This window comes from Protomyctophum parallelum (assembly GCF_964188405.1).
Source record: "Protomyctophum parallelum genome assembly, chromosome: 18".
In the NCBI taxonomy this organism is placed as follows: Eukaryota; Metazoa; Chordata; class Actinopteri; order Myctophiformes; family Myctophidae; genus Protomyctophum; species Protomyctophum parallelum.
This window is the reverse complement of record NC_139716.1, coordinates 18829774-18894958: the sequence shown is the minus strand read 5'-3', so window position 1 is coordinate 18894958 and position 65185 is coordinate 18829774. Positions and strand designations below refer to the sequence as shown.

Here is a 65185-nt window from a genome sequence, read left to right as displayed (position 1 = left end):
TCACCGGGGCCCGCCAACCCAAGCTTGGCTTGGCTTCACACAGGGTGCAGGCCAGGAGGAGGAGCCTGCAGATACAGCCAGCCCTGAACCCTTAGCTGAGGTCGAGAAGGCGGTAAAGGCTGCAGTCATGCAGCTGAAAGCAAACCCCACGCCTGTCATCACCACCACTTCTGATTTCTACAAACCAATACCATGTTCAAAATTAGTGTTCAAATCGGCAATGGCCGCTAGCCCAGAACCCTCGGTGGAGGCCAAGGAATGGAAGGAGCCTGCTGTTGTGAAGACAAAATTACCATCAGTCTTTAAGCTCAAGAAGATCTTTGAACAGGAGATCCAGAAACCTAACTTTGGCTCTGGACAGGGTGTAGGCCAGGAGAAGTCTGCAGCGACTGCCACAAAGCCTGCAGCTGTGCAGCTAAAATCTGACCTCATTAATGTTGCAGTTCCCACAGATGCTGCTGTCTACGGACCACCATCCTATTCAGAGCCAGAAGAACTAGCGGCTGAGGAAGAGTCTTCAGTGGCTGCCTGTCCTGAACCCTTGGTGAATTCAGAGAAGCCTGCAGCAAAGCCTGCAGCTGTAGAGCTGAAAGCAGACCCCACCCCTGTAATCACCCCCACTGCTGCTGCCTTCAACGAAGAAACAGTACCCTGTTCAGAGCCAGGGGACCCAGTGGAATCTGCAGCCGTGCAACTTAAAGTAGATCCCATCACTGTCACCACCCCCACCACTGTAGTCATATACAAAGAGACACCCTGTGCAGAGCCAGTGGACAAGGACGAGTGTGCATTGGCTGCAACTCCTGAACCGTTGGTGGAGTCCAAGAAAGCAGTAAAGGTTGAAACTGTGCAGCTGAAGGCAGACTCCCCCCCTGTAATCACCCCAATTGCTGCTACCTTCTACGAAAAGATGATACCCTGTTCAGAGCCAGTGGTTGAGGATGATTTCATGGCAGCTGCCAGTCCTGAACCCTCAGCAGTGGGCGAAGAAGATGCAAAGCTTGCAGCCGTGCAGCTGAAAGAAGACCTCACCCCTGTTATCACCCCCACTGCTGCTGCCTTCTATGAAGAAATCACGGAGAAGTCTGCCAGTCCCGAACCCTCAGCAGATACAGAGGAAGAGTCGAAAGCTGTAACTGCGCTGCTGAAAGCAGACGCCACCCCTGTCACCAACCCCATTGCTGCTGTCTTTTACAAAGAGATGACACCCTGTTCAGAGCCAGGGGTCTCAGCGGACGAAGACGAGTGTGCAGTGGCTGCCACTCCTGAACCCTTGGTGGAGTCCAAGAAAGCAGCAAAGATTGAAGCCGTGCAGCTGAAAGCAGACCCCACTCCTATCACCACCCCCATTGCTGCTGCCTTCTGCAAAGAGACACCCTGTTCAGAGCCAGGGTTTGAGGACGATTGTGGGGCAGCTACCATTCCCGAACACTCAGCAGTGGCTGAAGAAGATGCAAAGCCGACAGCCGTGCAGCTGAAAACAGACCTCACCCCTGTTATCACCCCCACTTCTACTGGCTTCTATGAAGCAATCAAGGACAAGTCGGCAGCTGCCAGTCCTGAGCCCTCAGCAGATACAGAGGCAGAGGAAAAGGCTGCAACCACTGTCACCACCCTCACTACTGCTGCCTTTTACGATCTGACACTTTGTTCAGAGCCACGGGTCCCAGTGGTTGAGGAAGAGTCTTCCCTGGCTGCCAGTCCTGAACCCTCAGCAGAGTCCGAGAAGGATACAAAGCCTGCCGCCATGCAGCTGAAACCTGACATAATCAATGTCACCGCCTCCACAGCTGCTGCAGTCTACAGAACAACACCTTATTCAGAGCCAGGAGTCCCTGCGGTTGAGTATGAGTCTCCAGCAGCTACCAGTCCTGAACCCTCCACAGAGTCTGTGAAGCCTGCAGCTATGCAGATTAAAGCAGACCCCATCACTGTCACTGCAGCCATCTATGAGGAGACACCCTGTTCAGACCCAGTAATCCCAGTGAACGAGGAGTGTGCAGTGGCTGCCACTCCTGAACCCTTGGTGGAGTCCAAGAAAGCAGCAAAGCTTGTACCCGTGCAGCTGAAAGCAGACCCCACTCCTGTCACCACCCCCATCACTGTTGCATTCTGCAAGGAGACACCTTGTTCAGAGCCAGGGGTTGAGGACAAGTGTGTGGCAGCTGCCAGTCCTCCTGAACACTCAGCAGCCGAAGAACATGCAAAGCATGCAGTTGTGCAGCTGATTGCAGACCCCTCCCGCGTTATCACCCCCACCTCTGCTGCCTTCTACGAAGCAATCAAGGACAAGTTTACAGCCACTGCCAGTCCTGAACCCTCAGCAGATACAGAGGAAGAGGAAAAGGCTGCAATTGTGTTGCTGAAAGCAGACACAACCACTGTCACCACCCTCACTACAGCTGCCTTTTACGATCTGACACTTTGTTCAGAGCCACGGGTCCCAGTGGTCGAGGAAGAGTCTTCCCTGGATGCCAGTCCTGAACCATCAGCAGAGTCAGAGAAGGACACAAAGCCTGCAGCCATGCAGCTGAAACCTGACATAATCAATGTCACCGCCTCCACAGCTGCTGCAGTATACAGAACAACACCTTATTCAGAGTCAGGTGACCGAGCAGTTGAAGAGTCTGCTTCCTGTCCTGAACCTTTGGTGGAGTTAGAGAAGCCACCGAAGCCTGCAGCTGTGGAGCTGAAAGCAGACTCCATCCCTGTCACCATGCCCATTGCTATTGCCTTCTATGAAGAGATGTCAGGAGTCCCAGTGGTTGAGTACAAGTCTGCAGCAGCTACCAGTCCTGAACCCTCCACAGAGTCTGAGAATGCTGTTAATCCAGCAGACCCCATCACTGTCACTGCCCCTACCACTGCAGCCATCTATGAAGAGACACCCTGTTCAGAGCCAGTGGTCCCAGTGAACGAGGAGTGTGCAGTGGCTGCCAATCCTGAACCCTTGGTGGAGTCCAAGAAAGAAGAAAAGCTTGAAGCCGTGCAGCTGAAAGCAGACCCCACTCCTATCTCCACCTCCATTGCTGCTGCCTTCTCCAAAGAGAAACCCTGTTCAGAGCCAGGGGTTGAGGACGAGTGTGGGGCAGCTACCAGTCCTGAACACTCAGCAGTGGCTGAAGAAGATGCAAAGCCTACAGCCGTGCAGCTGAAAACGGACCTCACCCCTGTTATCGCCCCCACTGCTACTGGCTGCTATGAAGCAATCAAGGACAAGTCTGCAGCAGCTACCAGTTCTGAACCTTCTGCAGATACAGAGGAAGATGCAAGGGCTGCAATTGTGCTTCTGAAAGCAGACCCGACCACTGTCCCCACCCCCACTGCAGCTGCCTATTACGATCTGACACCTTGTTCAGAGCCACGCGTCCCAGTGAACGAGGAGTGTGCAGTGGGTGCCACTCCTGAACCCTTGGTGGAGTCCAAGAAAGCAGCAAAGCTTGAAGCCGTGCAGCTGAAAGCAGACCCCACTCCTGTCACCATTCCCATAACTGTTGCATTCTGCAAAGAGACACCTTGTTCAGAGCCAGGGGTTGAGGACAAGCGTGTGGCAGCTGCCAGTCCTGAACACTCAGCAGTGGCCGAAGAACATGCAAAGCATGCAGCTGTGCAGTTGAAGGCAGACCCCTCCCCGGTTATCACCCCCAACTCTGCTGCCTTCTATGAAGCAATCAAGGACAAGTCTGCCAGTCCTGAACCCTCAGCAGATATAGAGAAAGAGGCAAAGGCTGCAATTGTGTTGCTGAAAGCAGACCCAACCACTATCACCATCCCCACTGCAGCTGCCTTTTACGAACTGACACATTGTTCAGAGCCACAGGTTTCCGTGACCAAGGAAGAGGTTGTCAGTCCTCAACAGTCAGCGGAGTCTGAGAAGGCCACAAAGCATGCAGCCGTGCAGCTGAAATCTGACTTCATAAATGTCACCGCACCCACAGCTGTGGCCGTCTATGGAATGATAGCTTATTCAGAGCCAGGAGACCCAGCAGCTGAGGAAGAGTCTGCTTTCTGTCCGGAACCTTTGGTGGAGTCAGAAAAGTCACCGAAGCCTGCAGCCGTGGCGCTGAAAGCAGACACCATGCCCATTGCTGCTGCCTTCTATGAAGAGATGCCAGGAGTCCCAGTGGTTGAACCCTCCACAGAGTCTGAGAAGGCTGTGAATCCTGCAGCCATGCAGCTTAAAGCAGAGACACCCTGTTCAGAGCCAGTGGTCCCAGTGAATGAGGAGTGTGCAGTGGCTGCCACTGCTGAATCGTTAGTGGAGTCCAAGAAGGCAGAAATGCTTGAAGCCGTGCAGCTGAAAGCAGACCCTACTCCTGTCACCATCTCCATCACTGAGCCAGGGTTCGAGGATGAGTGTGTGTCAGCTGCTAGTCCTGAACCCTTGGCACTGGCCGAAGAAGATGCAAAACATGTGCAACTAAAAGCTGACCCCACCCCTGTTATCATTCCCACTGTTGATGCCGGCTATGATGCAAACAAGGACCAGTCTGCAACAACGGCTGGTCCTGAACCCTCAGAGGAAGAGGCAAAGGCTCCACCTGCGCTGCTGAAAGCAGACCCCACCACCGCAGTCACGGCAACTGCCTTTTACCATCTGACACCTTGTGCAGAGACACGGGTCCCAGTGGTTGAGGGGGATTTGGTGGCTGCCAGTCCTGAACCCTCAGCAGAGCCCAAGAAGGCCACAAAGCCTGCAGCCATGCAGTTGAAATACGACCTCATTAACATCACCCCCACAGCTGCTGGACCGACCCTCTATTCAGAGCCAGGAGACCCTGCAGCTGGTGAAGAGTTTGCAGTGGCTGCCTATCCAGAACCGTTGGTGGATTCAGCAAAGCCTGCAGACGTGGAGCTGAAAGCAGACCCCACCTCTGTAATCACCACCATTGCTGCAACCATCTACAAAGAGACACCCTGTTCAGAGCCAGTGGTCCAAGTGGACAAGGATGAGTGTGCAGTGGCTGCCACTCCTGAACCCTTGGTGGAGTTCAAGAAAGCAGTGAAGCTCGACGCTGTGCAGCGGAAAGAAGACCCCGTCCCTGTCACCATCCCTATTGCTGCTGCCTTGTGCAAAGAGACACCCTCTTCAGAGTCAGAGGTCCCAGCAACTGAGGACGAGTGTGTGACAGCTGCCAGTCCTGAATCCTCAGCAATGGCCAAAGAAGATGAAAAGCCTGCAGGCGTGCAGCTGAAAGCATACCTCACTCCTGTTATGACCCCATCAGCAGCTGCCAGTCCTGAATCCTTGGTGGATTCAGAGACAACAGAGAAGCCTGCAGCAGTGGAGCTGAAAGCTGACACTCCTATCACCACCCCCATTGCTGCTACCTTCTGCCAAGAGGCACCATGTTCAGAGCCAGGGGTCCAAGCAGTTGAGGACGAGTGTGCGGCAGCTGCCAGTTCTGAACCCTCTGCAGAGGCAGAAGAAGATGCGATGCCTGCAGTTGTGCAGTTGAAAGCAGACCCTACCCCTGCTTCCTTCTACGATGCAATTGAGGACAGGTGTGCAATGGCTGCCAGTCCTGAACCCTTGGCAGATAACGACGAGGCGAAGCCAGCAACTCTGCTGAAAGCAGACTCCACCACTGTCACTGCCACCTTCAATGAAGAGACACACTGTTCAGAGCCGGGTATTCCACCAGTTGAAGAAGAGTCTACAGGAGCTGTAAGTCCTGGACCCTCACTTAAATACGTGGCGAAGCCAGAGGCCATGCAGCTGAATTCAGACCCCATGAATGTCACCACCCCCACCACTGCTGTATATGAACCGGCATCCTGTTCGGAGCCAGCAGTCGAGGAAGAGTCTGCAGCGCCTGCCGGTCCGGAACCTTTGGTGGATTCAGCAATAGCACTGACCCCTGTCACTACTGGCATCTACGAAGAGACAGGGCCCCCAACGATTGGCGATGAGTTTCCATCGGCCACCAGTCCAGTGGCGAGCCCTGCAGTCATGCAGCCGAAAGCAGACCCCACCACCTCCACCGTTGCTGCCTTCTACAAGATATCTGCGGTGAATGCCAGTCCTGGACCCTGGGTGGAGTTCGAGAAAGCAGCAAAGCCTGCAGCCATGCTGCTAAAAGCTGTCTTCTATGATGATGCACCCTGTTCAAAGCCAGTGATCGAGGTGGTTGAGGACAGGTATGCTGCAGCTGCCAGTCCTGAATCCTCAGCAATGTTTGAGAAGGCTGTGATAACTGCAGCTGTGCAGCTGCAAGCAGACCCCATCACTGTCATCATCCCCATCACTCTCATCATCCCCACCACTACTGTCGTCTCCAAAATGACACTCTGTTCAGAACCAAGAGTCCCAGTTATCAAGGAAGAGTCTGCAGCAGCTGCCAGTCCTGTCACCTCCCCATTCACTGCTACGTTCTATGAACCAACACCCTGTTCAGAGCCAGGGGACCTAAAGGACGAGTCTGCAGTGGCAGCCAGTGATAAACCCTTGACTGAGGAAGAGCCGGCGCCGGCGCCGGCTATCGTCGAGCCAGAAGTTCAGTCAGTCCTCAAACTCAAGAAGTTCTTTGAACATTTTGGCCAGGACAATTCCATAGAGAGGAAAGGGAAATGTTCCCCCATCCCACTCTGGTGATGGAGGATATACAGTACATGGCGGCTATACAAAGGTGCTGTCTATAACCAATAGTAATATTGTTTTTAAAGGCGAGGCTCTGCAGGAGGCTACCCATCTAAGAGGGTTTGTCTTTCCAACACAAACCGCTCGATGGATCAGCACCTTATGTCTTGTGAACAGTTCCAATAATTACAGTTAAAATGCAGATTTGAATAAGTCATAGAAACGTCATAAATGATGACTGTCACAGGCTCGCCACATGAACCCTGAGGTCCACATTGTGGATCTTGGAATCTTGGATTTTTTTTTCCTGAGTAGTGCCTATAGATGAATCCACGGAGCCGTGCCCTGTAGGCCAGCTGTATGCAATAAATGCTGCGGCTTTGACACCGTGATGGTGAGCGCTGCCTTTCATCATACATCACATTCCGTGATATACAGTCAGACTCCATTGGCATGTATGGAAATGCAAAAAACACTTTTTTCATCTAGAGATCTAAAGGTCAGAAGTCTTTCGATGAATGAGTGTGAGCTTCAGTTCCCAAGGTATAGCTTAAAACTGCTAAAATGGGCTTGACCCCTAACTAGAAAATACTGTTCCCGAAGAGACAGTGTGGGCTCGAGTAGATCCTTACTCAATGATGTATTGACCCACATGACGTCACAGCCTAGCAGGAAAACAGGGAATAAAGATATACGATAACTACTACTACTGCTACTCGAGCCCACAATAAAAAGTAATAAATGGAAAAAATAAAAAAAGGAAATAAGAAATACAGTTCAGTAAAATTAAAAAGATTTCTATATAATACAATAAGTAAAATATATGTGCAGTGCCTTGCAAACATACTGAAACTGAAAGGCTATAATAAAAATAATTAAAAAAAAATGCAATCGTTTTGCAAGGCACTGTACATGCCTCTCGAAGTCCAACCCTACGTCCTCGTCGTGAGAGGTGGAAACAGGTCATGCTGACTAACAGGGCTCTGGTAAAAGTGCATAATTCACCTACGCAGTGAGCGGACATAGACATTGATAAATTGCAATGCCATTGTGGCCCTGGGAACAGAAGACTGTGAGTGTGTGGTGCTGTGCTGTGTCACTTGCATGTCCAAGAACAGGATGGTACCACTGGCCAGCTTAACCTCTCCAGACTTACTTTTTTTTTTTTCATTGTTTTATTGTTATACATTTTTATGAATTAATTTGTGTACATGTAACACATTTCATATACAGCTTTTCTATAACAGTACAATTAATTTGGTGGTCCTTGACATTATATTTGGCTGCAGACGATCAAGATGTTTTGAAAATAGCCAAACTATACAATTCATACGCAGAAAACAATTTACCGGTAGGTAGGAAATGCGACATTTGTATAGACTATTTTCTAAATATTCTAATATTCTAATTCTAATATTCTTATAGATATAAATTATAGATTTAGATTTTATATTAACACATTTGCTGGGGACCCCCTGGAACCCCATTATAGGGACCCATGCAGGTCCCCGGACCTTTGAGAACCACTGAAATAAACAATAAAACCAGAATTTAATAATTCACGGTTAGTCCACAAAGCAGAACGGTCCACCTTTTGACACTGTGTTTTGTCTCCAGGTTGGTGTTTTGTCGTATGACATGCGCATGTACACCTTGTGTGTCTCTGTGTGTGTGTGCGTGCGTGCGCATACACCCATCCCGCTGCCTTGAATCTTATCTGAAGTTCAGATTCCTTCATTCCATTTATGAGTGTCAGCTTACAGTGTGGGAAGTTATTTCTTAACTGATAGTCCTGGAGTTAACAAGATCAGCGGAGTTACAATATAAAGTGCATTTACTCAAGTACTGTATGTACTTAAGTACAAACTTGAGGTACTTTTACTTTACTGGAGTATTTCCAATTTTCATTACTTTTACTTCTACTACAATTATTATTATTTTTAGTCACTAGTTACTATTTAGTCTAGTAGCCAGCATGTGAACCCGGACATTTCTAACTTTTATGTTAGAAATGTTTAGTATGGGTCCCCAGCATGTAGAAACTGCCGGATGCTAACTTGCATATGTTGAGCAATTTTCATAATTGGCATATATATGTGACCATACCATTAACAACATATAGAAGGCAAAATATTCAAAATGTCATCATGCTTTATCTAGCATGTGATGTGTCAAACTAGGGGGGTTTCATGATGCTGAATCCATTCCAAGCATTGGTTTTGCAGAAAAACACTCATCGGGCTTAAAACAGTTGTTAATGGTATGGTCACATATTATGCCAATTATGAAAATTGCTCAACATAATGCAAGTTAGCATCCGGCAGTTTCTACATGCTGGGGACCCATACTCAACATAAAACCTGCAATGTACGTGATTTAATAATAATAAAAATGCCTTTGGCCTTTTGAATTTGCTTGATGTCAAGCAGCATATATAGTCAGTAGTCACAATCATCATATTACCTTTTATTAGATTTTATTTTTAGAAGAAATGTGTGAATACCAGCCTATACCAGACTAACAGTCCGGGTACCTGGACCACTAACCATGGGCGGAGCTTGGGGGGGTGCAGGGGGGGCACTGCACCCCCTGGCAAAAAAAGAAAAAGAAAGAAAACCCCCCCCTTTTTTTTCTTCTTTTTTCTAAACTTAACTTCTGGCTTCTGACTGTAGTTTGTAATCATCTCTCTTATCATGATATGATGACTCGCTGTATGGCTGTAGTGCATGTGTGTATGTGTGTGAGCTGCTGTACTACCTAAATAACTCATTTTTAGGGGTTAGGGCATTGTAAAAACGCAAAAATAATAAAATAAAGGTAAAATATCTTGGGCGTTTAGATCAGTGGTTTTCAACCAGTAGTCCGGAGAGGAGACCACCAGTGGGCCTTGCGGGGGTTCCATGTGGTGACTTGTGGTCCCAGCTAAATGATGGAGATCGAGTTGTTAACCAATGAATCTGTATGAGCAAAAAAATTAAACCAACATGGACCCGTACCATGCCGTACGGTACGGGTCCATTTGGTTTCACTCTCAAGAGTTAAATTATTGTTAAACATCAACATCACTTAATTTACAAGAAGTCTACACAATTAGAGAATGTATAAACTAATCGTTATTTTTTATCAACAGCTTGTTCTCTCTCCTATCTGGTAGGAGTCAGGATGGTGGTCCCTGGGTCAAAATCAGCCAGGATGGTGGTCCCTGGTGGGTCAACATCAGTTGAAAAACACTGGTTAGAGTTAAAGGCCTCCTCCTGAACCTATTCTTTATAGTTTTAAAGACTAAAGTTATTTGGTACTTTTTATCAACTTTTACTATTACGTTTTTGTCTCAATCTACAGAGCTTTGTTGTCAACTAAAAAAAGGCCTGGGAGGAGGAAAGGAAGATGGTATTCAAGCCAAGGATGCCACTGAAATATTCGGATCTTTCATTTGATACAATTCTGTATAAATATCTTGCATTGCACTCATTAGTCCTGTACAGTCCCGTGATTAAGAACAATAGCACACTCTACTGTTTGCTCTTGGTGTTGCACTAAGGTGTTGCATACTTTCTTTTTCTGCTGTAAACGTCATCACCAAGCGACATTGGCTTGTTCTGGCTAGTGGCTAGTGGGCTACTTACTATCATCCAAAAACTTTAAGCAAAAGGATTATTTCTACTGGGATAATATCTACTGGAATAATCTTATTACCTATGGACTTTATCTATACTCTTAACACCATTTACTTTATTATTACCCAAGTTAATTATCTAGAGTAGACACACATCAGTGTGTGATATGATATCATACAATTATGCCCAAACTCTTTGATATACAATTATTTCCCGGAGAATGCAACAAGGGTCTACCCGACGGATTTTGGTCAGCCGTCGACGTGTGGATAAACAAACCTCATGTTGTGAACAAACGCCTTTGTGGAGCCAAAGTGACCGAGGTTAAGGATGTGGACACTGAAGCAGTGGGATGTCTGCTAGTGGACTGGACCTCACACAGAGATGAGCTTCTGTCCTTCTTGACAGGTGGACCTTCTTCATCTGCAAAGGAGGAAAGCGTCTGGTCCTCTAGTGAAAGAACATTCATTCCTAAAGTGAACTGCTATGGTTCAAATCTGCACAAAGAAATTATACTCAAAGGTAGGTATCTTTTCTTTTCTTTTTTTACATTTATTTTATATGTATTTATTTATCACAATGGATGTAAGATACAGTAACTTTTTTCTCTACAATGAGGGCCAGGCCATTCATTGACAAATATTGATGCTGGAGAAATAAGTCAATGTTTGTAACAGTGAATCTCAGTATTGCTGCCTTTATTCAGCATTTTTAAAGATGGAGTACCATGATTTTTTTCCCACCCTAAAACATGATCATCAGGTATTATTATAATATAAGGAGGAATAACCTTTTCCAAAAAGTGTACTGTATTTGTTAAAATCCTTTTTTTTATGTGGACTCTCCCACCAGTTCATTATGTATGCCTGGTAGGTGGTGATCCACCTGAACTTAAGCCGCACCCACAGCTGTAGTTGTATGATAAAGGGGGAGGGGTTTAGGGGAGAGGCTAATAATGTGATGTCACTATATTACTGTTTTTTTCATTTGCCCGTTTGACTGTCAAGGGTTCAGCCTCCAGGAAGAAACCCTAAATACAAAGTTAATACACCATTGCACATAAAAACGACTCCAGGGTGTCTAATGAAGTACTGTCACCTCATATCATAGACACATGAAAAACACAAAAATTGTGGCACTCCATCTTTAAATGTTGTGTGAGGAATGGATGACTAAAGCATTGTCCCCATCTCCCTTTCTAGACTTTGACAGACAACGGGTGACATTTGTTCCCTTTGAAGAGGATTCAGAAGGGCACGTGTCTCAAAAAACCGACAACATTTATCAGATCCGCCTCTTCCACCAGGCCTGTCAGGAATGGTAACTGAAAAGTACTATCGTATCAGTAGTTGTTCTTGGGGTTTGGGGCAAGTACATTTGCACATAGATGATGGCATTTCTCTTCTGAATCTAGTCATTCAAATTTCTATCTATTAGGAGCAGATACTCACCACTGCTCCTAATAGATAGAAATTAGAATAGATTCTATTGAACAGTGCCCGGGGTCGGGCAGTCTCAGTCTCTTCAGTCTCAGTCTTCAGTCTCTTCAACACAAAGTACAAAGTACAAATTGGCATGGGAAAGGTGCAGATCATAGCCTGCCACTGCCAGTGAGTGTGACTGCATAATTGATGGTTCACTTTAATTTAATTTAATTATTTCACATTAACACAGTGGTTCCCCAACGTTTTCATGTCAATGCCGGTATCAAAATGAAACAAACAATATATGATCATTATCATATGATCAATCATCAGACACACTTCCACACATATTAAAACCGTTTAAATGTGTTCATATTTAGATTTAGATTAGATTTCTGACTGAAGAGAAAAATCACACTTTGCACCATACGCAAATGCATATTGACTATTTCTCCTTTGCAGACTTTCTGTACTGGTTTCAGGCATGCTTTCTGTTTAACCACTTGAACGCTAGCATGTACATTATTATTATTCTTATTTTAAAATGTTTGAGATTTGGTTTAGAAGTAGAAAAGAGTGGACCAATCAAGTACAGACTAAAGAGCCATCTCATGTCAAATTGACTAAGTACATATGGGGGTGTTGTGTGGTTAAAATGTCAAACTGTAGAGCATAAAAAGTTAAACGTATATACCTTCGCCCTCTGACCTGAAGGTTCTTGGAGCTTCACGTCTTCAGGCCGAACGAGTGGTTTTCTGATGGAGTGGCTTACCCCAAGCTGCCCTGGCTGTCCAGAGACCTCCTACCTAAACTGGGGCGTTGGGCAACTGAAAGTAGAGCCAGTGAGTTCAAGAGCACGCTTTCTCTCCTGCCTGTGGAGAAGTACAGTGTTGTATACCAGCAGCTTAAAGACCAGTACAGGAACATGGTGAAGGTACTCAACGTTTGTGCAAAAGCTCTGTCGCTATTGTTTTTTTGTTTTTGTTTTTTTAATCAAAATCTCTTTTGTCATCATATTCTTTTACTGAATGCTTCTATTTTTATGTCCTAGGTTTGGCCTGAAGTGACTGATCCGGAGAAGTTTGTCTATGAAGACGTTGCTATTGCTACATATCTCTTGGTGGGTTTTAGGCCACAGTGTACAACTTACAAGTCCCAAACAATATAGTTTCATACAAATATTTTAGGCATGTTTGCAAAGATTATTGCATTGGTTTATATACATAACATTACATAAATGTCACCTTAAAGTCTGATTGCCAGCTCTTTCCTGGAGAGTGCCACTAGCAAGTTGGAACTAATTTGGAGGCTGACCTGTGGCAGAACAACTCCAGCTTTTGTTTTGTCACTCAGCTGAAGAGTAGCCTGAAAACATGAGCATGTCCAACAGTCATCAACATATTCCATCTAGCTACTACTAATTAAGCAGCCAAACAAAAACCTTCAACCACAGCTAAAACTAGAAATGCACTCTGACGAGCTGCCAACTTGCGCTTCGCACACAAGTTGGCCATGAATGGCCTTTGTGCGCGAGCAGAAACTTACCTCAACCAAGTTATTGAAACGTCTGAGTTATATGACTATACAAATCCGGTTCCAGATATCCACTACAACAGGTTCTAAATGTTTTAAGTGTCCTATAGTTTGAAACTCAAATTGTTTGTCATCCACATAATGTATACATATTGTGTATTTTTGGTGGCCCCCTCGGCCAATTAGGGATTGCCTAATATGTATGTTTATACGTAACTACGTATGTTTATGTAAAAACGGTGGTTCCTGATTGGCCGAGGGTGTCACCAAAAATTCACAATCCCTGATTGGCCGAGGGTGTCACCAAAAAGTCACAATCCCTGATTGGCCAAGGGGTGTCACAGACATACGCAGCCGAAAATAGTACTTGCGGTGCTCTGCTCGTGCAAGTAATAAGCAATTGTGTATTTGACTATTTAGCTTATTGCAAAATATCATTCTATTTGTTGATCTGACCTCATCAAACCTTGTACACTCAAGACAGGCTCCATATGGCCAGACCTCATCAAACCCTGTACACTCAAGACACGCTCAAGAGAAATAGAGAAATATTTAGTTATTCACCTAGAAAAGTAGTATTATATTACTTGCACTCACGCTGTGACCAAAGACCATTTTTAACAGCAGCTACTGTATGCTTTTGGGATATGAATTAGCTTTAGAAAAAAGGCTTACCAGTAAGCTGTTATAACTCGAACATGTGTATGCTTTACATCAATTTCTATAAAAACAAAAGAACAAACGACAAACAAAAACCTTACTAATGGGGTAAAGGTCCACAGTGCATACTGGTGGAAAGACGTTCTGCAAAACAGGTAAATAACTTACCGGTAACCACTATACTTGGTTGACTGGAGTCCACACTACATATAGTCATATACACTACATATCTTAGCTTGAGAATAGCCAATCTATAAGCTGAAGCTCACAGAAAATGTAATCGTGTCACAATGTAATGCAATTATCTGGTTCTGTCTTTCTAGGTCTTGTGGGCAGAGGAGCGAGCAGAGAAGAACTTGACTGACAAGCAGTCATTCGTGGACCTGGGCTGTGGAAACGGCCTCCTGGTTCACATACTGTGTAATGAAGGGGTATGTTGAACTCTGGTGTCACTATTCTGGGAATGTCTTAATGGGTGACAATGCTGTGAAAACGACATATCTACAAGCTCACAATGCGTTGTGTTGTTGTGAGCTTGCAGATTGTCTATTGTGGGAAAGAGATTTTGTCAAGGAAGTGTGTATATAGGGTTTAAATTGTTTACATTTTAATTGTGTGGTTGCACATCCTAGGAATTTGTCTCGGTGAAGTTGGTGCATTACAATTAATGAATGAACAACATGAAAAACTAGTTGCACAATAAGTCCTCAATAATGAATGGAAAACTGTACAATATATAGGACACTGGAAAATAAATGCATATAAATGATTGCATCCTTTATGTATTTGTCTGTATATCATGTCAAAACAGGTGTTTATGGTAGCAGTTGAATGATTGCTGAATGAGTTTATTGTTTTTGTTGTGTTATGAAATGTAATATAATTTGAGCATTCAATGTATGGAAAGTGCTGTGAAAATAATTGTAATATACTGTATATTATATACTATTTATATACCGGTATTCACATTATTTAGTTACTGCAATTTGAATTTCTTTGGGTAGATTTGCTCTGTTAAACAGGCCATCTTTATAACAAAGCAGGCCTAGGCCATGTAGGAAAACCGATTTTTCAAGCAGAGGTTATTTAAGTAGCCCGATAGTAACTGGTGGATTTGGCTGATGACATGGGAATGTCACGGCCCAGGTGAGGGGATTCATATTTCATATACATCTAAACAATATTTAATCGGCAGCATTATATGCCTAATCAGAAACTGTGGCAGTGATCATTGAAATTACACAGAGCGGCAGAGTGTGGATGAGGCTAGCCTTGAACCGGTTGAATGAGGCAATTAATTTAGTGCTGATCGTCATGGCATCTTGTGTTGCAGCACCCTGGAAAGGGCATCGACGTACGCAAGAGGAAGATCTGGGACATGTATGGCCCTCAAACCCTCCTGGAGGTGAGAGAAGTTCAGTAGGACAGGAGGTGGGAGATGACGGCTTAATGGGTGACTAATTCAGGCATTTAATGAGCGAGTCATTATCATTATATTAAACTGCGAACATGAGTCATATGGCAAGTGTAATGGCTCCTTTAAATCTCCTGTCTCAACCCATTAAGTTAAGACCTGAGGCCAATTCTACAAAGGTCTTCTAAATCAGTAGTTTTCAGAAATTCAAAATTATTCAATTATTGATTTTCCTAAACGATTTAATTTTTTTTCAAAAATATCTATTTTTGAATAGCCAGCTCTAGAATCTAAAAATGACACTGATGCTTTTGTATTTTTTGAGTGGTGCAAACCACTCCTACAACCAGCTTGCAATGTCCTTGTACTTGTTTGTGTGTCTGTGTGTCTGTGTGTGTGAGCATGAGTATGTGACTTAATAATAGCAGTAGGGGGCGCCAGAAACAGTGAGAGGGGTAGTGACTCTAATGAGAGAGAGTGAGAGAGAGAGAGAGAGAGAGAGAGAGGGGGGGGGGGGGGGGAAATTGCACCACTCAGTTCACACGTGTGTGATTTTTTTATTTAGTCCAGATTTTCAACTTGAATACACTGACTGAGCTACTGTTACTTACTTATACTAGGATTGACAGTATGTGACAACAGCTACATGTGCCGGCCCGGTACCGTAAAATTTTAGAACTGTTAAACTGCTTTTGACCTCTTTCTTTATATGTGACGAGCAACATGGATGTGCACTTTGATTTACAGTCAGAACGGAAGGTTTCATTATTATTGATCACGTTTAGCTCTCAGAGTTAAATGAACAGACTGTGTGCATAGGGACATGCTGTACTTTTCCCCTTTGCCTTCCGACTTCAATCTTTCATTTGACAACAAGCTGCTGACTGCTACTGTACCCACTCCCAGTCATCCATTATTGACTGTGTTCTAGTCTGGGCAGAAGGCTACTTACTTACTTTACTTACTTTCTTACAGGGACTCACTGTCCTTAAACTTCATTCTTGTCTAGTTTTGTTTCATTTGTTGTCTTAATTGTTTGTATTGATTATTTTATGTACATTCTCAGTTATTCCCTTGTGACTAAACTGAAAAAGCAATACAAATTTGAATCATTAAAAAAAACTTCATTTGGACCTTTTAACCTCTATTCTTTGTAAGGCTGACGTTTGGTCTAGCGATGGAGTGAATTCCCAAGACATTGTTTTATATCTATTTATTCATGCTACATTTCAGATATGCATGCTTTTTATTATGCCTGGGCAACATATTAAATCGACATGATATGAGACTAGATATCGTCTTAGATTTTGGACATCGTAATATCTTAATATGGCCTTCCCTAAGTGTTGTCTTTTCCTGGTTTGAATCAATTAAGCATTCATTTATGCATTCAGAAATTGTCAAAGATAGCCTTTCTATGAGCTCATAACACAGCTTGTAGATCTGATAGTTTAGCTGTTTTTTATGTTTATTGAAAGAGTTGACTTTATCGTCACAATGTCGATATTAAGGAAAGAAATTGGTATTTTTCGCCCAGCCCTTCTTCATGTCATTAAAGGTTTGATGGAGATTGCAGAGCATGATTCCATACTGCCGTAGCGCCAGCAGGTCACAATCAGTTTCTGACCAAGTGATTCATTGTCAAATTGTGTGTTTCTCCTTGATCTAAAGGAGCTCTTGTGTTTTGGGGGTCTTTGCTATTTCAGGAAAAGGCAATCACTCCTGGCGACGGGTTCCTATTCCCCGCTGCAGACTGGCTGATTGGGAACCACTCTGATGAGCTCACGCCGTGGATCCCTATCATAGCGGCCAGGCAAGTCATCAGGCAGACACAATCTCACTCAGCCTCTCAAGCACTAGCTGATCTACTGTATCCAATTTGGACTAATATTGCTGTTCGGGTTGAGGAGGGTGAAACGTGCGTGCGTGCGTGCGTGCATGCATGCGTGTGTGTGTGTGTGTGTGTGTGTGTGCTACAAATGCCCTCCACCTGGTGGGGATGTTAAGCCTTAGTTTGGAGATTGTTTCGTCTTAATAGAGAGAAGAAGTGGTGGATTCTCCCAACGAAATGGTCTTCATTTGTTGAAGCTTATACAGTTCTGAGACTTAACAAGCTGACTAACTGATGACAGATTTGGAAACACAACAACAATTGTTTATTCTCAGAGAGTGCCTTGCATGCCAAAGATTGTTTTGTCTTCATACTTTGATTGAATTTGGCAGGTCATCTTACACTTGCCGATACTTTGTCCTGCCCTGCTGCTTTTTTGACTTCTATGGGAAGTACCAGAGACGTCAGTGTAAGAAGTCCCAGTATAAAGAGTACATAGACTTCATCACCGAGGTTAGCCAAGCTAGTGGCTTCAACACTGACGAAGACTGCCTCAGAATTCCATCTACTAAACGGGTAAGAAGAATTGATTAAATCAATTAATTACCAGCTGCATTATTGATTGCGCAAGCAGAGCGCGCTCGTACTGTGGTCGGCTGGACCGAAAGTGGTATAGTATGAATGGTTATAATTGGCAATTGATGGTGACGTATTTAATATATGTTTGAATGTTGATTGGGTAAAAGGTAACTTATGTATGTATACATTTTTTAGTCAGCCTGTATAAAGGGAGGTGACCGGCAACGCGTTTGCGCAATCCGGTCTAGGATCGCTAAAGAAAAAAAGATGGTTTGATCAATAATAAAGCTTATCAGACGGAACGTTATGCCAGAAGCAGTTGCCGGTTGGATTCCAACTGGCGGAACGTTCTGTCAGAAGCAGTACATTTGTTAATTGAATGCCCGAGACCCGTGGTGGGAGTTCTGCTCTGGTTTTGGTGGATATTAAGTAGTTCCGGTCATTTTGTGGGGGGCACTGGGGCAAGCATTAAAAGTAAATTAATTCACAAAACTGGCGTCATTTGTATCGTTTACCTATTTCCAAAATATTCGTGCAACTTTGACCCCTCTATCACATGGAACAATGTTTTGGCCGTAGTGATATGGACACAAAAAACATAGTTCCGTGTGATATAGGGGTAAAAAATTAACGAAAGTAGGCCCAGGCTGTAGCGTAACAGTCTGGGCACCAGACTGGTGATCCAGTCGCGGTGTGCCGCGGGTTCGACTCCCGGACCCGACACGGCCTTTACCGCATGTCATCCCCCCATCTCTCTCCCGTTTCCTGTCAGCCTACTTTCTATCCCTTAAAAAAATCAATAAAGGCGTAAGCCGCAAAAAAATATATTAAAAAATAAAAAAAATAAAAACGAAAGTTGCACTATATGGTAGAAATAGCTCAACGAGACAAATTATGCTAGTTTTGTGAATTAATTTACTTTTAATGCGTGACCCCTGTGCCCCCCACAAAATGACCGGAACTACTCGCCAAAACCAGAGCAGAACTCCCACCACGGGCAATCAATTAATACAGTTGCAACCACTATATTAATGTATTTCATACAACCTAAAATTCTGAACTATCCCTTTAAATGTAAAATGTTTCATGCCATTTTATATATTGGGGCTCCAGGCTAACCTTTTAGTTGATTGCACTGGTGCGTTGAACTTTTTCGTATGTGCGGCAGCATCACATAGACAGACCTGCTAAATGTAAGGTGCACTGATGCGACTAAGGGACATTGTTACTTGCACTGGGCATGTGTGCCCAAAATGGGGGCACTCTGGAACATGAACGTCGCGCCTGTCACAGACATGCGCAGAGCAAGTTCAATCCGGAAACTCAGTGCAGTTGCCGGCGGCCGTTCATTGGGCCGCCTCAGCATCACATTCTCACTCACATGATTCACTTCATCCAATCACACACTCATGCCATCTTCATACCGGCTCGGGAACCCCTTTTGTTGTTTTATATAAGCATTATGTTATACTTTTTAGCTATTGAAAAATAGCAGATCTACAAGCTCGTAGTGTGCCACTCGGTGGCGTGCTATGAGCTTGTAGGTCTGCTACCGTCAGGCCTAAATGGGTTAAACTGGAAGTTTGCACTGCTCATCCCTGCTTGCTTGCTGTTGCATACTGAATAACTGATACTGCTGCACTGCTGTCTGCCTAAACGTTTGCTCACCCTCCTCCACCCCAGCTACCACCTGTCGTTGTGGATCTGCTGTTTAGGTACGGGGGATTCTGAGTCCCTATGGTTGGGACTGATGCGCTTGATCAGAGTACCTAAAAAGCAGATCCAGATCCAATCCTGTTTTAAATCAAGGGTGTTGCAACCTTGTTGACAAATGATCCACAAAATCATAATACCAATTAATTACGTCTAGCTACTGGCCACTGGTCTAAACAAATTCCTCCTTCAGGGGTCACATCAATTAATCAATATCTTTTTCACATTTTCATGCAAGCAAGTTCAGAAGGTTCACTAGGCAGGCAGGTGTATTGGAAAAAATCACACCTGTGTGAACCGAGTGTTGCAATTCCCCTCTCTCTCTCTCTCTCTCTCTCTCTCTCAGCACTACCCCTCTCTCTGTTTCTGGCACCCCCTACTGGTATTAATAAATGCACGCACGCAGCATTACCCCACACGGACATTGCTGGCCATTGCTGGTTTCACGCATGCGCACACCACTTGTGCTCATGACGGATACATGATACACACACCCGGACATTCCTGGTTGTAGGAGTGGTTGCACCACTCAAAAAAACAGTTGAATGAGCTGATATAATACATCACCTAATATATTGAAATGTAATTCATAGTACTAAAATTTAGTTTTGGGTAAGTGTCTACTTGAAATAAAGCACAGTTTATCCCTGCCTCACTTCCCATCTGTCTGCCTGTACCTCGTTTAGTTTAGGATTGTGACTGGATATAAGGACTACGGCACATTTTTATTGTTCCAGAAGGGCTGCTTTATGGCTTGTGGTCATTAACTGGTACAAGTTAAACACTAGCGTTGCGTAGCCATACTAATATCACTGCGTGGATATTAGTATGGTTCCCCTCAGTAGATTTTTTGGTTACAAAAAGATCTCAATTGGTTAGACCTACAATCAATCAGAGCAGCGCAGCCCGCTATGTCACACACATACTGGGCCCTGGTTGGTTATAGCCTGGTAAGCCCGCCCTAACATTTGCATACTGGGCCCTGGTTGGTCCTCCACTACTGCTGTTCTGCCGAAGTACCCACTACCCACACAATTGAGCGACACCAGACTCAATCTTCCTGGGGCAATATGTATTGCAAAGTCAGATTGAAGGCTGTCTACACAAGGCTACATAAACACATTTCCCAGAATATATTGTTAATTGTCTTAATATATGCTATATATATGATAATATATTTCACTTTAAATGTGTTTTTCATAAAAGTATAAACCGTTGGAATGAAGGATTTCAAATCTGTGACTTATATATATATATACCGGTAGTTGGAAAAACATTTGATACTACTGTGATATATTGATTGAAACTATAGTACTATGTACACCCAGACATGGAAGGTAATTAGATGGTTGCTTTGCTATTGTTATTGTTAGATTATCAAAATGTACTATTTATTTATATTTATTTTTTGCCCTTGCAGGAAGACATTTATCTTCCTTTTTTCTTCCATCACACATCACTGTGTTTTTGTGACTTTTGGTAGGTGTGCCTGGTGGGGAAGTCAAGGAACTATGAGCTACCCAAAGAAGCAAAGGCAGAGGACCGGAGAGCTCGTTACATACAGAGCCGCCAAACCTTCTCTGGGACCACGCAGGGTCAAGGGTCAAATGTTGAGGGCGATGTTGGAGGCAGTCGCCATGACGACGCCGTCACCGACGGGACTTCTGCGAACATCTGGGGAGTCGGCTTCCAGCCCAGAGACAGAGTGGAGATTGTCAGGAACTGTGCGTCCCTCCCCCGGGATTTCATAGACGCTGTGGTCCTCCAGGTCGCCAACGCCTTACTGGGACTGACCAGGGATGATGGAGAGGGGGACTCTCTGAACTCGTGGAACCAAGGAGGTAGGAAGAACTCCCAGTTAATTGGTCTCGATTTCTTGTGCGTAACACAGTAACGTTTGGCCCTCACTTCCTCTCAACGCCAGCTGTCACTGAAAAGATTATGACGTTTTGCTTGACAATATTAATTCTTTCTGTGCTGCTGGTAGCATAAATGTAGTTAGCCTGTGCCAGTGCCTGCGTTCACTTTAAAATAATCAGTTTCCTCCCCGCTGTAGCCCCATGCACACACTCACTGTAACAATTGGCTATCATTAGCATTAGCGCACACTGTTTACCTTTCGCCAGAAATGTTTACATGTTGGGAGCGATGCGAGACAATGTCACAAATTACATCCAAACTTTGGATGGATGACGATCACCAAGGACAGCGCTCGTAGATTCCAAGTTATGGACCTTTGAAAATCCTGCTTGTAACCAAGGTAAATGGAGAGCAGTTCCCATAAGATCCCATAGTGTGAGGTGACGGAGGCGTTGCATAGCAACTGGACCAATGTCAAAAGCTGCTCTTATATATGGAGTATACTGCGGAGTACGAACATATTCGTACTTCTCAAAACAATAGTTAATTGTTGGCCTCCCTAGTGTAGCGGTTAGAGCATACATGGGATCTTTCCCTGCCTCCATCTCTTTCCCTGTCTCCATCTCTTTCCCTGTCTCCATCTCTTTCCCTGCCTCCATCTCTTTCCCTGTCTCCATCTCTTTCCCTGTCTCCATCTCTTTCCCTGTCTCCATCTCTTTCCCTGTCTCCATCTCTTTCCCTGCCTCCATCTCTTAATCTCGTAGCGACAGGGTGACCCCCCCTTGAACCCTGTCAGTAATGCACGCTGTGGAAGTCACCTCCTGCTCTGCTTGCTCCAAAATAATATACACACACACACACACACACACACACACACACACACACACACACACACACACACACACACACACACACACACACACACACACACACACACAAACACAAACACACTACACACCCTAATGATGGTCCACCCACACTTTTTTCAGCGCCTATGTGGCACTCTGACACACACACACACACACACACACACACACACACACACACACACACACACACACACACACACACACACACCCTAATGACTAATGATGGTGGATGAGATAAGGAGATGGGATCTACTGTGATTAAAACAGAAAATTCTCTGTCAGGTTGTCACAAGGCTGAAATTAGAGACGGGGAAAATATGAAGGGAGGGAGGGCAAAGGAATCAAGGGAGACGAGGTGCTGTAATCTAGGATAGAGATGAATAATGCACATCGTCCATGGTTTATGCATGACTATGCATTTGTATGGAGGTATTCCAGCCATTTACACTATGTGTCGCTGTATTAGCGACAAAGGGCAGATTCAGGACAAACTGGACTGTACCGCAAGCTAGAGTTATTCTTGTTGCCCATCGTGTCGCTCACAGGAAACGGAAAACAGAAAATAATTAGTGCGTGGTGTGCCCCTGGGCCATCTTGGCTTTGGTATTCATGGGGACTTTAATCACAGTCACTTTACTGTATAATCTTTGCCTAGGACTAATGACTGTTGTAGCAGTTTTGTCAATACGTCATAGCTATTCACTTACAGTAGCTTTAGTATAGTTAAGAGCATGGCCCGTGCTCTGTGATCTAACTTTAGTTAAAGGACAACTTTAGTTTTTTTCAACCAAGGTTCATGTTTTAGGTTGTTATTAGAGAAAGTAAAAGATGAGTGTTATTATCTTTTCATTTGCTGCTTTCTTTCGTTTTAGGGATTTTAGCTGTTTTTGACAGGGGGGCGGGGGCATTCGAGCATGGGGCAAAATGTGAACTTTTTGACAAAATGTTATAGCGATTAATTTTTTTATTCTTTACTATAGTCCTACTAGACCCCAAGAAATTACATCTGGCCACAAAAGATCACGAGATCCTCTGAATGTGTCAAACTGACATATTGAGCCTACGACACACAGTGAGGCTTCCCCGCAGTAGGCCTCCTTCACATTCAGTAGATCCTGCGATCTTCTGTGGCCAGATGTAATTTCCTGGGGTCTATTAGGACTATAATAAATAAAATAAAAAATAATTGCCATAATATTTGGTAAATAAATACATATTTAGCCCCATGCTCGAATGCCCCCGCCCCCCTGTCAAAAACAGCTAAAATCCGTAAAACGAAACAAAGCAGCAAAAAGTTTAACACTCATCTTTTACTTTCTCTAATAACAACCTAAAACATGAACCTTGGTTGAAAAAAACTAAAGTTGTCCTTTAACCCTTTGACCTGAGATCAGATTAAAAAAATGTCTTCTACATCCTGACAGTTTTCTTCGATTCTTCAAAAATAGCAGACCTACAAGCTCGTGGTGGCTCGGTGGCACGCTATGAGCTTGTAGATCTGCTATTTTTCAATATCTAAAGCATAACATGATGCTTACACCAAAAGGGGTTCCCGCCCAAAATGGGTTAAGAGCATGGCCGGTGCTGTGTGATTTGTTAGGTGGAATTTGGTGTGATCTCTGCATTTTTAGAGCTACTTAGTCATCTCCACTTTGCATGAATTTGAATAGGCGTGAGCAGGAAACTCGAGGCTTTTCCAACAGGCAATCAATCTCTGGCTGTGTTCAACGTTGTGCAGAGAGGCAACACCGCTCAGCACCTTGACTGTATACAAAGCCAAGCCATTAATAATGGTCCGTCCGTGCCTGGTCTTAGTTCAAGGCAGAGCCTACATTGTCAATACTGCCCTTCTGCCATTAATCCCCATTAACATTGCAGCCAGTAAAGGGCATCTCTAAACGATGTATTGATATTATATTAAATCCCTGAGTTCCCTTGCGTCTGGGCTGTACGTCTGCCCCGTCTGCCCTGATTCACACTATAGAGCTGCGCTATACCTGCCATGACACAGGAATGGAAGTTTTATTCTCCAGAGGTTTTTCTCACAGTAGAGTATGCACAAGAATGCATCGCGTGTTTCAAAGGCACAATTAAAAATGTGTTTAGCAACCCAAAGTTTGGGCACATTCACATCAAACATTTGCATGTTTGGAATTGTAACAGCTGAAATCAATAATATCAGTATTCTGATATTAACCTTGGGACCGCATTAAGTGAAGGTGGGGGCCGCATGTGGCCCCCGGGCCGCCAGTTAGCCCATGTATGGTCTATGCATACATGCATGTTATGCATGTATGAAAGTTATGAAACTGAACATGTAGAAGCATTAGAAATCATGTTTAGGCGGCAATTACCTTCTGAGATAATCACGCATATTTTTGAATACTTTTAAAGTTTTCATAGTTGTCACATCAATTTCCATGTTGAAAAAGGTTCATACATTTTTAAAAGATATAGGAAATAGGTGAGCTTGTAGATCGGCTATTTCTATGATTTATTTTAGTATATATAATATATATATATATATATATATATATATATATATATATATTCGTATATCATATCATACTATAATGATACTATCATCATACTATAATTCTAACAATGTCTGTCTGTCTGTCTGTCTGTGTGTCAGAGCCGTAGTGTCAGATCCGTAGCTCCTCATTGCCTGCACCAATCGCTCCCACTTTTCACACAGGCATTGACCATATGAATATGGAGGGCGTAACGAAGCCCTTTTTTTGATTTGACACATTAATGATTATTAATGAATTTATTAGTGAATTAAAAACGCACCGGGCGCAGTACCCCCCAAGGCCACAAGGGGGGGGGGGGCAAATATCTCACAACGGGTAAGGGCTAGTAAGTATAAATGATTGAATATGTCAGCCATTTTTTTGTATTATTTAAGTTATTTGCCGCCCTGTGAAATCCTTGTTTATGACACTTAAAAAGCCAAACGGAAATGCACTTTTAAAATGTATGTTCCCAGTGTCCAAATGCCAAAGACACAAATCGTTAATCGCAAATATTTCCTTGACAAATACTGGGCCAGTAAACTTTCATGATCATGAGTCTTCATGACAGCCCTAAGAAGCATTACAAACTACATGGTGAGAGTCTGAGAGATGCTCTACTCTCTCAATATGTCAGAGAAGGAAGAGGAGTTTGTCATTTGTACAAACCAAAGGTCAATACAGATCGAATTTCCTTCTGGGAGGCATACCAGAAATACAAAACCCCACCTGAAGCAGACGGGGGATGGAAAGTCTTGCTGCTACTGTACGTATTAAACTGTACCATATTCCTCTGCTTAAAACAGTGGTTTTCAACCTTTTTCATGCCAAGGTCCATTATTTATTCAGCATTTGAGCCACAGACCACCATTTGATGACATTTAGCCTCTCGGAAACAAAACTATGGAATATTTTGTTGTCAATTCCATGCTGTATTGATGTTGGTATCATTAGGAGAGATAACAGGCAAACTTTGATCAAAATAACAATTCTTCTACATTCTCTAATTGTGTAGACTTCTTGTAAATTAAGTAATGCAGATGTTTAACAATAATGTAACTCTTGAGAGCGTAAAATAAAACCAAATGGACCCAGTGAGAAACACGCAGTGGTTCCCGAACCCTTTCACTTGAGACCCAAAAGAGAAATTAGTTTTTCCCCCAGCCGGGACCCAAACTGACTGACTGACCAAACTGAAAATATAATTAATACCACTTAAGTCCTACTGTGTTAAAATAGAAGAGCTTATAGAGCTACTATTTTCACTTAGTTTAGGTAATACTGTATTGGATTATTCAGATTTTTTTGAGGGGCGCTAGCCCCTCCTATGCACAGCTTGGTGTGTGTAGGCCTAGGTGTGTTTGAGCACGTGTTTGTATAGCACGGAATGTGTGAGATTGGCTGATGTATAGTGCTGCACATTTCTTGCTCAAATGTGAATCTCGAGTTTCCTCCACAAGAATGATTGAGATCACGGTTCTCACACGATTCTCATTTTCTTCCTGAAAATATTTATATTAAAAAAAAAAAAAAAAACAACAACATATGATTAACTTCAATGAATTGGACACAGCCAACTAGTGCTGCACGGTTCTTCACAAAATGTGATTGCATAGGTGTCATCTCGATCTTATGTATGATGATGTATAATAAGAGTGCCACTCACGTCACACAAGTGTGAGTAGTTTTTGCAGTAGTTTTTATTCCTGTAATTCCTGTAATTTTTTTTAATCCATGATCCATGGATCCGGTCACAATCCACAATCCACTGTTTGTGACACTGTGTGTGTGTGTGTGTGTGTGTGTGTGTGTGCGTGCCGTGGGAGGCAAACACTTACAGTAGTGACAACAATGAGTCATAGCGCTTAAATGGCCGATGGGAGCGCGAGGGGTGCAATGCTCCTGCTGTTATGACAGCGAGTCTAATGGAGCACACACCGACTGGCATTGAACTGACCCGTGCTGTGCAGCTGGTCGTACTGTAAGACTCCTAGGGTATAGCAGTGTCATCCTGGAGCCATGCCAGCCACCCAGGCTCCTGGCACTTCATGACCATTAAACAGTGGTTTTCAACCTTTTTCTACATCAAGGCAAGGGCCATTATTTATTTGGCCTTTGAGCCACGGGCACGGACCACCATTTGATGACATTTCAGCCTGATCAGACCCAAGACTAAAGAATATTTTGTCCACAATTCCATGCTGTATTGATGTGGTACTAGTGCTGCACGATTCTTGCTCAAATGATGTTCCTCCGACAAAAATAAGATCACGATTCTCACACGATTCTCATTTGTTTCCCTGAAAATATTTATTGTCTTTCTTTAGTCTGTGGTTGCTGAACATTACTACATTAAATATGTGGCACCTGTGGGGTGCGCGCTGGCCAAATGGTCCAGGCGCATGCCACATACAGTATATAGGCTCTGGCCTGACAGCCTGTCGCGTGTTCGAGTCCTGTTCATGACGACCTTTGCTGCATGTCTCCCCCTGTCTCTCTTTCCTGTAAATCTTCACTTTCAAGTTTCTATCAATAAAGGCAGAAAAGCCAAAAAACAAATTTGGCTTTAAACAGACAACTTCAAAGTGCTCGACTTAAAGTATCTCTCTTGTAGCAATTAGCAAAATTATAAGAGTAACTAAAAGGAATTGGACAGCCAACTAGAGCTGCACGATTCTCGCTCAAATGTAGAAATGAGATCACATACTGTAGGTGTCTGAATCTAGATCTTCGATTTATTGTGCAGCACTATGTGGTACCATTAGGAGATGACCGGCAAACATTGATCAAACTAACAATTCTTCTACATTCTCTAATTGTGTAATTAAGTAATGCAGATGCTTAACAATAATTTAACTCTTGAGAGCGTAAAATTAAACCATTTGGTTTCATTTTACACACTCATTTCACACACACAGTTACCAACTTTCCATCATTTTGCTGCGTACCACCTGGATTCCCTTCAATCCAGTGAAGGTTCATGTTATCGGTTAACAGACCACTGTCTAATCAAAGGCTCGGAGCACCTGGCTGCACAGCTTGCATTTGATGCTGTACCCAAAATGACAGCCATGTAAACAAACACCCAATGTCATTTAACTAAATGTTGCTTTCGAGAATGTTTTTGAAAAACATTTGAAGGGAGAAATAGACGATGCAGTACCCGGAAATGTATTCCATTTGATCAACACTCACTTCCTTGTTTCGGAGGCGACTCTGCAGGGCCAACATAGAATACTTTCATTAACGTAAGGAAATACTATTTTAATGTATGTATTAAGTAGCCGTGTAATAAGCAGGATAATGTATGGCTGGTGGTCATTGTTTATAGATAAATCACCCTGTCGGTGATTTATATATCAACTAGAAAAAGTGCCCTTCTGGGCACAGGTCTCCACCAGGATGAGCAGATGTGAAGAATTCCAGGCAAAGGTTTTTCCTTGGCCTCTAGGGAGTTGGCATACAAAGTTATCCACAGATCCGTGCAGTTAGAGGTGAAAACACTTTTCGGCCAGTTATAGTGCCACCTTGAGGCTGAGTTGAAATTGTTCATGTGGCATTTCGTCCTCGGCCTAGTGGGAATGTGGGTGCACAATTTCACAGAAATCACGCGATGTGTTCATGATTTGCAGCATTTTGTTTGAAACTGAGCACTCCTGTGAACTTTGGAAGCCAATCTTAACCAATCAGGATGGAGTCTGAGTAATCTGAAAGACTGGTTTCGTTGAATGGCTCTAGAGAGACTGTGTACCAATTTGCGTGATGTTTGGACAAAATCTGTAAGTGTACTGTGCAAAAACTTGTTTTGCACAAAGCGGCCTCCTGGTGGCGCTATAACAGGCCGTTCTGGAAAGTTTGGGGCAGAGGTTCATCGTTGGCATCCAGGGAGTGTGTGTGCAAAATTTGGCATTGACCGGGTTAACGGTGGCCGAGATTAGCTGCGCACGGACACACGGACGGACACACACACACACACACGGACGGACACACACGGACGGACGGACGGACGGACGGAGTGCAAAACATACTCTCCCCCCATGCCTTCGGCCTGGTGGAGACAACAATGACCACCTTATAATTATACTAATTATCTCAGCTCCCGCCTCCCTCCATCCATAGGCTACTTCCCACTGATAGAAGAAAATGCCAGCACTCATATGTCCTTTTCACATGATATTTACCTCTGATGAGCAGACAACGTCCGCGTTTCGGCCTAGTGGGCCTTCCTCAACGTTGTCTACTTTCCACTGAACATCTCATCTCTCTGTCAGGCAGTCTCTCTGTGAGAGAGGTGGCCGAGCTGCTCCAGCAGGACACCCTGCAGGTGTTGAAGAAGGAATGTGGAGGTCTCCAGACCCTCCTGAAGAACAACCATCAGGTCTTTAGAGGTAGGTGCAAGTCCGTTTAAAACCACTTAAAAACTATTTTGAGATTGTTGCTTGCCATCTCTAATGTAGTGTAATGTAATTCACTTGTATGGCATGTCCAATGTCAGCTTGATGGCTTTGATTTTAATAGATTTGTTCTGTCCCTTTGCCAGGGGAAAATTAATGTTACATTAAGTTCTATTTTATTCATGTTTATCCTGAGTTGTTCTTGTAACATCAATTATCGTGTTGTCCTTCTTGCAGTGGAAGGAGGGACGGTCTATATACGAGACTGGAGGTCGCCATTAAAGAAGAAAAGCAACGCCAGGCCAAATACCAAGCGGAAGACCTCTGGCTGCCCCGGTGCTCTGAAAACTCGATGCTGCTGGTTCCACAGCCACCACCCTCAGGGATGCCCCCTACAGGCTCAAGAGTGTGCCTTCGCCCATGGAGCAGATGACCTGCAACCCTCCACCAAACCACTGAAAAAGATGAAAAACTCAGTCCTTTGATTTATTCATTCATGCGTTTCTTTGGACTTTAGAGCAGTGGTTTTCAACCAGTGGTCCTTGAGTGTGTTCCAGGTGGTCCACAGCTAAATGATGGAGAGTTGGTAACCACATGGACCCTTAGATCTTTAACTCTTGAGAGTGTAAATTGAAACCAAATGGACCCGTATGGGTCCATTTGGCTTCATTTTACACTCAAGAGTTACATTATTGTTAAACACAGTCGACAAAATCTTATGCAACGACAACAAAATATTCAAAGTCTTGGGTCTGAGAGGCTAAATCTGGTCCGTGGCTCATGCAGAATAAATAATGGTCTTGATATGAAAAAGGTTGAAAACCACTGCTTTAGAGTATTTGACTTGTTATTGAAAGCCAATGGAAATGTGTACAGTACCGCTCTGAGAGCTAATGTCTCATGGTTAAATAATGCTGCATACTGTGGACTATGTTTTTCAGTCTGCAGCAATGCTATGACATTTTGACCTGTAAGATAAATTAAATTAACTGCTGGAAGTTAATGTGAATTATTCGAGTAAGCAAAATAAGTTAATTTGTAGGCCTATTTCTTAAACAATGGCAAGTTCAATGTGCTTTTCAGGAGGCATAAAAAGGATAATAAAGTGCAATTGTGTTTTGACTTCTCACACTGAGCAATAACCTTGTTGTATCATCAGTCTTGTAGTGTATAGACGCATTTGTCCTTCTGTTGAACCTTTGTCCAGGTTCGCCAGGCACAAACCTTTGTCATTCACTATAGAGCGTCGCAGACAGTCCCGCCCCCTACCAGGGCCCAGGAAATGATTCTCCGTTCATTTTCCTCATAGACATTTCAGAAAGTATTTATTTAAAGACGTTTACGCCGCGGCCAACTTGTCGTGATGAATCATGACAACAAACACAATTTTTTCGGCCGAACAAATAATTAGAAAGAAGAAAAAAACTTAAGTCAGTGGTTTTCACCCAGTGGGCTGAAGACCACCTGTGGTCCCCAGCTAAATGATTGAGAGTTGGTAACCAAATTAACCCTTCTTTTTTTTTACTCTTGACCCATACAGGTCCATTTGGTTTCATTTTACACTCAAGTTATGTAGTTATGTAGACGAGCAAATCTGGCTAACCAATCACATAAATTCAGTTGTTCATGAGATTATGTATAATGATAAGAGCGCTCCTCACTTCACACAGGTGCAATTTCTATTTACATTATAAGTTGTGTAATATGAAATGTGAAACTGTCCAAATATTTAACTTTAAGAGTTACTTATGCAAGGGAAGAGTTTCACTTCACATGTCCTCTGTGTCAGTGCTACCCTTACAGTACAGACTGTCACTCGGGTGCCGTGTGTAGCCTGCTGAGTCCAATGGAGCAAAAGGTCAAAATGTCTGTGTAATGCACTTCACACATACATGATTTAGTTGTACAGTACCGGTAATTCCCCACAGCCGAGTGCTTTGAGGTTCATAGATGGAGCAGGAAGGAAGCAGTATGGTAGGGTATGGAGGAGAGAATGAAATAGAGTAGGCTAAATGTTAGTGCCATAAATTTTTATTATGGGTGGAGGTGGTACAAAGTGCACCGTTTTCCTCTTCTGCTGTGTTTATCTCCCATGCAGGAGTAGCTGTGAGTAACCCTGTGGCTCAAATGTCAGTCACACAGGCACCACTCAAGGCTCACAGTGGACTGATGAGAGGTGGCATCTCTAGAGGGCGGGGGGGGACAATCACTGCCTTCTGTCTGTCTAGGTATCTGTCAGTTACGTCACAGAACTGTGGCCAAGGTTGCAACATTGTTGCTACTATAGCTGATTGCTCTATATCAGTGGTTTTCAAACCTTTTCATTCCCAAACCGAAAATGTAGTTGTCATTGGATAAGATTTTGTCCACAATTCCATGCTGTTGGCAAACAATCAAAATAACAATCCGTCTACATTATCTAATTGTGTGGACTTCTTGTAAATGAAGTAATGCAGATGTTTAACAATAAATTAACTCTTGAGAGTGTAAAATTAAACACTCCTTTAGGGCAAGGTCGCTTCTCGCCCTCAGGCGTCTTACTGGTATTTTATTAGACATAAATGTATAAACGGCAACAGAGTACAGTCAAACACTCAGGAATAGCACAAAAGAAAGTTATTGCGGTCTTGTTTCCATTTAGGCTATGCAATCAATTCATAGACATGACATGTATGTATGTATGTGTATATATATATATATATATATATATATATATATATATATATATATATATATATATCTCACAGGTAAAACAAACGACAAAAAATCTATATCACAGGAAAGGGGGAAAAAGGAAGGGAAGTGATCATTTCCTCTCCCTTGGGCCTGCTGAAAGGTGGATTTTCAGGCCTGTTTTAAAAGATCTGCATTTTTTGAGGGAGGGGTTCAGGTCATTCCACTCTTAGGTGGCGGTGCTGTAGAAGGAGCATTTACCCATATTTGTTTTGAAAGTGGGTGATTGAGGTAGTTAGTCAGGTATGCTGGCATTGAGGGCATGGTTGCATTTACAATTTTGAATATCAATCCCATTTACAATTGCTTAACTCTGCAGCCAGTTTAGACCAGTTTAGACTAGCAAAATGGGTTGGAAAGAGGTGGGTCATGTTTTACATACCGTTAAGTAAGACATTATGGGCTTCAGAGAAAGTCTTGCCTAATTCAATTTCACCAGTGAGGTTTATAGATGGGGCAGCGAGTAAAACAGTATGGAGAGAGTGAATAAATAAAATTAATATTAGTGCCATTAATTATTTGTTGGACTGGACTGAAGGGAGGGATGGGTGTGGTACACACACAGTGCACTGTTGCCCTTTGCTGTGTTTATCTACCAACAGTAGTATAGTGACCCATGTGGCTCAAATGTCAGTCACAGACAGCAGGGCCCACCCAATGACGAGAGGCAGCTTCTCCTGGTAGGACAATCAGAGCCATCTGATTCCACTTATCTGTCCGTAATGTCACAGATGCAATGCACCGAATGCTTGGTTGAACCCAACTGTGGCCAAGGTTGTGACATTAGCAACTAGAACAGTGCTCGTTGGGGGGTGATCAATTGGCTAATAGAGGGAGAGGTCGCGCATCATTCTGGTGGTGTGGAATGTGTGTGTCCCAGAATGTTCCCCAGTGAGGGGTGGGAGAGGCTGGACAGCAGACGGCTGGATTTTGAATTTCTCTAACTATAAACTTTCATGACAGCAGACAGCCTAAGTACAAATATAATGTATGAAAAGCTACTACAGTGAAGTCTGTTCACAGATGTTGTTGTAGGATATGTGGGGATTATCTGACGAGGTACCATTTGAGGGGGCAAAAACTTATATACTAAATAATACTAAATTGTTTATAGGGTCAATATAAGTAATATAATATAGCCTTTCCACAGGAGTATCTTTTTATATTTTTCCAAAAAGAATACAAACAGCCAATAGCATATTACAAAGTTATCCCCCTCACTGGGGAAAATTCCGGGAGGAAAAACAGGCATGTACCGGGGTGAGTCTTCTTGTTACCCTGTCCAGAGCCTGGGCAGAGGCCTTTTGTGGCGGTTCTGGACAACCGTGGGTCCGACCGACTCAAGAATTTGAAGTCGGTGGGGCGAACGGTTCTCGAGTTACGTGGATTACAGACGTACACACAAAGTCTTGGTGCTTTCATAGATGGATAGATAACTGTTTTCTTTACATACCGGTAATCCGAATGTATTGTCTTCCTCATGGTGGGGTGATCGGGTGGTGCTGTGGTAAAGTACCTGACCACTGCCGTTAACGCTTGGGATTCTAATCATGGCTACATCTGGTGGTGCATCAGACTTTGTCGAGTGGCAATACGAACTCAATTGGCCCGTGCTTGTGGGAGGGAAGCTGGACGGCCAGTGTGATATTTGTCACTGCAAGTCCTCCTACGGGCTGGGAGAGTGTTGGGCCGCAGCAGGAGGAGTAGTGGGGGATCCCCACTGGCAGATGAGTCAGTAGGAACACACAAAATGTGTGTGGGGAGGAATTAATTGGTATAATAATGACTCGGTTCAGCTTTAGCCCATTTAGGAATGAGACCAGATGCTACAAAATGTCTTCTAAATCATGACAGTTTTCTGAAAAACCTGTTTCTATGACAGTGGTGCTCAAACTATTTCATGTCAAGGACCCCAGAAATGATATGTATTTGGCCGCTGGACCCCCAACTGAAAATATGTTGTTCCAGGGACCCCCAGAATCAAAGATATGATACACCTCAGTGTATATGAAATTAAAAATGCATTGCACTGCTGTGTTAATAATGTATACTCTGCCATGGGGGTGTCATCAGTGCATGTTCGCATTCAATCTGGTGATGGTGATGGCTCTTACAATGGTTATAGTGCTTTATATCAAACAAGCCGTGTTGATTTAGCTATAAGCTATTTTCGCTTAATAAAAAGTAACTTAGCTACACTAACAGCTCTCTTTCATAACTAAGTAGCTACACTTAGCTACACTACTTAACTACTTAGTGAAAGTAATAGTAGTCCTATCACTGCTACGCCGATGACACACAACTGTTCCTATCCTTCCCCCCCTCTGCCACTCAGGTGGAAGAGCGCATCACTGCATGCCTGGCTGACATATCACAGTGGATGTCCTCCAACCACCTCAAGCTGAACCCAGACAAGACTGAGCTTCTCTTCTTCCCAGCTAAGTCCTGCCCTATGCAGGAGCTAACTATTTCCGTAGACAACGCCCTGGTAACGTCTGTCCCAACAGCCAGGAATCTTGGTGTTGTCCTGGACAGTCAGCTCTCGTTCAAAGCTCACATCACAGCTGTCACTCGATCATGTAGGTTCACACTCTATAACATACGACGAATTAGACCGTTCCTCACCCAGGAATCAGCCCAGCTCCTAATCCAGACAACAGTCTTGTCAAAACTCGACTATTGTAACTCCCTCCTTACTGGCCTACCAGCATGTGCACTTAAGCCTCTCCAGCTGATCCAAAATGCAGCAGCTCGCTTGGTCTTCAACCAGCCAAAATTCTCACATGTCTCCCCCCTGCTCCGCTCCCTCCACTGGCTCCCGGTCGCTGCCCGCACAGAATACAAAACTCTGATGCTGGCATTCAAAGCAACCAAAGGTATGGCTCCCCCATATCTTACAAGTATGATTGAACCCTACAAACCCTCCCGCGCACTCAGATCAGCCAACGCAGGGAAACTGGAAGTACCCTCACTAAAAACGCCGGGACAACGCTCCACACGTCCCAAACTCTTCTCCCTTCTGGCTCCAAAACTGTGGAATGCACTTCCCATTGCAGTCAGAACTGCAGCATCACTCCCAATCTTCCGCCGTAGCCTGAAAACCCACCTTTTCAGACTCCATCATGGCCCATAGCACTTACCCTAACCCCTTAGATAGAATTTCTGTTGGCTTAGATAGCATTTGACTTAGACTTATAGCATGTTATGTAGACAGCACTATAATTGTATTGTATATAGTCATAGCACGCCATAGTACATATGTATAGCATAGTAGTGAATATGTATAGTTTATTATGTATAGTGTATGTATAGTTTCATCATATAGATATTCCACTGTTACCTTCTTAGCTTACGCATGTTTCATGATAAATGCTTTTATGTGATGTATTCCCATGCTTTTGTTCTTGCCTAAATGTAAGTCGCTCTGGATTAAGAGCGTCTGCTAAATGCCTAAATTGTAAATTGTAAATTGTAGTATGCTATACTTTGACCAACATTATACAGGTATACAGTACTGTGGCTGAGCATATTATGACATTGAATGCTTGAATAAAACATACGACTAGCTACAAATTGATGAGGACGGACTACTTTCTTTGCGATGGACAAACTGCACTCAAAACTCATCTGATGTGCTATTTATGCCTTTTCTTTATTTAATAACTAATCATCCAGTTAGATAACTAGCAGTACATTATTATTCAGGAGACATAAGATTCTTTCTTTTTTACGCACCAATAATCAGTTCATCACTGTCAACAGCATCGATCCATGCACCTGGCAGTGTGCATTGTTCACTCCTTTGTTTTTTCCTGTCTGTTTAGAGGGTTAAGAAATCAATATGGTAGAAAGGGACACGATGAGGTTAGTTGGTTGGACATTAGCACACCGGATGTTCCTATATCCCCACAAGCTCAATGGGCTCCATCACTGAATATTGATGAAGACGTGTGTACTATTTACTCAATCTGACCACGGGGTCAACTCGATGACAGGAAGCCAACACCACAGAAACCTTCTGTTTTCCGAGTAGCCATAATGGACAAAGGATAATTGACTAGTGCATGCTGGCCTTTTAGAATAACAGTGAAACGGTGAAATTAGTTTGTGTGATAGAAATACATACGCTACAGCAAAAGGCACTTTGAAGTGAACATGGATCTTCCAACACATGTAGTCTTCAGTGCTTTACATGATTCCATACCTATTACAGTAGGGTTTAATGAGCTGAGCCATGTCATCCCCCCCCCCCCCCCCCTCTCTTCCTGCAGTGTCGTTATGATTCCAGGAAGAAATCGATTGATTACAATGTTCCCATGTGGCTCCACGTCTGTGGAGATCCAAACATCCAATCGACCTCCTGCCCTAGATTTTTGCTGCGCACGCACGCACGCATGCACGCACACGCGCGCGCGCACACACACACACACACACACACACACAGTCACACACACACACACACACAAAGCTGAACCCTTGACCTCAGCCCTTCCTGCATGCTCACCCTCCGTACACCCATCCAATAAGCCGTCATAACAACTCTTTTTATGTCCGCCTCGCACCGCTGCCCTGAAGACCTCCGAGAGCAGGAGCAAGGAAAGATTGATTGTCTCACCATGCACGGCCATCCCATCCCCATGCAGTACACCCCGCTCCACCCAACACTTAAGTCACTCTCACTGAAAACAAACCTGAGGTGTTCCCTGGCTCGCCGCCTCTAGAAGGATGCCAAACCAAACAAAATAAGAGCTGGTTTAAATGAAGTGCTCGTAAGGGAAGTCCAATCAAAGCACTGATCAAAAGCGCTGTTGCTCGAGTGCCGGAGCATTCTGTGGAGTGTATACAGTAAGAACACTTGTAAACGTTGTCGTGAAGCTGGGCCTGGGCGATAATTAGCCTACTTCACACTTGAGAAGTGGCGTTTGTGAGGAATTATGAATTCACAGGTTTCACAGTCAATGGGGAGGGGGAGGTTAATGAGCAATACGCCACCATCCATCAACAACTACCAGCATTGCCCTTCAACAAGACCCCACACCTCTGATTATTCTAATGCAGTGGGTTTTCAACCAGTGGTCCATGAGGGGGTTCCAGGTTGTCCCCATGCAACTAAATGATGGAGAGTTGGTAACCAAATGGACCCTTATAGATATTTAACTGTATTACACTCTCAAGAGTTAAATTGTTGTTAAACATCTGCATTACTTAATTTTCAAGAAGTCTACACAACTAGAGAATGTAGAAGAATTGTTATTTTGATCAATGTTTGCCTGTTATGGTATACCAACATCAATACAGCATGGAATTATGGACAAAATCTTATCCAATGACAACAAAATATTTGGGGTCTGATAAATGACCTGGTCTGGTAAATGGTATGTTGCCGTATGTGTATCTGTTTGGACATGCTCAAGCTGTCCAGTTACTGAAAGAATGCAAACCCCCACCCATCTGAGGAGAGAACAGAAACCACACACACACTCACACTCAAACACACACTGTGACAGAGAGGGAGAGATCATAGACTGTGGGAGAGACGCATGTTGCACACACACACACACACACAGACACACACACACACACACACACACACACATACACACAAACACAGAATGACAGAAAGTCATCCCTGAAATCTGGGTCACCGAGAAGTGGCTGCATTTCACAAGGAAGCCATCAACTCTCCATGGTTCTATCATGTGTTATTCATTGTGACACCATGGTGGGACCCGGTGTGTAATGTTGGGTTTTTATGACTCACTTTGAACATACAGAAGTACTCCTCCCAGTAAAATACAGAAACAAACCATGTCAAACCTACGTGGCAGCTGTCACTGTAATTTATACAGCACCTTTCCAAAGAATTTGAATATCATGGAAAAGTTGGTTTATTTTCATAATTCCATTCAAAAACTTTAACTTCATAGATTATAGATTCAGTGCACACAACGTAAATGATTTCAAGTAGCCTATTTATTTGTTTATCTTTACACAATTTTGGCTTCCAGCTCATAAAACCCACTAAAACAGAATTTCAAAAACTTGTTTTCATCTGAATGAATGCCACATTAAGAAATTAGGATCACATCAAATCAATCAAATTATGGTACTTTCAAAACAGAAATGTCAATCTTCAATACTTGGTTGGGAATCCCTTTGCCTTCATCACTGCCTGATATTTCACACTGGACCTCAAGCAGCTTGGATTCTGTTCCTCACCCGTCTTCCTCCAAACCCTTGGACCTTGATTCCCAAACGAAATGCACACTTTACTTTTATCGGAAAAGAGGACCTTGAACCACTGGCCAACAGTCCAGTCCTCGGTGTATCGAGGCAGTGATGAAGGCAAAGGGATTCCCAACCCAAGCATTGAAGATTGACATGTTTTTAAAGTACCATATTTTGATCGATTTTATGTGAACCTAATTTCTTAATGTGGCATTCAGATGAAAACATTCATGCTCTGCAAAAACTGTAAATGAGTAAATGGTGATTTTACAGTATTCTAAGTTTTAGAAATTCTGTTTTAGTGGGTTAGGGTTAGTTATGAGCTGGAAGCCAAAATTGTGTAAAGATAAACAAATAAATACTTGAAATCATTTACGTTGTTTGCACTGAATCTATAAAAGTTAAACTTTTTGAATGGAATTATGGAAATATCTTCCATGATATTATTTTTTTTGGAAAGGTGCTGTATATATATATATATAGAGAGAGAGTATATTATATATTATATATATATTGTGGAAGGTCTGGGACCAATGAGCAGGCGGAACAGGGGGTTGCAGCAGTTTCAAACGGCTTTTTATTTGTTTAGCAGCAAATCATACAGCAGGCAGGAGAAACCCCACATAGGTTTCGGACAAATTATATTCCATACAATATTTGTTTCACAGGCGTCTTCCACAGCCTGGAGAAGGATGAGAACAGAAGATTAGATTTCAACTCAGGTTTATACAGTCTCTGATAGCTCGCTCCTCACTGGAGGGCTTTGGTTTTAACAACGATAAGATGGGACGGGGATGCCTTGCCTTGCCGTGACGTCATCGATCTTTATTGTCTCCACCAGGCCGAAGGCATGGGGGGAGAGTATGTTTTGCACTCCGTCCGTCCGTCCGTGTGTCCGTGTGTCCGTGTGTCCGTCCGTGTGTGTCCCCGTGAGCAGCTAATCTCGGCCACCGTTAACCCGGTCGATGCCAAATTTTGCACACACACTCCCTGGATGCCAACGATGAACCTCTGCCCCAAACTTTCCAGAACGGCCTGTTATAGCGCCACCAGGAGGCCGCTTTGTGCAAAACAAGTTTTTGCACAGTACACCTACATCGCGCAAATTGGTACACAGTCTCTCTAGAGCCATTCAACGAAACGGGTCTTTCAGATTTCTCAGACTCCATCCTGATTGGTTAAGATTGGCTTCCAAAGTTCACAGGAGTGCTCAGTTTCAAACAAAATGCTGCAAATCATGAACACATCGCGTGATTTCCGTGAAATTGTGCACGCACATTCCCACTAGGCCGAGGAAGAAATGCCACATTAACAATTTCAACTCAGCCTCAAGGTGGCGCTATAACTGGCCGAAAAGTGTTTTTACCTCTAACTGCACGGATCTGTGGATAACTTTGTATGCCAACTCCCTAGTTTACTTTTGTTGCCCTTTTATCCAACCACCAGATGAAGGCAATTATTCCTATCCTGGTGGAGACCTGTGCCCAGAAGGGCACTTTTTCTAGTCTATAACTGTAGCGGGTCTTCTCCAATAGTGGGGGTTCATCTCCGAGAGAGCACAAGCCGTCAAGCCCTTCCGGCGTATATAATGAGCGCCTGTTTGCCAGACAGGACTCAATGCAATATCAAGAATTATAGGTTTCTTTCCGACCTTATTATTTGTAGTTTCCACATCATCGTCACTGTGGCGGGGCTGCCTTCCTCCCGCAGCGCGATACGTGGAACTGGAACTCCTGTTCCTATATTTTATTCATACAGTCCGATAGTCTCTGTCCCTCGGACATTTCCTGGACCGTTCCTAAAAGCCTGTGGTGAGAGGAGAGTGACAGTTAAGACATGCATGCAGGGATATACACATGAATGGGTGTTTGGTGGAAGTGTGTGTGTGTGTGTCTTCTTACCCCCCGACGGTTTGCTGTGCGTGCCGATCCGTGAGCGTGTGTGTGAAACAGCCGCTGTCAGACTCAGACTGAATCTTCCTTTTTATATGACGGGTGTGGCCGATTGCTGATTTGGGTGTGGTCGTTCCATCATCTCAATCTGGCAGAGGAGGAGATTCGGCACGTATACATTCCCTACTACGCGGCCGAGGGCGGGCCTAACTGTCCGAGGCGTCTTCTGTCTGACAGTGTGTCTGGTTGCCCTGGCAACGCACTTACCATCGCGGGGTGTCGCTAGCGAGACCCCACAATATATATATCTCTCTCTATATATATAAACTATATAGATATATAGATATATATATATAGAGAGAGAGAGAGAATTTTATTCACTACAAGTTTTGTGCGTGCATGCGTATGTGTGAAGGTAAAAGAATTAAGGTAGACACTTGACTCCTTATTTTATATCCTTAAAGGACCTTAAACCATATTAGCCTACTACCGACCTCACATATTTGACACACGCACATACTTGCGTAGGTGCGTGTGTGTGAGAGTTGGAGGCTGGTTTGAAACCATTTAGCTGGAAAGGGCCTCAGGCGCCACTCTGTGCCGTGGGCGACTGTGACTGTGGAAGAATATAGGGCCAAACTATGTGGTCAGACTGAGGTCATTAGACCTCACTGGTAAACTCCCCACTGACAGAGTAACAGCCTTGTTTATTGTTGAGGAATGTTTTCACCAGCATGCCTTTGGATGTGGCGCAGCAGTGAATTTATGAGTTGTACTTGTGTGTGGGAGTGAGGTGTCAGGCATGAATAATTCTGTTACCAAACTCAAGAAGATCGACCGATCAAACCGACCGAGCAAATAATCAGAAGTAAAAAAGAGAGATTTTTTGCTGTATCATTTTGTTGATAGTCAGTGTGCCATATCAACATTAAGTTTAATTAAGTAACCACAGATTTTGATTGTTCATAGGCTATACATAACAACCTTTATTTTTGTTATTGTTGTTGTACTTCTTTAGAAATATTTTCTTGCACATCAGAATGTATCCCCAGTTAGAGAGTTTCAATGACTGTAGAATTATGCGTAACTCGTATATTGATGTGAGGGGACTTAATTGAAATGGCCAAACATTGAATATTTAATTTTGAAAAGAAGAAACCTCTCTTGTATGCTTGTACCGCATACAGTATCTGGAACAAACTCCCATGAAAGTGCATCTCTGCTACAACTCTCAGATCTTTTTAAAGAACTGTTTGCGGCTTAATTTTACAAAATGTTTTTCATTTCTGCACTGTAATTTAATTTTCTAATCTTTCTGTTTCATTTTTAATTCTTATTTGCATTCAAATTATGTGTGTATTTTGCCTAGCCTTATGCTATGCCCCTTCCCATATTGTGATGTTTCATATTATCGGCAGAGAGAGAGAGAGAGAGAGATGCTGTCTGTGTCTGTATGATTTATCCAACGCATGCTCTTGTAAATATTAAAGTGACTCACACATGACTGAGTCACCTCACAGCAGAGCAGCTTCCCAGTTCCACTGAACGTGTAAATTATCGATGCGGTGATTAAGTCACCGGGTAATTAGAAAGCAGAGGAGCGTGCTGAACCTGAACACGCATTCAGAATGGTGTAGGAGAGACAGGTGTGTGTGTGTGTGTGTGTGTGGGGGGGGGGGGGTTCTCTTATACAACCTTCCATTTGCTTCACTGCCTCCTGATGGTATCTCCCTGCGGGTCGATGTGCCTGTTGGGATCTCCGGGGTGCAATCTAACACTTTGAGAGCGTTCCTTTGTGGTTGCTGTCCCTGCCTCCGTAAAGGGCTTCCCTACAACCTGTCAGACTGGGGAATGCTGAAAAGAATCATCACTGTGGTCATTGAACAAGCAGTTAACAGCCCTATATACTTTGTTGACTGACTGGGGTCCCCCAGGGTTATATACTTTGTCCCCACCTTTAAAAAAAGAACCCTCTACAGAAAATCTCTTTTCCGAAAATAGTCTACCTATAAAGCTCACAACGCATCGCAGCATGTAGATCGACAATCTTCACAGGATGTTCCCCTACTTTTTGCCAAATGTTCACCTATTGATCATACAGTATGCAGACCGCGTCCATCTTGCCAGCAAGGTGGTAACTATTTGCAATTTCCCATTGACAGCCCATTCATCCAAACAGAAAGGTTTTATCTGATTGTATCAAACAACGTCAAACTCGCCAACATTGCAGCTGTACGGAAAGCTTAAATTATCCTCTGCAAAGTGTTTGTTTCATAAAAATCCACCGTAGAAATGTTATGAGCTACTTTCTGTCAAGAAATTCCTTGCAGGTGATTTTGGAGTGTTGGAGTTTGGAAGTGCTCATTTGATATCACTCAACGGTCCTGCGTACTACCTGTTTTGTATTTGCACACTGCGTACCACCTGTTTTGTATTTGCACATAATGCAGGAGGCAGAAGGATGTTGCTTTACTGATAAGTGCTTCCAGACTCTGACACTTAATTTGCCACTCACTTTATGCATGCAAAATACCCTCTATTATGACCAGATGAGGGACCCTGGGTTAATGTGGTTAGAAGGGACTAAAGAACGTAAAAACATAGGCTGTATTCACACTAAAATCCTCAGATATATATATATATATATATATATATATATATATATATATATATATATATTGTTATCTCTGAGGGAGTGTACAACCATGTAACCACAACAGGCCCATTTAGTTACATCTGTGCACTAGTGTCAACACTGAAGATTTCACTGTGCACAAAAATACTTTAGTTCGCCCATCCATCCTCTATGATCGTGTCTGTTGATGCCCCGGCTGCTGCCAGTGCTATTTTCAACCAGGCATCTGATCAATAGGCCTTATTAGAGGAGAGGATGGCTGAGGCTGATAACACAATCCTGGTCTCCTTGAGATATCGCATCACTTTTCACACGTGTCGTGCTAATAGCTGACACTTCCCTCCACCTCCTCGGTCTCCCCGCTGTCCCGCAGCCTCCCCTCCACTCCACCTCGCCTCTCCAGTCTCCACAGACCAGGGTGACACATGGAGATAAGAGTAGACAGGGTAGCTGTCATACCGGGTTAATCCCCCGCCACATGCATCCGGTCGCCCGTCTGCACTGTCTGCATTGTGTGTGGACCAGTGGTGGACACATTGACTTGAGTACTGTGTATATCTTTTGAGTATCTGTACTTTACTTGCGTATTTGTATTTTTGGAAACTTGGTGACTTTCACTCCACTCCAATACATTTCAAGGGCAAATATTGTATGGACTCCACTACATTACTACACACTACATACAGGAAAGGGAATGCAGTGGAGTACATCATTAATTATCCAAGCCAACCACATTTACCCGTTGTTACCACTCCCTTTTTACCACTTCTTCCATGTTTGTTGAGTAATGACATTGCCAAGACATCGCAGGGCTCAGCCGCATATTTTCTCTTTGTCTCGCATTTGCAGTAGTTTCACCTCAGTGGCACAAGCTTGTGCGTTGAGCCCATTGGTCGGTTCTGGGGGCTTGGCTGTGCCTGTCTGTCTGTGTCCCTTTTGTGCATATATGGAGATCGCTGTATCCGTCTGTCTACCTGTGTCACTATTATACCCATGAATAGAGATATCTGTATGTGTCAGTCTTTGTCCATTACTGTATATGCTCATATGGTAGATCCCTGATGTCTGGACTGTCCATTTGTGGGAATATTGGTTTTGTCAGCGGTTCTGGACAACTGGACATCTTTTGTGCCCATATATGGAGCTGAATGATTTGTTTGCACCTAATGCCATGACGACAAATGGAGATTATGGCAACACACTCCATATTTGGGCGTAGCTGCGTTGGGAACTGCTTTTAATATAAGCAGTTCAGCCATAACCACATAAGCCTTATACGTACAGTATATGTTATGGCTGAGTCATGGTGACATGACATGAGGTCCGCCCTCCGGCCGGTCCTCCATTAAGCCAATTTTAATATAGGATAGAGAACATAGTAGATCTACAGTACAACTAACTAATGTCGCAATGCGACACGTTGTGAGCTCGTAGATTTGCTGTTTTCACAATTGAAACTTTTTGTCAAAATGTCTATACAGCATCGAATTGATATTAAAAATAAAATGTACCTTGTGCTTTTGAATACATACTACTTTTAAAAAAGAATGTACTTTTGAATACTTTTCACTCCTGTAGCCTATTAAAATTTGACAAAGCAACTTGTACACTTGTACTCAAGTAATAATATGTGACCAGGAGCATCTACTCAGTATACACTCAAGTGCTGGAGTTGACTACTTTATCCCCCACTGACTGTGTGTGGAGTGTGGACCGCTCTCTGCCCATGCCCTGCTCAACTGCCCTCCTCTCTCTGATTCACGTCCACAGTACGTCAAAGGGACCTCCAGAACAAAGCAGAGGGAGTGGGTGGACGGGTGGGCTGGTTGGCAGTGTTACTTTTTGACATTTCACCCTTAAACGCAGTGTAAATTGAAAGTCTGTATGAGTGTGTACGGTTCATGTTACTAAGAAAGTGAGGAAAAACTCAACTACTAGTAATGAGCGTCACTGTAACATTATACAACTTTTATGTAATGAATGCTATAATTAATGCTGGTTTGCAATGCATCCATCACCTCCCTATTTTCATCTTATTAGTTCCTGTCTGATGGGTTTATACTTAGACCCAAGTGGTTAATGTAGGATTGATTCCCTCCCACAGTCACACTTCCAACAGTGTGACCAATGACAATCACTGTTGATACCTCCAAGAGCGAGCAGCTCTGTCCAAGAAATATAAAAACGCTTGGTTTGTTCGGCAACACTAGATGCATTACCCAATAGAAGATTACTGGCCTTACAACGTGAACACAAATGCTTCAGTTTCATAGCGTTCTCAATCGTCACATCGTCCAACATTCTCCCTAGTGAAGTCAAGCAAACACGTTGTGACCAGGGCAACCCTGCACAAACACACAAATCTGTTCTCCTTACGCAAGAATGTTGAACTCAGGTCAAGTGTGTGTGATTTAGCGGCATTTCTTCATCAATTTGACTTCACATTATGTGTCAAAAAGCCTCTGACATGGACATATGTAAGGGCCTTCAGGAGATAATTTCAAATGGAGATGACAGTGTTTGCTATGGAGACGGCTGCTATAGTGAACCGTCTGTAACTATCTGAAACAACCACACTTATTAGCTCTACCACTCATTAGCAACATTGAGTATGCTTTAATGATATCCCCAGGTCCTTACAACAAAGCATCGGTGAACATTTTGTCCCTGGTCAACCTTCAATATATCATGCTTTCCCACACATTCTGCATTCACATGACTTGTAGTCTAGCTTCTTCTTTTTTTAACACATTTTAACAAATCTTTTAACAAATCTATGTAAACCAAGCCTTTATTAGTTGATTAGTCATTGTGTTTGCTTTTCCCCATATCTCTTCCATTTCATAACTTAAGATTTTAATAGACATTACCAATAATTGTTAAACCTCACTAACCTGAAAAGGCCGGTCTCAGTAAGATTGTATGTAACCATAATTTGTTGATTAAATAATCAACTATTGGATCAATCGACTATTAGTCAACTAAGAATTTTACAGCCCTTGTGGGAAGAAAAAAACTGAGAAAAAAACGAAAAGAAAAAAAAACGCAGTCCACCTGCAACCTTGTATTGTAGGATTGCTTTTTTAAGGTGGAAGAATACAGAGAAAGATCAATGAAGTTCTTGGAATTTTTCTGTCTGGTGCTGTTGCTCAGTGTAGCTGGAACATCCCTGTTGAGTAGATGCTCAGGACATCTGATAATAGCTGACAATTCATTCAGTTTATCTCATGTCACTCGAATCTTAATCCTAAATTGGCCTTAATATTACCCAACAAAGGGAATTCAAAAGACATGCTGAAATTGGTAAATGTCTTTTTGTACATGTCCTTATGGGGACAGGGGGTTAGATCAATCTCAGGAATATTACCAGGATAATTCCTTTTCTATTCCTCTCTTTGCAGGTTGATGCCATCGTTGCAATCACATTATTCCCTAGACCAGGGTTTTTAATAGATGCACAGTAATGGAAAGCAGACAAAGTGAGACAGACGGAGACAGAGAAAGGCACAAGGGTAATACTACATTTAAGCTCCATCATAGGATGGTGTCGTGTGCCGAAAATAGCAAATCTGCAAGTTCACAACTCGTCTCTTTTCGGCACACGACAATACTGTACAACAATGTAAATCTGGCTTTAATAACAAGATGTCTGCAGGACTGATACAAAAGAGTGCATGTAGATGGCAGGCGCTCAAGTATCTTACTAAAACATCTTAGTTCCCCACTTACTTTTATTTTAATGAAAAACCCAGGTGGGCCTACGCAATATACAACACTAACTACAGCAACCATCACAGCAAATCGTGAGTGTTAATTTTGAGTGTACAACATTTAAACAACAGTCTTTGCTCAGTTGAAATATTGGAGACAGCAATGTCCTCAATGAGTAATGTTCAGTGGCGTGCACAGACATTTGGAGGGGCAGGTGCTCAAGTGAAAAAAGGGCACCTTGTGCAGCGCGTGGAACCAGCCGGTTGCATTAATAGTGTGAGAATTATAGATTTTGGGGCTTAAATAATATAGCAGAAGCTTTTTTTTTTATCAAGAATTGATCAATGTCACCATGGTCCACATACTACCGGGAAAAAAAACATTGCTGTCCAGAGGGCAAGGGCAGGTGGTGCTCTAGCACCCCCTAGTGTCTACCTGTGTACGCCACTGGTAATGTTCACTCTCATGTGAAACATGTGTTGTTAGGGAACATTATGATAGGGCATGGGGTCTGTATACCGTGCACCCTATAGATAGAGGGCAAAGCTGGAAATAGAAACAACTCCATCAACCAGGCGAGAGATGGGATTTCTGAAAGCAGTAAACATTGCTCATGTTTGAAGTTGTACTGTACACACACTGTTCTTGCTCCCCAGTGCTCCATCTAAAGGAAAACAATGGAATGGAATTTGGCCACAAAATAACAATACGGGGACAGGAAATCATCTCACATTCTTGGCAATGATGCAACATAATTAATCATTTAAGTATAAAAATGCTCATGGTTATATTTGTTAGAACTTACTTCAATTAATCATGAATTATTAAAGTTGACATTAAATTGACATTAAACATGAGTTATGATGAATTAGGGTTGAGAGGCGAAACATGCAACACAGGTCTCCAGATCAATCATACTGTACATCGTTTGATGATGTGACAACATCCAGTCAACATTAAATCTTACACACATAATATGTAAGCAGTTGTTTGCAAGCAGTTGCAATCATCTATGCTTTCTTGTGCTATACAGGACATTCATAAAATCTACAACCTTTCGATGCACCAGTATGAGCGTCAATGCTCTCCAAACCCCAGGATTGGAAGTAAATTAATGACTGCAGAGTCTCCAGAGATTGCAAATGGACCAGTGGGTCAATCTTTACAATGATTTTACAGTATATCACAGAGGATTTTACTTTGCGGAGTAGTACTTAATGGTGTCCAACAAAATAATTTGTCTCTTTGCCTAGACACGCTTGATGGGGTGGGTTGATGGAGTGGGTTGAAAATGGAGTTACCGGCCCAGGCCGTAGCGTAACGGTCTGGGCACCGGACTGGTAATCCAGTCGCAGTGTGCCGCGGGTTCGACTCCCGGACCCGACACGGCCTTTACTGCATGTCATCCCCCCATCTCTCTCCCGTTTCCTGTCAGCCTACTGTCTGTCCCTTCAAAAATCAATAAAAGGCGTAAGCCGCAAAAAGAAAAAAAAAAAAAAAAAAAAAATGGAGTTACCATGGAGGCTGGCTGAGGGAGGGATGTCGTTGCCATGGTCAAGGTGACACAGCGGCCGAGCCGACACAAGAAGCAAAGCCCGTCACACCATCACACCTTGAGCATTTCACTCAGTATGTCTGATTACCCATAACAGGCAGCCCAACACTGCATCGCCCGGAATTGTTTTGTGTAATCATACTGTAGATCTGGCCCTGAGTGATTGGTGTAAAAACTGTCCTGTTTCTATACTATACAGGAATGAAAGACAATCCTTTTCATAAGCTGGTATATGCAACAAGAAGAAACACATCTGTATTTACAGTATCCTTTCATCACACAAGGCGTCTCTAAACACTGTGGCAGTGTTTGCTTGGAGGTGGCGGTGCCCCTGGCAGCCAATATGGAAAATCTAAACAGAGACATACATCTCTTCAGGCCAGGGACGGCAAACAACAGTGTCAAACCACAAACGCTGACTGCTGTGCTGTTTGTTTAATAAAAGCGGGTGACTGTAGCACAGATTTGATATAGATTTTATACGCATAAAGGCTTTGTGCTGCATGTGCGTGTAACTGTAACACAACAGTAATAAACAGTGTCATTTTAAATGGCCAGACGTGCTAAATCTAAATGAGTCACTCTTTAGCCTAGGACAGTCTGCAGACAAAGCAGCAAACCATCTATTTATGAAACCAATACAAAGCACAGGTCTCCACCAGGGCAGGTCAGGTTGTGGCCTCCTGGTGGCGCTAATAGCGCTATAATAGGCCAATGTGAAAAGGGTGGCATTTCTTCTTACACCTTGGATGGCAATTGGATGATTTGAGGCATTTTGTTCCAAATAATAACAGGCCAATGTGAAAAGGGTGGGATATATTCCTCAGACTAGTTGTAGGAAAGTCCGTGAAAGATTTCACGTAAATTGCATGCTGCGTTAATTATTTGAGACTTTTTGTTCAAAACGGGCCAATCCTGCAAACTTTGAAAGCCAATGTTAGCCAATTTGGATGGAATATGAAATGTCGGACAGATCCGTCTTGAACACATGACTATAGAGATACTGTGTAACGATTTGCGGGATTTTTGGACAGAATCTGGAGGAGTAAGAAATTTAGATAAAGAATACATAATTTGTTTTACAAAAGTCGGCCTCCTGGTGGCGCTACAACAGGCCGTTCTGGAAAATTTGGGGGCAGAGGTTCATTGTTGGCATCCAGGGAGTGTGTGGGCAAAATTTGGCATCGACCGGATTAATGGGGCCGGAGATTAGCTGGTAAGTAACAAACGGACGGAAGGTCGCACAGACACACAGACACACAGACACACACACACACACACACGCACGCACACACACACACACACACACACACACACACACACACACACACACACACACACATATGCACGCACGGACAGAGTGCAAAGCAAAACATACTCTCTCCCTATGCCTTCGGCCTGGTGGAGACAATAAGCTTTTGTAATTATCTATTCAACAAAACCAAAAAGCCCTGATGCCACAAATGGTTCACATTTCCAAAACAGAAGGAATGGAAAAACGTGATTAATGTGCCCTGGAAAGTTTTTCGGTTAAATCCTAACAACTAACACAATAGAGAAACATGTAGTTGCTGCTTTAAGGCGAGCTCATGTTGGAGCAAGATATTCTTTGGAATGTACTGTATACTTAAAGCTGTAACATTCCTGTTCTACCACCATACAGATTGGACCACATTTTAAATATTAAAACATTTTAATGAGGTATGTTAACGTTTTGATCAAATTTGCAATAAATAAATGCATTTAATTAATTAAGAAATAATGCAAATAGCAGATGTAGGAGTTCACAATACAGTACATGAGCTTGTAGATCGGCTATTTTTCACAATTTGTTGTTTAAAGGTATATTCAGTGATTTCACTCAAAAAACCTTAGGTTTCGTTTTTGGCTGTGGGACCCAGCCTTTCGTCCAATCAGGATAGAGAGTCAAAAACGAAACCTAAGGTTTTTTGACACCCAGGGGTTAACTGGGGACAGGGAGGAACTCCTTATATGGCCAGCACACTCTATAGTAGGGAGGATTATCACAACAAAACAAAAAAATAAGTGATATTTGAATTAAGTGAAATCACTGAATATACCTTTAAGTATTGTTTTAAGTATATACTAGGCTACAGTAAAAGTGAAAAGCTGAAGTGGTTAAGAAAATGTCGCCCTCCCTCTCTTTTGTTTTACAAGTGGAATCCTGAACACATCTACGAAAGGATGTAGATGAAAAATAATCTCAAATCATCTCTATGTAACAATCCGCACTCCAGATATCCGTATCATGCTTCAAAAACAGCTACAGCCGAAGATCTTTCCAGCATCACTATTCACTACAGCATCATCTGGAGTCCCCTTATCTCTCAGAACCGTTACACCATCTGCATCCATGCAACCATTACCTTAATACAAATGTTCCCACTGGCTATTATCTCCTTTTTTTTGTACAAAATGTAATTTAACTATAACATTTATTACCATCATTCTTCTGTGAGATGGATAGACATGTTACATAGTTGAACATGCAGATGTGCTGTAAAATGATGGTGTTCATTTAACACACAGGATTTCATAGTCTGGCGATGTTAAAGTATTATTTGGGTGCTTGATGCACCAGGCACATAAACATTGTTTACTGTAAATTAGTAAACAATACAATATCTTGTCTGGGTAAAAATAAGTTTTACTCTTACAGTATGTACACAAGATGTAATGATAAAGTACAACCTTGAACCTTGAATATCCAAACAAAGTAAAGCACCAAAAACAAACAAGAATAGCAGGTGGTAAATAAATTAGTAATAAATTAGCCACATAGGCTTAACGGAATACCACCCACCTCCAAAACTCTGATGACATACTGGGCACAAAAAAGGCCACACATACAGCAAACAATTGTCTATTAAACCCAGTCAGCATGTCCACAATCAATGCTTTGATGTGCCTGTATTCAATTTAATCGTATTTTGCCAGGGATGTTTTGGAAGCCTCTTGTTTGCTTTTTAAAACAGAGTTCCTCTGTCTCCCTGGTGAGAGTGGGCGATGTTGGCTGAAAATAGCGCCCACTGAGAATGAAAGAATCAACATGGCACCTTGCGCTTAATTAAAGATTAACAAGGACTGACGTGATGGTGCGGAGGTTTCTTTAAGCCTCACTTTACTTCTCTGATTAGGTTACGTAACACTGGTTAATACTGCATGATGTTGAAAAAATAATGACATCCGCCCGTGTGGCGGAATCACTCCTGCCTTGACAGCCTACACGTTGTGGAGCAGCTGTGTTGCTGGCACACGGATACCTAGGTGGTAGGTGGACACTGAAATGCTAAATCATGATTCAGTGAATCTGAATAAATTATGTTACCCTAGTACCCTACCTACCTCCACTTCCACAAGGGGGGTGATGTGCTTTCTTAGAAGGTCTAAGCTAGGCCTAGATATGTCTGGTTTAACACTCTAAGTTCTGTATATTAAGAGGTACTAGATGAAATTATTGCGACTGTAGGTCACAGATTACTACGAAAACCTGCAAAACCAGTCAGTCCGTCCATCCGTCCATCACATCCGTGACACAATCCATATATGAAGATCACGACACTGGCCTCATCAAACCCTGGATAGCCATACATGGAGAAGACTGGATCATCATCACCTACATCTGCATATATGGAGCCGGCCAGCAACTCTACATCTGACCTCAAACCTCACACCCTTAGATCTCCATATATGGACCTGACCTGTTCTGACATCCCATATGTTGATCCCTCCCCACCATGGCTTTGCCCTGGGTTGGCTCCCATAGGGTCAATTTACTTGCCTCAAGTTCTGGGTACCTGACGCAGTGCCCTGCCAGCCTCATCCTTCAAAAAAATCATTAACATGGTGAAACACATCTTGATGATGTCATCAAGATGTGTTTCACCATGTTAATGATTTTTTCAGACCTGCAGTTCTAGGAAACACAGAATGGGGGGACTTTTTATTATGTCCACACAACAGCTCTAAGGTATATTAATGACATTTTTTTTTGAAAATGAGTGGAATGCCCCTTTAAGTTGTAGTTTTCCATGCTGCTGTTGTTAGATTTTAGTTAGGTTAAGTTTACTATTTTGTCTCTACATTTTCTTTTCGAGGGAAACCACACCATTGTAAGTTGCACTGTTCCACTCAAATATTTATCCTATTTATAATATCGTCTACTATTGATCCTTTATATTATAAATGATTTTCAATTCTTGAAAGTCGATTAACTTCCATCATGTAATTGAGCCATTTGTATTTAAGAACAAACCTTTGTAACTCTGTAAACTTTTTGACTGAGAAGTAGAAGTAAAGACTTTTTCAACTTTGAGTGAGGTTTCCTGTCCCGTTTATATATGTTCTGTTTACCCATTATCCCTAGACATGTTGGGTCGTAACAAGGCCTAGTCAAAGAAAATGCAATGGTTAGCTGGAAGGTTTATAAATTGACCAGTTAGTATTCTGTGCCTTCTTCCACTGCACTTTTCCCATACTAGTACTACTAGTTTATCTCCTCATAAGGATATGTTATCACTGCTTTTCCGAACAGATTTTATTTCAGGAGTTCTGTGCTCTACTTTCAGTGTTCCATTCCTGTTATCGTGTTGATTTCATGTTTTTTTTGGAGTTGGAACAACTCAGGAGGCGGAGAAACACACATTGACCCTGCCCTTCACGCCGCTCTCCGCCCTCCACGCCAATCTACCTGGCCCTATTTGTATCGCACACAAGCCACTTTCCTACAGGCTTTTGCATCCCACCTCCACCCCATTCACCTCCATAGTAGCTCCTTTCCCTGCTCCCCATAAAGGAGATTTATCGGCAGAAATCCTACATTCACATCGCTAAAGTGGAACAAACGATTAAAACAAAACTCTCTTCTCTCCTACTTTCTCCCCTTCTCCCATTTCTCAGGTTCCTGCCGTGATTCTCAATGCTGTTTCTTCCGACTAGTGAAATTGTTATTATGATTATGAATATTATGATTATGATTATGATTATTATTATTATTATTATTATTATTATTATTATTATTATTATTATTATTATTATTGTTTTGCTACAGGTTTAATGACTCACAGAAGAATGATGGTAATAAATGTGTTATAGTTAAATTACATTTTGTACAAAAAAAGGAGATAATAGTAGTAAACCCTTCCAATGCACACCTGGCTCACCCTACTGCTCGCTCTCCAGCGACATCAATACTCCTACACACCAGAGAGAAAGATTTTCATTGCTTTTTACAGCTATGCTTTTGGCTGAATACCTCCAACAGGCTCTAGTGGCAGATTACCCAATCATATATTCACAAATCTGCACTACATCTAACAGTTTCAAGCTGACTAAAAATAATGTCAGGCACATCCTGTGGGAGTATTATAGGGAGCCGCATGCAAAATCACATTGTGGAATTGGCAGTGGTGGAGTGGAAGTAGTAGGCCTATATATAAAAGTATCAATATCACAGTGTAAAACTACTTTGTTATACGTACTTAAAGAGGGAGTGCCACAATTTTTGTATTTTTCCAGTTTTTCATGTGTCTATGAGGTGACAGTACTTCATTAGACACCCTGGAGTCGTTTTTATGCGCAATGGTGTATTAACTTTTATTTAGGGTTTCTTCCTGGAGGCTGAACCCTTCAAACGGGCCAATGAAATAAACAGTAATATAGTGACATCACACTATCAGCCCCTCCCCTAACCCCTCCCCCTTTATCATACAACTACAGCTGTGGGTGCAGCTTCACCAGGCAAACCAGGCATACTTAATTAACTGGTGGGCGTGCCCATATAAAAACCACATTTTAACAAATACTGTATACTTTTTTGAAAAAATTATACCTCCTTATATAACAATAACATGTTTTAGGGTGGAAAAAGTACAAAAGTATAAAGGTCCCCACACACCGAGTGCATTTTTAGGATTTGTAGCTGCGTTTCTCCATCGGTTTTCCGAAAAACGCGCCCAGTGTGCAATCATTATGCAGAATGTCCATTTCAGAATCATACACAGTATATCATGTCACTGCACGAGTAGAAAGTACAATATTTGCTTCTGAGATGTAGTGGAGTACATATAATCAAGAAATAGAAATATTCAAATAAATTAATAGTACTTTGAAATTGTAATTAAATGCAGTAAATCTACTTAGTTACTTTCCCCCGGTTGGAATTGGCCAGCACAACAATGGTAAAAGAGTTAGATGTATTTTCATTGTTCAAGGGAACTTTTAATGCCTGTGAGAGATGCATATGCCGTATAGTACGTAGGCGTAAGTACTCTCTCAGTTCTATTGACTCGAGAAAGGCCAAACATTGAAAACATTATGTTTTGAAAAAGGTGAGTGGACAGTTCACTCGGCCCGGAGGAAAGCATCCCAACTTCTCCTATTTCCATGCTTCCATTGCCTGCTATTATAGTGAAACAAACTGTTATGTGACTTATATATATAGGCTCTGGCAGTCTTTCTTTGAGAGCTTCTGGATATCTGACAACAGTTTGAGTCAGCTATAGCAGAAGGTGGCTGTCTTGACCCAGCATTGTGGCATACCGTCCTGGCCAGGAGGAGAGCTGGGCCTTACTCATCCCCCTGTTCCATTATGTAACATGTGGTAGTGGCTCAGCTACTTGTGCAAGCACCAGCCCCCAGCACTCAGAGTGGCCTAGCTGGGAAAGCCTTGCTCTTTGATGGATAGTTAGAAGGGTGGTCTAAATACACAGTAAAATCCTCAGTGTTCATTTAACTCTGACTGTGAAAATAAAAGTGTTTGACCGCTTGAGGGTTAAATTAACAGCATGAATATAACAGACAGATAATGACAGAAGACATGTTCAAATACTGCATCACTGTTGAATCCCTCTGCCAGCTTTTTACATCTGTGTTTGTCCTCATGTAGTATACTGTAGTAAGTGAATGAATGAACTAAGACTTTGAAGGAATTGAATGAATGTGTTAGGTGACCGTCTAATTTGTTCATTCTTTTTTTTTAACAATATATTTATTGAATTTTATTTTTTTTTTACAAACAGACAATACAACAAAACAATACATAATACAGGCAATACAATACAATTACTTAAAATGAAAAACAAACAAAACAATAACATACATATATAAGTACAGTATAATAAAATAATGGCACTTAGAATGGTAACAACAACAACAGAGTCCTTATGGCCACAAGACCAAACAGCTGCAGAGAATACAATTAGACAATTTCCACCATTAAATAAGATAAATCATTAACCGTAATATATTGGATAAACCTTCCCCATATCTTATCAAACATCTTCTGTTTATTCTTCAAAGTATAAGTGATTCTTTCCAGAGGAAGACACAATTATAACTCCCTAAACCACTGAGCAATACTGGGTTTGCCTATCTTTTTCCACGATAAGGCTATAGCCCTTTTGGCTTGCAGTAAGCATAAATCCAGGAATCTTTGTTCGCTACTCTGAATGTTATGGCCAGGTGGGTAAAGACCTAATTTGTTCATTCTTAAGTCAAAGTGGACATTTGTACCAAATGGCATGCAATTAATTGCTGCGAGGCGTTAACTAGGTTCACAAGGTTGGGAGAAGACACAGGTTATTCACCTTGACTATTGACGACCTACTTCTAATCAGTTCATCCTGTAGCACCTGCTGCTCCTAATAGTTAGTTAAACCCATCGTGATGGGTTTAACGGAGAGGACAAATTTCACATAATTAATCAAATGTTGTGTGGACAAATATCATGTATTTCCCTAAAGGTATACAGCGTATTCACAAGGTTGGCATAGACATGAAGTCACTGACTACAGTGACACTGACTGTTGACCAACTGCATTTAATTAGTTCATCCCGTGGACAGTAAAGTGGCGTTAAGTGGACCTTGTGCCAAATGTCATGACATATTCCATGAAGGTGTTCCTAAGATATTGCACTCACAAAGTTGGGACGTACGTTTGCATGTATACAGAGAGATACCCAGAAACATAATGCCGGACACGGCTGTCATTGGCGGATACATAAACAGATGTGTGAGACAGAACATAAAGAGTCTCCTTCTCCACAAAGGAGAACCATTGGGAACCACTGCTGGACATCAAATTGTTGGCTTAGGAATGCGAGTGGGTGAACTATCCATTTAAGAGTTATAGTTACATAACCTTCCCCGTGTTTCTTTACTGGTCAGATCCAGAAGAGCGCAGTTTGCCGGCCACTGCTACAGAGCTGACAATGAGGTTATATCTTCCCTTCTTCTCTGGAGTCCTGCCTCAGGGCGGACCAGAGGTAGAAAGCTGCCGTTCCCTGATGTCATCGCTAGGGACACATGCTTCAGTAGGCAGGAACTGGGGGTGGCAATGAAGGACCGGTGCTTCAGTAGGCAGGAACTCTGTGGGAAGTCTGGTGTAGCATTGTGGAATCCATGATCTTGACCGCGGTGTTCTATCTATCTGACACATCTACTCAGTTTTATATTGCATTATTAGTGTAACACACTCTACCTTTTGTGACAACCAAAAGTTGTCACAAATTGCACAAAATACCATTTAATTGCACAAAATAATTTGATCACAAAAGTGTTTTTTAAAGTAAAATATCCCTTGCTTTAACAGATGAAAAACCTCTCGACTCAAATGATTGTTTTAATTTCTAACAATTGGATTGATGCATACAGTATAGCCAAGAGAGTCATGTTTTTTTTTACACACAAGGTTTCCTCTTGACAGCAGCAGTTAACAACAAGCGTTCATCCATTAAGTCATAAACATACTATGACATCCATCTGTGTCATCCTATAATGGTATAATGGCACAGGATAATTGCATAGGGTCGTTAAACTGGGTGATTACAGTATGGAGGATAAAGATGGGGTCGTTATTGGATAGGAGCTTGTTACTCTACTGTACATTACGTTTTACTCAGTCACTTGAGTAAAATGATGAGAATTTCTACTCAGTCTAATGACGCAAATAATTCCATCCATCCATCTTCAACCGCTTATCCCGAGTCAGGTCACAGGGGCAACCGTTTCAGCAGAGTTCCAGCAGCCTTCCCTCTCCAGAGCAACATTAGCAACTTCCTACTGGGGGTATCCAGAGGCGTTCCCAGACCAGTGTGGAGATGTAGCCCCAAGCTACATTTTCTGCAATTTTGTGCTTTCGTCTAAACATACTACTACTCCTAGATGTTTTGTTTGTCTAAAACTCGCACAAATTGGTACACATTATCCCTGGAGTCATGTGATGAAGATCTATCAGTCAGACCATTACATTCTGATTGTCTATGATTGACTTCCACATTTGTTGGCCCTGGGTAGCCAACCCGGCCTGGCTGAGATTCTGCACTCAGAGGAGCACACTTTTCTAGTTTTAATTTGACTTACAGTAAGCAAGAACAAATAACATGGTAATACATCAAATACATAATAATAGCCATCATGAATCATATGTAAGCTAAGAACCTTAGTGGAATATCTATATAATGATGATGAAACTATGCGTATACACTTTGACTATAGAGTGCTATGTCTACATAAAATGCTATCTAAGTTACATAAGTTGAGCCTATGCATACGCCTGTAAGGTTGTCGAGGCTAGGGCAAGTGTAGTACTGTACACTGTGCAAGCTGTTACTTGTGTGATCATGCGCCCGCTGGTCGCTCCTCTCTGCTTGTTGTCGGTGCCTGGCCAGATTTAAAGCACTCCTGTCCTGCATTGATAATGAATGCAGCTGATTGTGCCTAGTGGATCACTGTCAATCTACCCCTCATGTCCCATGCCGTCCCAAAAGTCTCAGGTTACAGTCTATTACTGCACTACTCCCATATTGACCCGTGGTCAAAAAGGAATCGCAGACAAGAACGCCTGTTTTCTACATCCATTTTCTGCAGTCCACACGCCTTTAAAGGGCTCTAGAAGATCTGTTGCATCTCAATGTTTCAAGGCAGCGAGCTTGTTTCCCTGAGAGACGGCCACAAGCCATGTCCTATAGTTGAGCAAGTGGCCGCACCAAGTGGTTGGCCGCACGAAAGTGGCATTTCAAGTGGCATACCAATAGGCACAGATCATCATTGATCAATTATACATTCTCAGTTATACTCTGTGATATGACTACTTGGCTGTTTTCAGTGAGCGACACGCCGTACAACGAAATATAAATTGGGCTTCGAGATGCATTCATTATGGTTGGACCTGGTGCTTGCTTGTACTATGCAGCGGCATTCAGGGTTCTTTGAAATGCGCTGCAGGTGCTTGACAGAAAACAATCTGTGAATATGCGAAGGGATTATCGACAAATAAGACATCGATTAATAGGCAGGGCAAACTCGGTCATTAATAAAACAAGAAAGGGATCTTCTAAATGCACGTGCTCTGTCCATGGCAGGTTGATGCAGTCCATGCTGCTTCCGCAAACTATAAAGGGATTATTTATACCTCATCCTCCCCCCTGCTGTCTTAGTGTCCTGTCCACTCCTTTTGGTCTAAAAGCCGGATCATTGCGAACAAAGCAAAAGGTTTGACAAAGCTCCGGACACCTGCAGTGGATCAAGCCATTCAGTGCAGCCAGGTTCAATAAGGCTACAGTTACACCTAGTACCAGATAGCATTCAAGTGGAGGACATAGTGGTATGATACTGTACAAGCCTCTTACAGTAGTGTCCGTAGAGTCAGGCTAGGAACACAAGGTGCACACATGGCAGGGCTCGAGCATGATACTTTGTCATGCGTTTATATCACCCACAAAAATAGCTTTAGTCACATAGTCCTCAGTGCCTCAAAAATGTCTCTGGTTGCTTAGATACCACAGGCCGGTTGGTGCACAGGCCATATGCTCCTGGTGAGTGCAAGGTGCCGGGTTCGAGTCAGACCCCCATCATGTCTCGCATGACTCCCCTCTCTCTTTGCCTTTGGCTGCCTATCTCTCTACACTGACCTAATAAAGCATTAAGAAAATGCTCAAAATAGAAACAACATTTGATTATGTCTCGATTTTAAAAGAGACTTTGTGACAGGGGGGTTTAAAAAACATAAGATAACTAAGCAAACCTTATCTTCTCAGACAGATAGCAATAACAACCTCGACATAAATCAAATCTGCGTGGTGCCAGAGAGATGGGATGATAACTTCTCAGACTGGGTCGTTGCTGTGGGAACATGACTCATCACAAGTCTAAGCAGTTACGCTTCACCTGTGGCAGCTGTGTACGACTCATGAAAGGTAGGCTTTGTGTTCCAACCAGCTTCTGTTGTCAATATCACAGATCTATCGAAGTAAAGAAAGATATATCCAGACTCAGACATGCATCAAGACCAGTGTTGTTTTCTATACTCTTTTTTTTTGTGTACTTGTGAAAGTTTACTTTATCGTATTTATACTTTAAACTTACTTTATTGTTACCAGCTGTCACCCTGCCACCCAAACTCCAAACTCATGGAAATCAATGTGTGCATGAGAAGTGACACGAGGCAGCAGGCTAGCCATCTGTCACTGTGGTACCAGGGATGGGAAAAAGAAAAGAAAATATATGCCCACGGTATGTGATACTTTATTCAGTGCAAATTGGGGGTGATATGCTTGTGCTGATTGGTCAGCTGATGGTACCATCCCTAGTGTCGGCTGACCGATCAGTGCAAGCTAAAATGTGAACTGGCACCTATAGCCTCGTTCCCAGCCTTACTCATCTGCGAAGAGAAAAGCCTGGTCACAACCTACGGCAGAGATTGCCTAGCCGAGAAGTGTCCGGTCAGAAACATGTATTTCCCCCAGATACGATATTTTTCGACCAATCACAACACTGTGAGCGTAGGTCTTGCCCAGCATGCATGTGATGTCACTGCGTGCTTGTGACGTCACTGCGTGCATGTGACCTCACTGCGTGCATGTGACCTCACTGCGTGCATGTGACCTCACTGCGTGCATGTGACCTCACTGCGTGCGATTCCCAACTTGTGAGACAGGGCCCACTGGTGCAATATTGCAAGTGGGTTCCCAAATAATTTCCAAAACAAACACTAGAATGATAATATAACATAGCATTAATATAACTCAATTCCTATAAAAAATATAATGGTATTTTATTTTAATTTTATTTTTTTGCTTGAAAACTAGGATGCTACGTTTGTTCCATTGATATAAGCCAGAACCATGGCTTCAAGGCTAGATTGATTGATCATTAAAATAAACATTCTCCAAAGGGGCCAGTTACGGTAGGTGGGTGTAGGTGGGACGCAAACACTTTGGAGATTATTACATTTTGGCTTATGCAAAGATGGGCATATGCAATATTACCATAGCAAAGATGGGCTGCTAAAAATGTGGATGGTTTGGAAGAAGTTACACGTGTGGAGACATTGAGGAGTTTATCTGGGTGCAAACAAACCAAAACACAAAGCGGAAAACAGCACAACCTTCCACTGTTCACACAATGTCTGCATAGGATAATAGCTAAAGGGACAACTCGCCAGTGCTTTTAAAGGGACACTTCACCCTTTTTGCAAAAAAATATATGTTAATGACGTTTAGAAGCTTTAGAACACTTTCCCGGGGGTCTTTATGTGTGTAATATGTGGTTTTAGATATTCTAGATTGTAGCAGTGAGCCCAGTGTCTCTGATGTCATCGACACTGGGCTCACTTCCTTCCTGGACTACAATTCCCAAAATACTTTGGTGCACTGCTCCTCCTTGTGGATAGGGGAGGTCTGTCTTACTGAGTACACATGTAGTCCAGGAAGTAAGTGATCCCAGTGTCCATGACATCAGAGACACTGGGCTCACTGATACAATCTAAAATATCTAAAACCACATATTACACACATAAAGACCCCCAGGAAAGTGTTCTAAAGCTCCTAAATGTCATTAACGTATATTTTATAGCAAAAAGGGTGAAGTGTCCCTTTAAGGCTTAAAGGGACACTTCACCCTTTTTGCTATACAGTAGATTGTAGATTGTCTAGTTTTGGCTTAAAGTTTAAGCCAAAACTAGACAATCTACAATCTACTGCGACACATTGTGAGCTTGTAGATCTACTATGTTCAGTGTGTGACAGTGACACCATTGTACTTGAGAGTTTAAATCAAACATACGTATGTACGTATGTAACATCTGAGCCAACTACTGTGTCTTCCCAGTTCCCACACTGTCAGGGAATCCCAGTGGGACTAAACTAAACTAAAACTAAAACTAAAACTACTGTTTTGTGCATTTGTTAACAAGTTGAACAAATGCTATTTCCTTTGACTTTGTGAATAAATAGAGTAAGGTAATGGCTAATGAACACATGTTCACCTGCCATTAATCATTGCCCTCATTATAAAACCCCGGGCACCGCATGTACAGTATACCATGGGACTCGTTGTGCAATGACAAATGGCAGGAAGATTTCAAGATTTAGTTTATTATCATTGTGCGCTTGCATACACCATGCATATACAGTGCTGTACATAGAAAATGAAATGTTGTTCCTCTCAGCAAAGAAAAGATTAAAATATATATAGGCCAAGTCAAAGATGACGTTACCTAAGACGACGGTATACCTCTAGAAAATGAAAAGAACAGTTACTGCACTGTAGCAGTAACTGTTCTATTCATGAAGTGCATTAAAGATGGAGTGCCATGGTTTTTTTTTACCATTGGTGCAAATCCAACAATAACCACATCATAAAAACACTTAACAACACTCCTCTGAAACAGGTTGAAGACTACACGTATTTGGGTTCATAGACCTATATATCTTCTTACCAAAAGGACTTTCAAACTAGGAAGTGTATGGCCTGGTCAGCCTGCAATGACATGCATAAGATCTGGTCATCCCAGCTTAGTAAGATGTTCAAAGTAAAAATATTTAGGACGACCGTCGAGCCGATTCTACTCTATGGCTACTTTAAGATCTCTCTTAAAGTAGCCACCCATCGACTAATCTAATATACGGCAACCTTCCCCGTGTTTCTTCACTAGTCCGATCCAGAAGAACACAATTTGCCGGCCATTTCTATAAACGTGACAATAAGGTTTTATCTTCCCTTCTTCTCTGGAATCCTGCCTCAAAGCAGACCAGAGTAAGCAAACTGTCGTTCCCTGATGTCATCGCTACGGGCCACATGCATCAGTAAGCAGGAACTGGGGATGGCAATGAAGGAACGGAAAGTCTGGCATGGCATTGTGAAATCCATGATCTTGACCGCAGTCGAAAAAGGATGTTGTTGATGATGATGATGATGAATTTGTGCAGTCGGTGGACCACGTTGTGAGCTTCTAGATTTGGCATTGGCAAATTGGCAGATTGGCAATTGTAGCCATTTTTTTCGAAGAAATTTATTCACCAAATTTCACCAAATCGCCATAGTTGGTCTACAGATATGACACGCTGTGAGCTTGCAGATCTACTATTAGAATAGAGATGCTATGGATCATGTGGTTAATGCCCATAAGAACAGCAGTCCATAAAATGGATTATGGGGGTGCAATTGTTAACAAAAGTGTAATTTTAAGAGTTTTAACTTTTAAGCATATTTTGATTATATAATAGGCCTATCGTTAATCCCAATTATTTTGGCCACAATAATCATGACATTTTCACATCGCTCTAAATCGTTTCTAAAAGGAAACTCCATTTAATACAAACCTTAGCTTCCTTTCATTTACTATAACTATTGTTAATATTTACCTTTTTACCTTTTACTTGGCTGTGATATTTTAACTGCCTACTATTTTTGTCTTTGCAAACACTGTAAAAAGGTAATAACAAGGTTGTGTGTGTGTGTGTGTGTGTGTGTGTGTGTGTGTGTGTGTGTGTGTGTGTGTGTGTGTGTGTGTGTGTGTGTGTGTGTGTGTGTGTGTGTGTGCGCGCGCGCGCGCGTGCGTGTGTGCGCGCGCGTGCGTGGGTTGGTCGGCTGTGTGTGTGAGTGAGTGAGTCAGAGAGTGAGAGAAGGTGCATGCAGGTTAATGTTAATGCACACATTATGGGCCTACACACCATCAGTTCGTTTATCACAACCAGATGGAGCTCTCATCATGAGCGTCTGGAGCAGCTCAGAGAAGCATGTTGTCTATACAGCATCACAGACGTATCTCCTGCTGCTACGATGCAACCCATCATCCAATATGCTTACACTGACTTCAGATGCGCACAAGAGCTCTTGGCAGCACCGAACCAATTCAATGCCATGAGGCTTGTCCCAGCCAGCTGTATACCTACCCACAGGAAACCCATCGTTATCTGTCCAGAGGATTATGGACATCTACTGCTGCGCTGACTCTGACCTGACCATAGACTGGACCTGACACACAAGATACCCTATTCTGGGCTGGGTACACCTAACCTTTTCAGCTCAAGACTCAAACGACATAATGTGTAGTAAAACTTAAAAAGAAAGAGAAAAACTAAATGATATTTGCTCTCGACCCACAAAAATGGGTCCCGACCCATTGTTTTGGAAGCAGTGGGTTACGTAATCCATCGGTGGTAGAGTTATATTGGAAGTGACACCCCATCAGGCCTATAAATAGCATTGCTCTTCTCCCCCAGGAGCCATGCAGCTGTGCAGCTGGCTCCCATGCCATTTGTACGGAGGTAACATCACCCTGCATGCTTTGTCTCTCTGACTCTTTGACTCACAGGCGCACACAGCGTCAGTGAACCGCTATAGGCCAATACTGTTTCGTTAACGCTCTTTAAAAAGTGAATGTGATTGTGACTTGCTTCCTTCACTTAATCATATATTTTGCCCGATATGATGTGATCATGTCTAGAAGACCACATTATGGCCCACAGCATGCAGGTGCCACTGAGATCGTGACATTTTCCAGTTTGTTAAACAAACAAACAAACATCAGACAAATAAATAAATAAACAGGTCGGTCGGTCGATGGATGGATGGATGGATGGATGGATGGATGGATGGAGAGAGAGAGAGAGAGAGAGAATGGAGTATAGGCTATTTAATAATGTATTTATTCAAGATGCCTCCTGGAGAATTTCATGATTGCAGGGCCTGAATCTATATCTATAAATGCACCAAGTCTCTGTACGTCTGTCTGTGTGTAATCCACGTAACTTGAGAACCGTTTGCCCCACCGACTTCAAATTTTACACATGCATTCCACCCACCACAGGGGGTGCAGTGGCCGGTGTCGAGTCGGTCGGATCCCCGGTTGTCCAGAACCGCCCCAAAAAGGCCTCTTCCCGGGCTCTGGACAGAGCCCCTGCCCAGGGTCCATATATGGAGCTGGCCTGTTCTGACATCCTTCTGACGTCTACATATTCTACAGGGTGGCGGTGGCTCAGGGGTAGAGTTTTCGGATGGTAACCACAAGGCCGCCAGTTCGAAGTGTCCTTGAGCAAGACACTGAACCCCTAATTGCTCCTGATGTGCTGGTTGGTGCCTTGCATGGTTTCCGCCGCCATCAGTGTATGAATGTGTGTGTGAATGGGTGAATGTAATGCACAATCTATGTAAAGCGCCTTGGATAAAGGCGCTATATAAATGCACCATTTAACATTTACTATTTATTTGGGCATGCCTGACAAAGAACTCCATATATGGGCATTAAAGGGACACAGACATAATATCTCGGTGGGGCATGCATGCATTTCAAACTTGCATCGTTCTAGGCCAGTGCCTATAGAGGCCCCATGCACGAGCACCGCTGCAGTCTGAATTAATATGATGAATAAAAATATGAATTAATCATAGGCCTACTTATTAATCATAGGCCAATCATATAGGCCTAATTATTGCGCATTGTTTTGGGCCAATACTTGAATTCAAGCATTGCCCCAAAACAATGTGCATCATTTTGGGCAGGAACCCCTTTTGGTGTTAGCATTATATTATGCTTTAGCTATTGAAAAATAGCAGATCGCTATGAGCTTGTAGGTCTGCTATTTTATTTAAATCGAAGAGCGACTGACATAGAAACATAGCCTTTTCAGAAAACTGTCAGGATGTAGAAGACATTTTTAGAATCTGATCTCAGGTCAAAAAATATGATGATTTAAAATATTAATTAATCATAGGCCTACTTATTAATCATAGGCCAATCATATAGGCCTAATTATTGCGCATTGTTTTGGGCCAATACTTGAATTCAAGCATTGCCCCAAAACAATGTGCATAATTAACTATGGGATGATAAAGCCCTCCAGGTTGCCCCCAGGCTCTGGAATAATTTACCCATATACACATCAGAGTAAGACTTATTTCTTCCCCCTGTATGTGGGCTTCAGTGACTGAGCTGATAGTCCTGATAGCCCTGTTCTTCACTGGTGCTAATGTTTGTGCTTATTTTATTGTCTGCTACAGTATATGTATGTTTATATTGCATTGTTTGCTCTTAGGTTTTTAACCTGTATAGCACTTTGGTTGACCTGCAGGCCATGGTAAATGTGCTATAAATAAATAAAGTTTGTGTTGAGTTGACCCCATTGAATCCCTGTCTTTA

The 65185-nt window shown here is 42.8% G+C and overlaps 1 protein-coding gene across 1 annotated transcript; it reads left to right on the top strand.

The window, feature by feature from the left end:
- Positions 1-10190: 10190 nt before the first annotated feature.
- On the top strand, positions 10191-29675 carry trmt44 (tRNA methyltransferase 44 homolog). The gene is made up of 11 exons (XM_083788412.1): positions 10191-10719; positions 11400-11517; positions 12336-12555; positions 12673-12741; positions 14138-14245; positions 15148-15219; positions 16935-17041; positions 17452-17635; positions 20835-21192; positions 28868-28984; positions 29228-29675. The coding sequence occupies exons 1-11, from the start codon at positions 10380-10382 to the stop codon at positions 29473-29475; spliced, it is 1941 nt and encodes a 646-aa protein (XP_083644538.1). The 5' UTR covers positions 10191-10379; the 3' UTR covers positions 29476-29675.
- The last annotated feature ends 35510 nt before the right edge of the window (positions 29676-65185 follow it).

Coding starts and splice junctions, on each gene's coding strand:
- trmt44 (XM_083788412.1), top strand. CDS start 10,380: ATGCCCAAACTCTTTGATATACAATTATTTCCCGGAGAATGCAACAAG. Junction 11,518..12,335: donor CACCAGGCCTGTCAGGAATG/GTAACTGAAAAG, acceptor TCTGACCTGAAG/GTTCTTGGAGCTTCACGTCT. Junction 21,193..28,867: donor GAACTCGTGGAACCAAGGAG/GTAGGAAGAACT, acceptor TCTCTCTGTCAG/GCAGTCTCTCTGTGAGAGAG.